Source organism: Orcinus orca, chromosome 18 (assembly GCF_937001465.1).
Source record: "Orcinus orca chromosome 18, mOrcOrc1.1, whole genome shotgun sequence".
In the NCBI taxonomy this organism is placed as follows: domain Eukaryota; kingdom Metazoa; phylum Chordata; class Mammalia; order Artiodactyla; family Delphinidae; genus Orcinus; species Orcinus orca.
This window is the reverse complement of record NC_064576.1, coordinates 335,062-393,733: the sequence shown is the minus strand read 5'-3', so window position 1 is coordinate 393,733 and position 58,672 is coordinate 335,062. Positions and strand designations below refer to the sequence as shown.

General features: G+C 57.4%; 2 protein-coding genes across 4 annotated transcripts; both read right to left on the bottom strand.

The window, feature by feature from the left end:
* Positions 1-2,325: 2,325 nt before the first annotated feature.
* On the bottom strand, positions 2,326-38,506 carry GAS6 (growth arrest specific 6). Of its 3 annotated transcripts, none has more exons than XM_033434965.2 (15): positions 38,292-38,506; positions 37,938-38,104; positions 25,811-25,835; positions 24,376-24,438; positions 20,031-20,153; positions 19,168-19,290; positions 16,838-16,960; positions 16,165-16,286; positions 15,418-15,536; positions 14,954-15,143; positions 12,520-12,684; positions 11,523-11,691; positions 8,067-8,239; positions 6,685-6,913; positions 2,326-2,715 (listed from the first exon to the last, which is right to left on the bottom strand). In XM_033434965.2, the coding sequence occupies exons 1-15, from the start codon at positions 38,362-38,364 to the stop codon at positions 2,702-2,704; spliced, it is 1,878 nt and encodes a 625-aa protein (XP_033290856.1). In that variant the 5' UTR covers positions 38,365-38,506; the 3' UTR covers positions 2,326-2,701. The 3 variants fall into 3 exon arrangements, with proteins under 3 accessions (XP_033290856.1, XP_004273632.2, XP_033290857.1); XM_004273584.4 differs by lacking the exon at positions 2,326-2,715 and adding an exon at positions 5,378-5,813 and having other exon boundaries at positions 38,292-38,505; XM_033434966.2 differs by lacking the exon at positions 2,326-2,715 and adding an exon at positions 5,820-6,113.
* Positions 38,428-39,401, bottom strand: LOC125961915 (translation initiation factor IF-2-like). Its single transcript, XM_049701032.1, has 2 exons — positions 38,964-39,401; positions 38,428-38,831 (listed from the first exon to the last, which is right to left on the bottom strand). The coding sequence occupies exons 1-2, from the start codon at positions 39,049-39,051 to the stop codon at positions 38,428-38,430; spliced, it is 492 nt and encodes a 163-aa protein (XP_049556989.1). The 5' UTR covers positions 39,052-39,401.
* Between the last annotated feature and the right edge of the window lie 19,271 nt (positions 39,402-58,672).

Genomic DNA, 58,672 nt, shown 5'->3' with positions numbered 1-58,672 from the left:
ACATGGCAGACTTTGACTTTGGAGGACGACTCCCGGCCAGCGTCCGTGGGGTTGGCCCAGCGCAGTCTCAGCTGCGGACCTGGAGTCCTGACCCACCGAGATCTGGTCCTGCGCCATCCGAGAACCCTTCACAGCTGTGGGTGCGGGGGACACTCCTTGTAAGTTTCTTCTCGTGGTGTCTGTGACCCCATTTCCTCCTTGTTAATGAAGCGGGGCCCTTTGGACAGACAAACTGACCGCTGGTGTTTCCTGTTCTGTGCAGCGCCCGCCTGGTCTTCTGCCCGTTCTTCTGTTGGGTCGTTACTTTCTCTCACTGATTTGCAGGAAGAACTCGTTCTCCCTTCTGGGTTAACCCACGTTAGCGGGTTCACGTGGTTCCCAGTATCTTCTGTTCTGAGCTGGTCTCGTCACCCTCTTTATGGTACCTCGGTGAACAGATGTTCTTGATGTATCTACTGACGGATATGCTTGTTTATTTTTAATAGACTTTATTTTTTATAGCAGGTTTAGATTCACAGCAAAATGGAGGGGAAGGGCCACAGAGTTCCCACAGGCCCCTGCCCCACGCAGGCGCAGCCTCCCCCACCATCACCATCCCCCACCCGAGGGGCCGGCCGTTACCATCCGTCCCCGTCACCCAGAGTCCATCGTCTATACTCGGGGTCACTCAGTGTTGTACATTGTGTGGATCTGGACAAATGTTTAACGTCCCGTGTCCACCATTACCGTCTCATGTGGAGCACCTTCACTGCCCTAAACCCCCCATGCTCCGCACTCTCACGCCTCCTCCCCTAACCCTCGTTAACCGCTGGTCTTTTTATTGTACTGTCTCCATAGTTTTGCCTTTGCCAGAGTGTCACATAGCTGGAATCATACACTACGTAGCCTTTTCAGATTGGCTTCTTTCACTGAGCAAATATGCATTTAAGTTTCTTCTATGTCTTTCCATGACTGGATAGCTCATTCTTTTTATCACTGACGAATGGCCCGTCGTCTGAGTGTAACACAGTTTGTTTATCCATTCACCTACTGAAGGGCATCTTAGTTGCTTCCAAGTTTTGGTAATTATGAATAAAGTTGCTATGAACATTTGTGTGTACATTTTTATGTGGACATTAGTTTTCAGTGCCTTTGGGGAAGTACCCTGGAGCACGATTGCTGGATCACGTGGCGAGAGTATGTTTAGTTTTGTAAGAAACTGTCTCCCATGGTGGCTACACCATCCTGCGTTCCCACCAGCAGTGCTGAGAGTTCCTGCCGTCCCACGTCCTCACCAGCACTTGGTGTTGTCTGTGTTCAGGATTCTGGCTGTTCTAATAGGTGTGCCGTGGCATCTTACTATTGTTTTAATTTGCGTTTGCCCTGATGACATATGACATATGAGCACGTTTTCATGTGCTTATTTGCTATCTGTGTATCTTTGGCGAGATGTCTGTTAAGGTCTTTGATCCATTTTTTAATTAGGTTGTTTATTTTCTTATAGTTGAGTTTTAAGAGTTCTTTGTATATTTGGGGTAACAGTGCTTCATCAGATATGTCTTCTGCAAATTTCTTCTTCATCTGTGGCTTGTTTTTTCATCCCCTTGATGGTGTCTTTGCGGAGCAGAAAGTTTTCATTTTAATGAAGCCCAACTTATCCATTATTTCTTTCATGGATTTTGCCTTTGGTGTTGTATCTAAAAGGTTATCCCAAATCCAAGGCCATTTAGATTTTCTCCTGTGCCATCTTCTAGTTTTGTAGTTTTGTGTTTTACTTTAGATCTGTGATCCATTTTGAGTTGACTTTGTGAAGGGTGTGAGGTCTGTGTCTAGACTCGTTTATTTGCACGTGGAGTCCAGGTGTTCCAGCCTTATTTGTGAGGAGACTGTCTTTGCTCCATTGTGTTACCTTTGATCCTTTGTTGAAGATCAGGTGACTCTATTTTTGTGGGTCTGTTTCTGGGCTCTCTGTTCTGTTCATTTATCTCTTTGTTTATTCTTTTGGCAACACCAGGCTGTACTGACCGCTGGAGCTTCATAACAAGACTTGAAGTCGGGTAGCTTCCTCCAACTTTGTTTTCTTGAAGTTCTTAATTTTAATGCAGCCCAATTTTTAAATATTTTTCTTTATCATGAGAGCATTTTGTTTTATTTTCTATTTTAAAGCAATATTTCTTTACCCTAGTTCATGAAAATACTCTTCTATCACAGGGGTCAGCAAAGTTTCTCTGTGAAGGAACACATAGTACATGGTTCAGGTTTTGAGGGTCCGTAGCTGTGAAGCTACCGCTCAGCCCTGCCATTGTAGCAGGAGAGAAGTTGTAGAGAATCATAAGTTAACGGGTATGACCGTGTGTCAATAAAGCTTTATTAACAAGAACAGGGGTGCATCACCTTAGGCCCACAGCCTACAGTTTTACATTATCTTCTAAATGCTTTATAGATTACCTTTAGATTTAAATATATACTCTACATAGAGTTAATTTTTTCTGTCATATGAGCTGGGGTCAAATTTCCTATTTCTTTAATGCAGAGATTTCAACAGGGATGATTTGCTCCAGGGGACGTGTGGCAGTGTCTGAAGATGTTTTGACTGTCTCAAGTGTGTGTGTCTATGTGTGTGTATTTGGGGGAGTACTGGCAGCAAGGACGGAGGTTGCAGGCATGCCGCCAAATACCCTAAGGGCACAGAACGGCCCTTCACACAAAAAGCCGTTATCAATCAATCGATAGTATCTGAAAAACAAACAAAAGAATGAAATACAAACAAATATTACAGCTCTTCTATTTAAAACAAAAAAAGCAAAACTCTGAGATCAATGCAGACCACAAGAGTCAGCAGCATAATCCACCTGAGTTCCTCCTTCCTGGCGCACAGTCAGACCCATCCCGGCTCCATCTCCATGGCGCACAGTCAGACCCATCCCAGCTCCATCTCCATGGCGCACAGTCAGACCCATCCCGGCTCCATCTCCATGGCGCACAGTCAGACCCATCCCGGCTCCATCTCCATGGCGCACAGTCAGACTCATCCCGGCTCCATCTCCATGGCACATAGTCAGAAGACGTGCAACTCTCTGTCTGCCCCAGCCTCGTGTGCAGTCTGGCCCGGACTGGGTAGCAGCAAGGACGCCAATCTGGCCAGTACAGCTGGGGAATGTCTTGCAGATTTTGGCTCTCCACTGGCCATAAACTTTTTCTTGGCAGTAGTTAGAATAACCCCTGGCGCCCAGTGGAAGTCTATGGAAACCACAGTAGGAAACAGATGTGGCCCTCGCTCTCCCCGGAGAGAAGATGAACCCAAGGTGGTCAGAAAGCCCCTGAGAGCTGGCCTCGGCTCCGTGTGTCTGTGAGGCCAGAGTTTCCAGTCCCAGAGCTCAGCATGTGTCTTGTCTGCTCTCTGGCCATCCTGGCCTTTGTGAGCGGGTGGGCGCTGGCCTGGGGAGCATTCCGTAAGAACATTCCAGAGCTGCCTCCGGAGTGGACAAAAACCAGAGAGGATGGCGGGAATGCTGTGGTGACTGGGCTGAGAGCAGGCCCCAGGGTGGCTTTGGGCTCCTGAGGCCACATGGGGCCAGAGGGTGGGCAGCAGGGGGTCTCCTGGGGTCGTGGGCGGGACTGCGTGCCCCCCATTTCTCAGAGTGGTGCTCAGCGGCTCAGACCCCTGCTCCCTGAGCTGATGGCAACCGTGCCTGGTCCTCCTGGTCAACATCAGAGTCCCCAGGAACTGGGCTCTCAAGCCCCCAGCGGACAGTGTGAGGCACGTCCTACAGCTCCAGGCCGCAGCCTGACCAGTTCAGCCCACCAGGCCAGCCCCCAACCCGGAGCTGGCACAGGGGCCTGGGCTGGGGTCCACTTAGGCTGTGAGCCAGACCACACGTCCACTCCGGTCACGGATGGAGGAGGGGGCTCCACGGTGCTCTGGGAAGAGGCTGGCTGGAGGCGGACTTTGCACGAGGACCAGGGCTCGCCGAGTCCCCTGACGGACCTCCCTGCCAGCCCTTCTGTGCAAATCACTTGAAGAACTGTCGGGCTAGTTTCCTGAAGTCCTGAGTCAGCAGAACTCTCACCCACAGCCCAGTGAGGTTCAGGGACGCCTGAAGGAGTGCACCGTGCCCACGGCTGGCCTGGCAGAGGAGGGGCCCAGACACATACATGCACACTCATGCACACACACAGTCACACACACACACACACACAGTCACACACACACACAGAGACACACACACAGAGACACACGGTTTGAGGCAGGCCGGGGAGCAGACAAGTGGGTTCAGGCTGGCAGGAGGACATGGGTGGCCCTGGGAGGGGCTGACCCCGGCTGCACGTGCCAGCCCTGCTGGGCCCTGGGGTCCGAGCGCCTCTGCCTCTGGGGTCCTGGCCGTCACCTTGTACCTTTGGGCCTCAGTCTGGTCGTCTTAGGTGAGCTTGGCCCACGGGTCCCGCCTGATGGGCATCTGTGGTTGCCAACCCCTCCCGTGTCATGGAGACCCCGTCCCTTCCAGGGCACGCCAGCTGCCTCTGCCCACGGTCCCCGGGGTCACTCCACTTGCCAGTCCCGCCAGCCAGGATCGAGAGGGAGCTTCTCCTCCTGAGGTGCCGTGGCCACTCTGCGTCCCACGGGCTCCGCACGCGGCTGGGCTGGGGTCTTCGGCCCCCGCCCCTCCTTCCGCCCCTGCTTGTCTCTGGGTCAGGTTGTGACTGTAAACTCACGTTCAGCAGCGGGGTGGGGGGGAGGCGGGCGGGTGCAGAGACCCCGAAGCCGCTTTGAGGGATTAAAGCCGTGAAGCTGAAATGGGGCCGTGGGACCCTGGGCTGCCTGCCTGAGAACACACTTCAGGGTTTAGTATTTAAAAAAATAGAATCTCAGTCTTGGGGTGGAGGGAAGCCCCACCGGATGCCGGAAACTCCCCTGGGACCCTCTGCTGCGACAGCGCCCACAGCCCCGCACGTGTCCGCAGCAGCTGCAAACGCCGGGCTTGCTCTCCCCCGTGACCTGGGCTGGTGTCGTGGTGTCGTTACTGCCCCCCATGCTCCTGGAGCCAGAGCGAAAGGCCCGTGTGCTCGACCCCCGGCAGACCCGGCTCGCTCTACGACGAGCAGGTGCCTTCAGGCACCGCGCACGGCCTCCCGAAACGAGAAGGTGGGAGAACCGAGGCTGCGGGTTTGCACGGGGAGCCGGCGGCGCTGACCTGTGGCGCCTGCCCGTGGCCGCGCAGGCAGGCGACCGGCACTGCCGCCTCCCGGAAAGCGGCTCATCCCCGTCTCGGGGACGCCGGCGGCGGAAGGGATGCCGCCTGGAGTTAAAGCCGATGGGCCTGGCGGACCGCTCTCGGCCTCGGACCCCATGATGGCTGCGCCGCTGAGTGCCAAGGGGCAGAAAGCGCCGACACAGAGCTCGGAAGGTTCCGTAAACGTTTTATTTTTCCATAGTTTTAGGTCAGAGAGAAGCATCTGGTAATAAAAATAACAGAATTCTCTTCCCGGGTCCGCTCGGGTGGTGCTGAGGTGAGTCCGCTATTTACACGTATGTTACACACGGGCAGGGAGGCCGTGAGGGGAGCTGGCGGGCGAGGGATCAGTGTCTCGGGCAGGGGTGCGGGGGCCTCCCGCCGTCCTTCCTGGTCTGGGAAGAAAGCTAAGGCGCATGTGGCTGCGCGGGCGTCCGGCGGCAGCAGAAGCCTAGGCGGCCGGCTCAGCTGGGGGGCAGGAGTGGGCCGTGATGTCGCTGTGCTTGTAGATGGCCTCGTCCAGGTCCAGAACCTTCCGGTTGACCTCCAACGTCATGCAGCCGCGGTAGAAGGCTGTGACCGGGGCCGAGGTCACTGGCACATCTGGGCCGCGGGGGAAGAACAAACACGTCTCAGGGGGCGAGATGCCCGGCGTCTGGGGCCCGGGCTCCCCGCTCTGCGTCTCCAGCCGCCTCGAGGGCACGGTTTCCCATCCCTGCGGAACCCCTCCGTCTGGCTCGGGCACACGCCCTAGGCAGGTGGTGAACCGCTGCCGCCAGGCTTGACGCCGCACCCCGGCCCCCAGGAGCGCACACAGATAGTCAGATCAATTAAATATTATCTTCTCGGCCCGAATGAGTCATGCCCAGGGCTTCCAGGCTTTCTCTCGTCCTCTTCAAAGCTCTGCTTATTAAAACCAAATGCACTCTGAGTCTGCCAGCCAAGACAGAGATGCCGCCGTCTGTGGCAAGTGGACACCCACCCTGAGGGGTGGGAGTGGACGGGGGCTTACGCGAGGCCCTGGCCTCGTCCTCCTGCCACCACTTCGCCCCGATTCCTGGCTCCACCTGACCAGACCTGAGCCCCGGACGCAGGAGGGGCCGGGGTCACTCTGCCTGCTGCCATGGCAACTGGACACCAGGCCTCAGGGGCGAGGCTGGCTGGGGCGCTGGGGCACCCAGCCCCCAGCGTGGCCCAGTGGGCTGAACCCTCCTCACTAGCCTTGGCCGGAGCCACCGTCTGATGCCCACGGTTGGGGGAGGGGCTCCTGGAGGGTGCGGGAGCCGGGGAGGGGAAGCTTCAGGCTGCCACTTGGCCCTGCAAGCGTGTTCTCAGCCTGAACGCCGCACACAATGGCAGGCCGGGGCCGACACCCAGCGAGCACCCGATGCAGCCACGGGCCGGCTGCTTCCCTCCTCCTTTTAGTACAGAGCAGCCCAGTTCTGCTTGGGGCGAGCAAGTTGGGGCACCCTACCTGGCAGCCCCCCGACGAAGGTGAGCACGGAGCCCTGCAGGTGCCTCCCGAGGACGGCCAGCCTCTCCTGCAGCCCTGCTGGGCTCACTTCACTCTGGCCCTTCGTGCCGTCCACCTCCAGGGTGGCCTCGTCCTTGTTCACAGAAACGGTCACAACGTGCTCCTGGCCGTCACAGACCTTGATCTCCATCAGGACCAGGGTGACGCTCTCCACGGCCAGGATGACCAGCTGTGGGGAGAAGCACGCCTGAGCAGGGGCAGGGCAGGTGGGGTGGCGGCCAAGTGCCCACGGGCCCTGTTGTCCTGCCCTGTCCTGCGGGCCTCCTGCGGGCAGGGTCGCCTGCGGCCGGGGTGTGACAGGGACTCAGTCTCTATTCGGGTGAAGGAGGGGGCCACCTGGACCCTGTCCAACGTGATGGAGGACGAACAAATAAAGCCACACACCCTTGGGCGGGAGCTGGGGGGAAACCCGCTCCAGAAACGGGAATGCACATGCATCGGCCTGGGCAGAGGTGACCCCAGTCACCAGCGTGTCCACAGCCGGGACACAGGATAGGGCTGCCCCTCCACGTGGAGCTGCCACGAAGCAGCACAGAGGGGCCCGGGCAGCAAATGCACACGCCAGGCAGAACACGCCTCTGACGACACAGGGCAGAGGCGCTGTGATGACCGATGGCCCTCCCCTCCCTCCCTCTCCCCGCCCGGGGAGGTGGTCTCAGCTGGGTGGGCCTCGGGGCCGTTTGTCCCAAGTACCGGGACGGGGGAAAGCCGGCCTGGGCAGGGCGCGGATCCATCAGCTTGCAGACCCGCTAAGAGGGGAGCTGGGTGGCCCCCGCGGGCAGGCTGACTTGGTGAACACACCCCTCTTAGGACAGAGGTGAGAAAATAAACCTATTTCCGCCACCTCTTAGCTGTTCTCTGAGAAAACAGTAAGTCCAGTCAGCACGGTGTTGGCATGGTGTCGGGAGAGTCGGGAGAGGGGGGCTGCGTGGAGGTGACGGGCAGCGTGTCCAGGGGCGTGTGCCCAGAGCTCCGCCTGCGTCCCCAGGGGGCCGCCTGACAAGGGTCTGGGGCACGTTTGCGCATCTTTTTCAAAAGGAAGATCTGATCTGTGAGCAAAGTCCTTTGGCTTGCATACGAGCAATTAATTCAAACTGCTACACCGCTGAGCAGGTGGGAAAGTCTCCCCACCGCACAACTGGCTTCGGGAACGCAACACTGTCCCTGAGCCACGCGCGGCTGCTCTGACCCTGGAGAGAGACGGGGAGGGTGGGCTGGAACCTCGAGGGCCACGGTGCGGGCCGCAGCCTGGCTGGGCCCTGGGCGCTGGGGCAGCAGTGCGTCCTCAGGGGTCAGGGGTGGGGTGGGGCAGTGAGTGGTACCTGCTTTTTGAGCTTCTTGGTGGAGTGGTAGTCGACCAGGGCCACGGAGAGGACCACGGCCTGGTCATCGCCCACCAGCGCAAGCAGCATCCCCGTGTCGGCGGCGGGGCGGATCCGAGCCACGGCCTCTACTTCCCAGGTGGTCTCGGTCCCGACGTCCGGCGATGTCCGAGCTGCAATGAAGGCGGCACATCACAGGGCGATCCAGACCCGAGAGGCGGGGAGCGAGACGCGGCGAGCTCAGCTCCCCCGTGGCCCCGGGCAGCAGAGGACGCCGGGCGGCGGAGGAGGTGGGAAGCCGGTAACAGCCTCCCAGAACCCGCGGTTCGCGCCAACAGCTGGGAAGCCAGTAACAGCCTCCCAGAACCCGCGGTTCGCGCCAACAGCTGGGAAGTGACGCGGGCCGGGCTCTGGACTCAGGTCTGGGCCGCAGTCCAGAGGCCCCAGGCCGCCTGAGGATGGCCATGCCGCCCGCTCCCCCGAGCGCCCCTTCGCGTGACCACCGGGCCACCTAGTCCCGCCGGGACCTCAGACGCGCCACTTGGGCCGTGCTCAGCCCCCGGGCGCCCCCGACTCCCTCCCCGCAGGTCAGTTGAATGGGGCGGGCGTCTCAGCCTTCGACCCTCTGCACCTCAGCTGCGGCCTTGTGCAGCCCCGCAAGCTGAAGGACTTTGAAAAGTTAAAGACGCGAAGAAAATGGACGCTTCCACGAGCCCCACTCAACAGCACATACGATCTTACATCCTGAGCTGCACTTTTCTACCGTCACAGTCGACGCGTCCGCGGGTGAGGTTTTGTTCGGGTGTGTTAGACGGGCCGCAGTAGGTACCGCGTGTGTATTATAAACCATACGGTGCGTGTCACGTACACGACGCATCGGAATGAGTATACATGGTGCACGCCTCTTGCACAAACTGCTCCAAAGCACTTGTGGTAGCAGGGCTGCATTCTGGTTCTCGGAGGGCGAACGCCACCTCACGTTTCCTCCCCACGTGTGATCACCTGCTGCTGAAGAGGCCAGACAACCTCCGCCCTCTTGGTTTTTAAGTGTTTCTACCTCGTGAGGATGTCAGGCAGGGGCTGCTTCGGCAGAAGGATGCTGAGGCCACGTCTGCGAACATCTGGGCTCGGACCTCGCCGTGGGCCGCTCTCTCCCCCCAGTGGACTGTGTGCCCCTCAAATCGTGTGTGCGTCCGCATCCCAGAGGGGCCTGTTACGGCCAGTTCCCGTAATTGTTCATCGAATCGAACGCACACAGAATTGGAAAAAGGAACCGACCCAGCCTTCACCTCTGCTGCCGAGCTCCCCCTGCACCCCTGCGGCAGGGGGAGTGTGTTCCCTGCTGAGTCCCCGGGCAGAGGAGGCCCGCGGCCTGGTTGCCAGCAGTGTGCTTAAGGCACCGATGCCTCGGCTCCCCTGGGGAGCTTTCTCGGGTGCACAGTGGGGTCAACCACACGCCCCTCACCGAGGGCTCCTCAGGCTTTGAGACCCAGTGAGTCCAGATCCACCGGGACCTGCTGCTGAGGACAGTATCTGTCATTTCCTAATGTGTCCTTTCTGTGTTGTAACGTGAGAACGTTGACGGTATAGTTCAAGACACATTAAAAATGCATAGAGTTCTAACTACCATTTGGCCTTTGTTGTCACAGAACTTGAAGATCAAAACCATGCAGCAAAAGCGGCAAGCAGACCGCAGCAGGCACGGTGACGGGCACAGGGACAGCACTGCAGCCAGTGGAGACCGTGCCTGCGGTGTCTGCGTTACCACAGTGTTAGTGAAAAAGGAATGAAACATTTATGCTCCGTGATGTGATATTAAACATCATAGGATGCTCTAGGTTTGCACGTACAAAAACAAAGACTGAAAGAGTGACGTGTTTTGTATGAGGTGGTGCGATTAGGGGTCAATGGTTCTTTTCTAAAAACCCTTCAGTGACGTGGTGATGCTTTTGACAATAAAAGACAGAAAGGGGACAGTGACACAAGGTCTTGAGAGGATGGCCCGACTTGCTAAGGAGGAGGGAGCAGGCCCCTCGTCCTCCGAGCTGGACGGGCCCTCCTTGAACTTGCAGGCCACCGGGGCAGTGAGGTCTGAAGGAGGCAGCAGGCCACCTGCCCTCCTGGGCTGACAAGCAGGGCCGGGGTGGGGTGGGGGGTCACGTGTGCGCCTTCAACCACGAAAGGCTCAGAGTCTAGGAACAGAGAGGGGTGGGGGTACCCCGGGGACTCTCTCAGGGTGAGAGTGTGGAGGGGGGAGCAGAGCCGGGAGCGGGGGCCTTCGCAGCAATGCCAGGAGCCTGGCAGGAGGAGTGGGCTGCGGAGAAGGGGAGGGGGGCGACCCTGGACCCTCCCTGGACCAGGTGTCCACCTGGGACTGCCGGGCAGCCCGGGCTCTGGATGCCTTCCCGACCCTCGGAAAGAGGCGCACGGTTCTGTGCGAGCTGTCCCTGGGCCGGGACCCAGGGCTCTCCCAACATCCTCAACCTGGAAGTCACTAAGGCCCGTGAGCCCAGGCACGGTGACACCTCGGGGCTGCAGCTGGTGCCCCCTGGGAAACAGAGGCTAACTTCAACCCTGTCAGAGGGGAAGTCGGGGAAATCCTGGGTCCAGACTCAAATGGAACCGCCACCGTCCCCGCCCCCCGCCCCCGACGTCCGCACCGTCTGGGTTGACGTCCCCAGAGCAGAGGTGGCAACGGTACCGCCGGGATTTGGAACATTCACTCATTTCACATAAAGCTGACATCTAAGTGCTCACCTATCAGCACGGGAGGATTATTTGTCTTTACTGTAAAAGTTGTCACTGATGGATAATAAAAGGGAAGAGACAGCTGTGGTTTGTTCCAGGAATGAAGGGCCCTGCTTCACAGAAGCCAGAGGGACTCCGGGCCGACCCTGTGTCCCCTGCGGCAGCACGCTGGCCCCCAGCTGCCCACCCCGCCCGCTACGAGGCCTGCTCCTGTCTCCCCGGGCGTGAAGGAGAAGCTCCTTTGCTGCCTCCGTAGCGGCTGGAAAAGCCCGGCTCCTTGGGGCCTCTCTCCTCCTCGTCCTTCTGAAGCTCGAGCTCAGGGACTCCTTGAGCCGTTGCCCCCTCCCCACGGCCCACGGCGCTGTGACTGCAGTGCTGGGCGTTCCCGAGTGGCTCCGTCTACATCTACCTGGATGAACCTGAGCCTGTCTTGTCTCAGAACCTTCTGGGAAGCTCCCCTTAGAGCCCTGCATCCGCCTGCCCGTCTCGGCCACCAGGCACCGGCACCCTCCTCCGTCCCTTTTTTCCCAGCCCTGCGCCCTGGGAGTGGGCCTGTGCCCCGCCTGTAGCCCGGGGGCCGTGAGGCCGTCCCTTCTGCCGTCTTCCCGGTAGGAAACTGCTTCCTGCTTCTCTGGTTTTTAGTGTATTTCGGCGTATTTTGGCTGCAAGGACAAGCACAGCCATCCCGATGCAGGAGCCAGGACTCACCATAATCCAGGCTGTAGGAGGCAAACCCTCTCCCAGGGAAGAAGGAGCCTCTCTCGGTCAAGGAGAAGCACTGCATGTTCACGTTCGCCTTGACCGTCTCCTGGACGGTGGTGTCCTCACCGTCCAGCCAGTGCCAACTCCTCAGGCAGCCGTCCAGACGGGGGTTCATCTGGAAAGACAGAGACCCCCGGTGGCTTCCTGGTGCCGCCCGCTCCCACAGTGCCCTCCCGGCGCAGGCACGTGGAAATCCACCACTAACGTGGATGAATCCTGCAGGGGGAGGTGTTTCCACTACAGGCTCTGCGCTCACGGAGGGATTCGCTGCCCGACTCCAGGTACACGGCACACGCAGCAGCACACGTGGCACATCCGCGCCCCACCCGTCCTCCTCTGCCTGCACCCGGTCCCCACTCATCTAACAGACACAGGGCGCTGACCACCACCTGGAAGGACGAGGGCGAGGGGCCCCTTCCACAGCAGCTGTGCCTGCGCTCCTGCCAGGCGCCCAAAGCACCTGGGGTGTGTAGGGCGGGGGCTGGGGACCCGCAGCTGTGCACTTGCCGCGTGGCTCTGCACACATCAGGTCGCCCCAGCCTTTGTCTGTAAAACGAGGAGGCATGAGGCACACGGATGGGACTCTGGGGTGTGGGCCAGCCCTCTGGAGGGAAGGTGCTGCCGCCGCCACCCTCTACTCGGAACCTCAGCGTGCAACCCAAATGTACTTGGGAACTGTCCAAAAAAGTAAGTGTTCTTTTTGTTAAAGGATAATTTCTTTGTGATTTATCTCCTCTGCAAAATAGACATTTTTATCATGAATTTAGACGAGAACGCGAATGAGTTGCGTAGAGAGATGGTGCGGTGCGTGACGCAGCTGCACTGCGGCTTGTTAGGGTCTAGAGATGCTTGCCTCCCTCCGGTCCTCTCCCAGGGCCCTCAGGGTTAAACCCTGTGCTCAGCCACCTGGGCTCCGACCTCAGGGGCTAAGGACAGTACTTACAGGCTGGACGAGGTCTTTCTCCTTGAAGGGAACGCCTCCCACGGTCAGGTTCAGATGGTATAGTCCTCTCTCCAGCTGGAACAGGTCACCGGCCACGGCGATCTTCATGACAGCATCCTTGTTCACCTTGATCACCAGGTTCCGTTCGAGCTCCTCAACAGAGATCTGAAGAGCACAAGTGCAGTGAGGGTGGATGTGCACCTTCTGAAGGGGCGCCGAGCCTTGGGTACCAATTCCCATCACCACCCAGGGCCAAGAGACCCCCAGCCTCGGGGGGGCCACGTTCCCATCACCACCCAGGGCCGAGAGACCCCCAGCCTCGGGGGGGCCACGTTCCCATCACCACCCAGGGCCAAGAGACCCCCAGCCTCGGGGGGGCCACGTTCCCATCACCACCCAGGGCCAAGAGACCCCCAGCCTCGGGGGGGCCACGTTCCCATCACCACCCAGGGCCAAGAGACCCCCAGCCTCGGGGGGGCCACGTTCCCATCACCACCCAGGGCCAAGAGACCCCCAGCCTCGGGGGGCCCACGTTCCCATCACCACCCAGGGCCAAGAGACCCCCAGCCTCGGGGGGGCCACGTTCCCATCACCACCCAGGGCCAAGAGACCCCCAACCTCGGGGGGTCCATGCTCATCACCTGTACTGCTTCCCTGGCATCTATGGTGTGGCTCCGACCCTGCCGGTTTTGGTTTCCCTCCCAATGCTACTCCCTCCCCCTGGCCCCCCCTCCTCCTGCAGGTGAGCCCACCTGGAGCCCCTTCCCCATCTCGGGACCCTAAATTAAGCCTCAGTCAGGGAGCTGCCTTCTGGGGGCCTGAGGTCCCTGCCCCCTTGGGTCAGCCCTGACACCTCTGGCCCTTAGCTTCTCCTACCCCTCACTGAGCACTTTGAATACACGAGGACATATGTTACCTCGGGATCTCCAGCAATAGTGCCTGGCACGGACTGAATGCTGACTGAACGTATGAATTCTTTCTAAAACTTGCCACTCTTTCCTGCTTTCCTTGTAGGAAAGTTAAAAAATCTGTCACTCTATACGATGCATCTTCCTAATGACCCAGAAGCCCCTCAATTTCCTTTCTGGCTCAGGTGGAGAAACATTTAGGTACTGGGTCTGAATTTGGTCAGGAGACAGCAGTGTGCACATGTGGGGAGCCTCAGAGGCAGGGAGAGTGGGCAGAGGTCGTTGTGGAACTGGCCCTGCACCTCAAGGACCAGTTTGTGCCTTGGGTGGGCTGGCAGCCACGTGCATCCACTGGTCATGCCTCCTCTAGCCCCTTCCCCTCGGGCAGTGTCCCAGCCCCGCTCGGGACCCTCCTGCCCTCAACCGCGGGGCAGCGGGTTCCCACGTGTGGAGCTCCCTCAACCCCGAGACGGCTTCCCTCTAGATCGACTGTTTTATCTGTAACTTTGCGGAAGGCATCCCTCCTGCTGCTTTGGAGATGCTCGTGCTTTAAGAGTCCAGGAAAGGAGGAGCTAGACGCCACCGACAGGATGGAAATATTAGCAAACGTCTACACTGTTTTTATTCGCAGAGACCAGGGCAAATTTTTCCATTTAATCTTCACTTCTAGAGGAAAAAAGAATGCTTTTCCCATTTCTCTTTCAAGCACTTACTTCTAAAAGCCCAGTTCCAACTAAGGTTGCCTCCAAGTTTGGGGAGGGAGCCTCCGTGTCACAGGCTGCTTTGCGCCAGGCATCATGATGGAGGACACAGCGGCAGCTCCAAAGCCACCGGCTGCAGTTCAGGCTCTGGGCAGTCAGGGCACCTCCCTCAAGAGGCTGGAGGTCAGCGTGAACGGAGCAGGCCAGGGGGCCAGAGCCTGGGACGGCGTCACGAGTCACGTCTGACCCTGCCCCACACCGAGAGCCGGGCCCCGGGACCTTGGCCGGTTCTCAGCCTCGACGCGACTGGCAGTCCGAACCGGCGGGTCCTCGAGGTGGGGAGTCCCGAGTCCCCCTGGCCTCAATCCAGCTGCCAGGGGACCCCCATACCCCCCCCACAGCTGTGATAAGCAGAAGTGTCTCCAGACACAGCCAGGTGTCCTCAGAGGAGTCACCCCACTGAGAATCACGGCCGCTGCGGTGGAAGCCCTGCTCTGCTTCTTTGAGGACATAATGCCCATCTGAGCGCAGGCTTTCTGGCGCGGGGCCGTCCTGCCGCGGCTGCACCCACTAACTGCTGAGTGAGCGACTGCAAGTAGATGCTGGGTCCTCGGCCCAGGAGCCCCGGGCAGGCCCAGGCGGCGCAGAGGGGGCCACGCTCACCGTCTACCAGGAGCCCCGGGCCGGCCCAGGCGGCACGGAGGGGGCCACGCTCACTGTCTGCCAGGAGCCCCGGGCCGGCCCAGGCGGCACGGAGGGGGCCACGCTCACCATCTACCAGGAGCCCCGGGCCGGCCCAGGTGGCGCAGAGGGGGCCACGCTCACCGTCTGCCACGAGCCGTGGTTGATGATGGGTCCGCTGCTGGTGACGCGGCCCACGCCCTGGTAGCGGAGCTGCAGCTCCAGTCGGCCGGCCCGCAGGCCCAGGACGATCCAGGTGCTGTCCCGATGGCCTCCGGCGAAAAACAGGACGCCCTCAGGATCGAAGGTCCTGAAGTCGAACTCAGCCACCAGTCTGAGCGCGGGCAGAAACGAGTGGGTTACACGAGGGTCGTGGTGCGTGACCCCTCCCGGTGGGGCTCGCCTGGCCTCGGGAAGAGCCCAGGTGAGCGGGCCGAATGCCGCCCGCACCCCAACGCCAGCAGCGAGTCCCTGGGGAGGCGTACAGCTGGCACCAGCCCTGAGGCCCACGCGGCTGTGCTGGACTGCGGGCTCCCCGGCCGGGACGCGAGCACGGGGCTGACTTTGCCCCCCGCCGCCCGGCCCAGACGCTCGGGCCGTCCTCTCACCTCGTGGGCTGCAGCCGTTTGAAGCGCAGCCTGATCACGGGCGTCCCGCTGAACATGCGGCCCAGGTACAGCGACTTCACACTCTTGGCCACGTTGAAGGGCACGCAGGGCAGGATGTCCTGTCAGGAGCGGGGAGCTGGCCTCAGGTGGGGGCCCTCGGCCGGGCTCCCACTGGAACCCCTAGGGACCCTGCTGCCCCCAGCCCAGCCCACCATGGGGGCTCCCAGGGGAGGCTGGTCTCCGATGTTTTCAGAGGCCCCCGCTCCCTGCTGGCAGCTTCTCCAGCACCCTCCTTCCCTGTGCATTTCCCTTCTGCTTTCATATTTTAATTATGGAATATTTCAAACGTACGGAGAATAATAAAAACAACTATAAAATGTTGTAAAACAAGCAAAAAACGGAGACCTTGAAGCTGTTTTTAGAATGTTCCCTGCTCTACGATGCGGCTTCTCCACTACCTGGAGGGCCACACGGTGGGAGCCCCGGGGGGTCACAGGGCAGCCAGGGCGGGCCTGCCCTCGCGGTCGGGGGGCGCCTTGCTGCCCGCGCATCGCAGAGCCCGGGCAGGGGCTGCGGTCACGCGTGTGTGAGTGAGTCACACTGGGGAGGAGCTGAGGTGGCCACAACCACACATCGGATGGCACGGCCACGCCTCCCACCCCGCCTCTCCCCACAGGCCCGAGGACGCGCTCCCAGCCAGCCCCACGCGGGGCCACAGCACAGCCGGGAGGCCGGGCCAGGCGCTACCTCGCAGGTGTTCATGTCCCGGGACAGCTTGAGGCCCCCGCGCCCGTCACAGTGGCAGGTGTAGCTCCCAGGGGAGTTGACGCAGGCCTGCTCGCAGCGCCCCTCCGCACACTCGTCCACATCTGCCAGCCACAAGGAAGCGCCTGAGCCCACTGACGCCACCACACACCCTGCTGCCCCATCACACCGCCACGGACGTGAGTCCCCAGCCCGAGACCCGGGAGCTCCAGGCCCGTGGCTCCCGCCCAGCTGGCCGGCTCCTTCCTGGGGACGCGGGACGGAGGCCGTCAGCATGGCCAGGTCAGCATGGGGCACAGGGACAGCCTGGTGGACGGGCAGGGCCAGGACTACCCCATCCCCTCCCTGGTGGAGGGGCAGCCGCCGGCCGCAGGCAGGAAGGCAGTGGGAGGGAGCAGGGCTCTCGGCACCCCCGGACTTGGCTGGGCTAGGCTGCACCAACGGCAGGAGACAAGCCCGTTGCCCAGAAGCACAGGGGCCCCGACTGGTCGGTCTCCCGGTGTCTCTGGGGAAGAGGCCCAGGTACACAAGGGGCACGCGCCATGTCGCAGGTGTGCAGGACCCACACGAGCGCTCAAGCACGCTGTGCTCCTGGGAGAGCAGTGCCCTGCGCACGCGTGTGTGTGCGTGTCCCGTGTGGTGTCGGGGCGGGTACCTCGGCAGGACTTCTCCTGGGAGCTGAACGCGTAGCCCTCGTCGCAGAGGCAGGAGTAGGAGCCCGGCAGGTTCTGGCACTGAGCCTCCCCGCAGGCGCCTGCGTCCGCACATTCATCCAAGTCTGCAGGAAAAACCAGCTGCGTTTCAGGTCCACCAGGCCTGCTGGCAGCCGGCCCGAAATGAGACGCCGCCAGCCAGGCTGGGAACCGCCGCTGAGAGGCATCCAGCTCTGTAGAGTGAGCACAGCCTGGCCCGGCGGTGTCATCACTGCACCCTGGGCGACGCAGCCCTCCTCCCCTCCCCTCCCCCATTCCCTCGCCCCTCCCTCCCCTCCCTCCCCTCCTCCCCCTCCCTCCTCTCCCCCTCCCCTCCCCGCTCCTCTCCAGCCTCCTCCCTTCCTTCCATCCACTGGGCTTTCCAGCCCCAACCCAGGAGCAGGGGTTGGGGGGGGCACTGCTGATCAGGGGCCTGGTTGAGAAGGCTGATTCCAGACGGTGTACAGGGCACCACCTGGCCGGGCTGCACACAATTGGTGCTTAATTCCAATGACTGCAGTCCAGGAAGGTAAAAAAGGAACTCCTGGGGCCCTTTGACTAGAAGTCCCAGCCTGCGCCCTGGAGCCCTGAGCTGACCGCGGAGCCCACCACTGCCTGCCAGGCCTCACTCAGGCTCCCTGGTTCCAACCCCCTCCCCTCGCACCGGGGGCTGCCCGTGGGAAGCCAACGCCACAGTCGCTGTAACTGACAATCAAGGGTCAGTCCTGAGGTTCCAACCCCTCTGCCCCTCTGGCAAACAAGTACAGAAAGCCTGCAGTTAAGAACTGGTTCCTAAAGTGACAGAGGAACTTTCTAGAAAGCGCAACCGTTACTTCAAATAACATCGATTCCTCAGAAGGCACACAGGACCGCATGCCGCAAAGACTCATGACCTCATTACAAGGGCAGTTGAGCAAACACAGGCTTTCAGATGTGGAAACTAAGATTTCTCCCCGCGATCAGTCGTGGGAAGGAGACAACACAAAGGGCACCTGCTCCCCGCAGGGAGCCTGTAAACCTACACGGTTCCACATCGTCAGGACCCACCTGCACAAGGACCAGACTGCAGCCGTGACGCGGGCTGCTCCATCCTGATCAGAACTGAATCTCTAACTTCACAATTCCAAGAACTGGCCTCACGAGAATGGAATTAACACTATTGCTCATAATAATCTATATGTTTGTGGGCATCAAAATAATTGTAGCTGGCTCTGCCCCTACATGTAAGCGGACACCTAAAACCGTCAGCAGAGAGATGCTACAGACCCACGTCAACGTCGTCCACTCTGAGCATACGGCGCCTATGTCAGCACGAAGAAGACAGAAGACGGACCTTCACCCCTAACCCCACGGAAGTGGAACGATGTCTGACGGGGGATTCGTAAGCAGCTCTCTACAGGGAACTGCCCTCAGGAAGCCCCCTTCCTTGTCACTTTAGCAGAGACACATTGCAACTGGCTTTCGACCAGGCACCCCCATGCTCTACTCATCTCCAGCCCAGGCACACCTCTCAGATCTCTTGATCACACAATACCTCGCTTAACCTGTCTCTTCTTTCTGTAGATCAAAGGAGTAGAAATGAACAGATGACCAGATCTCCCCCCAGCTTCCCCTCCAGGAATCTCCCAAACGAACTGTGTGACCAAGATCGCATCTAGAGGGAGGCCGTGAGGAGTCGACACGCCCGCACACAGTGGGGGACGGCAAGGACTCTGACCCCCCATCTCAGGGATTAACTCAGATCCCTTCTCTGTCTCCCTTTAGAAGCTTTCAGGGCCGGGCGGAATCTTCAGAGGTGGTTTCTGGGGGACTCTGAGGACACCATCTCCCCAGATCGCTGGCCTTTTCTGCCGGTTGTGAGCGCTGGTTTTGTAAGCAGTGAGCAGTGGGACCCTGGGCTCCCTGCCCACCCCCCCACCCCCGCCCCAGGCGTCCTGGGCCCCGCCTGGCACAGAAGCCTCTGCTGGCTCTGTGGCCTGGAAGGCCTGGCAGCCGCCTCCCGTCCTGGGGCAGTAGGCACGGCCTCCCCAGCTGGGCCGGCCCTGTCCACAGGTCCTGGTGCCTCAGCCCGTGTGGAGGTGCTGGGGCAGCTCCCCGTGGCCGCGGACATGCCCGGGCATGTGCTGTGTCTGCAGGATGCCCACAGCCTCCAGAGCCTGAGGGACCAGCCACGGCCTGCAGCCTCTCGCAGAGGAGCAAAGCGACTGTGGCTTCAGCCAACCGGCAACTTGGCAATCGCAGAAGAAAATGGGGGAGGAGGAGACAGGACGGCAACCAGGACCCAGGGCCTCACCATGGCAGGTCCGGCCGTCCAGGGAGAGTGCGTAGCCACTGTAGCAGCCACACTGGAAGCTGCCCGGCTTGTTGTAGCAAATCTGGCTGCAGATCCCGCTCTCCTGGCTGCACTCATTGACATCTGGGAACAGGACACAGGGACGGAGAGAGCCAGAGGTGACCCACAACCCGCCTGGAGCACGTCGCAGAGCCTGCATCTCCGACCCCATGGGATCCACCCTCAGATCCTGGGTGGGAGGGCACAGGGGCCCAGGGCTCCCACTGCAGCCAGGGGGCCGCCTGAGGGTTCTAACCACATCCTGGGGGTTTTCTGCAGCTTCTCCGCTGACCCTGCGCACTGCAGACTCAGAGAGTCTCTTGACTCCTTTCTGACAGCTGGGGGGCCGCGCCGGGCGGGGCAGCTACAGGGCACTCTTACTGCCCTGCTCTCAGGAGGGGTCATCGCCCTCCCCGCCCCCCCCCCCCAGGAGGTGGCCTGGCTCGAGCACAGTTCAGGGCTCAGCACGGTGGGGTTTCAAGCTGGGTGGCTCCCCGCCCGGGGGGTAGAGGCAAGACCTCCTGCGCTGTGCAAACATTCGCGCTCTTGGGAGGACCCCGCCCGCCCATCTTCTCCCGGGAGCTGGGAGGGGGCCGGCCAGCGAGGGGCCTGGACCCCCGGCCTGCCGCCCTCCCGCTTCTCCTCTCTCTGCTCTCAGCCAGACGGGCCGGTGCGGCTGTGTCCCCGGCGGGGTGGCAGGTGGCCCGGCGGGGAGAGGCGGAAGAGAGAAGGACTCAGGGCCCCACCAGCCCGGGGCCCTCGGGTGGCCCTGCAGGGAAGGCCTGACGCCTATGCCCAGGCCCGCCCCCAGGCCGTGGCCTTACCTCTGTTGCAGAGCCGTCCCGCCCAGCCGTCTCTGCACTGGCAGTAGAAGGTGCCCATGAGGTCCTGGCAGACCTGGGTCCCCCCCTTATCACAGGGGTCTGGGTAGCACTGATCCGGCAGCTCTGAGTTGGAAGGAAGGAGAAGGCGGCCCTGAGCTGTCCCTGGTCGGCTGGGAGGAAACCGAGGCAGGTCTGGGGCACTAACGTCCCCTCCACTGGCCCTGGCAGGCCGCACAGGACACCCACCTCTGGGAGGGAGGGGGTCACAGACCAGGCTGGCCGGGCCCCGCCGATCCCAGGAAACCCAGGTCAGCTCGGAGGGAGTGGCCGCCCACCCCCTGGGCCCCAGGTCAGGGCCGCGGCCCCGGGGCAGCGGAGCAGAGGAGTGGGCCTGGCTGGGCCCCGGGAGCTTGGACCTCCCAGGGAGCAGGTCCACAGGGCCCTGGCCGGTCCACGGGTCAGCCCGACAGACACAGAACATTCCCCTCCCCTGGCGGCCGTGTCCACCCTGCCAGGCCAGGACCCCTGGCCTGTGGGGTCCAGTTCGCACAGAGGGCGCCCACAGCCTCCCCGCCCGCCCCTCGGGTGGGCCTGCTGCCTCTGCCTCCGCTTGGACACGGTCCAGGCCATCTGGGCCCCGGGCTCCGCTGCTCCCCTTTCTCTCTGACACGCGCCGGCCCCACGGCCTGTCGGCTTCAGCGGTGCCGGTGACCAACGGCCACCCTGCTTCTCTGATCGTCCTGCTTTCAGTGGAGGGGAACGGGGCACATTTCCCGGGGCCCTGGAGACGGCAGGGCAGCCACCCGCCAGGCTCAGCCCTGCGATGCCGCCTGTCTGTGTGCCAGCGGCCACTACCTTCTCATACCCGGGCGTCCACCTGCAGCACCTGAGCCAGGCACTGTCGTGCGTCTATTCACCGAGCGACGGGCCCGTCTGAGCACTGGGAAGCCCACGACAGGTGGCCACGGTGCTTCCGCCCTCCCTCTGCCCCCGCCCCGTGTGGAGCTGAGGTCACCACTCACTCCACAGCCTGGTCACTAGGAACAGGCCAAGCCAGCACGTGACCATTGAGAGCGCCAGGCGGGCACTCACCCCCGCCTCTTCACTTCTTTCTCAGGACGCTGACGTCTCCAGCCGGACGCTGGTCTGGGGACAGTGTTTCCACCGTGGGCTTGCTCCTGGTCCCAGGAGGGCAGTGGGCCCCTGTGTCCCCCCGCTCAGCAGGCCTCACGCCAGCCCCTGTCCTTGGCATGGACCCAAAACCGTGCTTTGTCCCACTGCGTCCCTGTGGGTCTGGGGGCCCGGTCACCGGGGACCCCCTCAGGGAGGGCCCAGCATAACTGTTTGTGTACGCAACCCTGGAACCCACGTCTCTCACTGGGCTCTTCTTGTGACCTTTCCACGGGACCCCTCAAAGTTTGCTTGTTCTGCACAATTACAGCCAACAAAACACTCGCAAGTGTGCCCCGAACACAGCACCTCCGGGTATTTGGAGACCCATGCACAGCTGTCCTCGGCGGACTCAGTGAGTGCCTTCTGCCCCAAGCAAGTAGGAACTGGGTCTGGCGCTCGGAGAGTGAGGAAGGGGGTCCAGCGGTCAGCCCTGTGGCCCCCATGCCGCTGTAACGAGGGCTCCCCCGGGGCACAGGAAGGCCGGGGCGGCGGGGGTCAAGCCCAGTGCCAGGGCTGAGATGACGGACGGGTCTGCTTCCTGACACTGTCTCCGCAGGACGGGGCTCTGAGGGGGCAGGGAGACCGGGGCGGTCGGGGGGACGTGTGCTGGGGCCCGGACAGCACCCGAGCCGAGGGTCCGGCTGTTCCCCCAGCAGCACTTGGCACGTCAGAGGCCCTGCAGGAGGGACGGGGAAGATGGGGTGCGTCTCCACTCGACATATTTGGTGAAAGACTTAAAGTTATTTCAGAAGGACACACCTGGCCTCGTTACCTTTGTCTGGAATTTGCCTAGAATGCCTACCCGCCACCCCCCCACCTTTAAAAATCAACCTCCCCTGGGGTGGGACAGCCCCAGGAGATCCCCACAGGGAACCAGCTGGAGAGCGGCTTTTATCTGTTGCCCTGTTGGGAAGCTTATCTGTAGGGCAGAGGAAGGAGAGTGTTTGCAGGTGCCCCTGAGCTTCTAGGAATTCGGTGGACGCAGGCAGCCTGCAGAGGGGCTCGGGGCTGAGTCAGACCTGAGCCCCAACCCGGGCCCCCGACAGGCGGGAGGCGAGGGCCACGATGGCTGAGAGAGGATGGAGGGAGAAGCGGCTGCTATGTGGACAGGGCTGTGAGGCACCTGCTGAGGCCAGCAGAGGCCTGTCTCAGTGGCTTTTGCTCCCACTTCCAGAAATGTGTGGGTGTGACGAGTTATAAGCTGGGAAATACATGCAAATGCGGGCCGTCGTCCTCACGGAGGAGAAAGGGCACCGAGACCCTTCCTCGTGGAGACAGTTGGCCAGGACTCCGCAGACGGCATCGCCCAAACCCTCTGGGACCCAAAGGCAGAGCCTCAGAAACCGATCCCGGACCCCCGGGGGAGGCACATCTCGAATAAATGACCTCCTCACTGCATCAGAGACGGCGAGGCAGGTTATAAGCTTAAACATGAAATATCAGACAACTTCTTACAGTCTCAGGAAAAGGACAGCCTGAAACCCAGGAAGTAAAACAAACTCATCAGTTTGAACACGTAATTTAAAAAGAAGGAACGGGTATGGCAAGTTGACAGCACCAAAAATCTGCTACAAGTGAAGCGTAATGACAGGAAGCTGAACTGCTGTGATGCTCCCATGTCTGCCTAGGGCCGGTGAGGTCCCACTCAGCCTGGGGGGCCGAGGGGCGGGCTTTGCTCACGTCAGCCGGGGTGTGTGGGCGCGGGCTCTGTTCCTTGAGTGCACACTGGCCTCTGCCCCTCACCTGCTCTTGGGAGGCTGCTGAAGGGTCCGTGGGGAGCCCGGGCCTCACAGCAGGGCCCCTGCCCTCGTTCAGTCTCTCACTTCCTTTGTGCACCTGGGCCGGGTCGGGGTCTGTGACCCGGGGCGAGACAGGCAAGGCCAGCGGCTGGTACGTGGGCGGCTGGGTGACGGGTCACAGCCGCCGAGCCCTGCCCACCAGGCCCTGGTGCCAGTCCCAGTCTTCCACCCGCCCTGGGCGACCCCGCAGTGCAGGCCCGCGTGCAGCGCAGGGCTCCCTGCGCAGGGCTGGCTGTGCGCTCAGAGCCCGTCTCCTCACCGGTGGAGCCGGTGCAATAAAGCAGCTGACAGCCGGGCCCGGCGGGGACGAAGCGGTCACATCACAGAGCTCTCCGGCCACAGCCGGGCCTGGAGTCAGGCTCGGCTGAGACGGGCCTGGGGGTCTACGTGTGGATTAAAGTTCGTGCAAAGCGTCAGTGTTACGTATGATAATTTAAAAGAATAATGAAGACGCATGATGAGCTGAGGAAAAATTTTGCTACCTTTAGTACAAATGGCTAATTTGCAAAATATATCAAGAGCTCCTACAAATTGAGGCAAGTAGGCAAAGACTCTGAACAAACTATCCACAGAAAAAGAAACCCAAGGTTCCTCAACATATGAAGCTCAGCTTTACTCACGAGTAAGAAAAAAAGAAACTGAATTGACTGGGGGTCTTTTTTCACTTTTTCTACTGAAAGATATAAAAAAGTAAGAAGCAATACACTGGGCTGGTGCAGGTACTGGGAGAGGCACTCCCGCCCTCCACCGGGGTCGGGGGTAACGGGGCCGGGTCTGCAGCAGAACTGAAAAAGAACACAGCTTTCCCTCTGCAAGTCCACTCTATTCTGCAGATATATTCAGACAAGGAGGTCACTCTGGCTTTGCTTGTTACAGTATAAAAACGGGAAACGGCCCAGGTGTCCGCCAGTGCACACTGGTTAACAAGCACGCTGCCCACCAAGCGCAAGTGTGGACACAGCCCCACGTGCTGGCCGTGCTCGTGCTGACACAGGAAGCGCCTGCGAACCGTGGAGGGGAAAGGGCGGTGAGGTCATGGGTTCAGGGAGCTGCCACCTGTGTGGAAATAAGAGACTCCGAGTACATTCCTACGGGTCTGAGAATATTCTTAGAACCGGTGGCCGTGGCGAAAGGGCCCCTGACTGACCAGGAGGCAGGGCCGGATGCACCTTCTCTCCACCTGTGAAAGGTTTACACTTCATACCGTGCGAATTTCCTGCCTGTTCGAAAAGCCAACACGTACTCGCTTAGAAAAGGAAGTTCAGGGCAAAGGAGAGGACCTCAGGCAGGTGCCGTGGCTCCAAAGACAATGGAAATATAGCAAAGCCCCAGGACCCCAAACGCAGGGGCTTCGAGGAAGGAGACAGACTTACTTTGCACGCAGGTGATGAAATCTGTGTTCTTTTTGTACGGAGATCCATGTTTACTGATGCATTCTGCAAAACAGAGAGGGCAGGGCGTCACCTTCCGGCACGGGGCCAGCAGACGTGACACTCTGGAGGGAGACTAGTCACGCTGACACGGAACATGGAACACCGTCAGACGAGAAGACGTCTCCGCCCATGGGCAGAGCTCTGTCTCCAAGGAGCCTTGGGCCCCTGCAGCCTCCTGGTGGGGTTCTTTCTGTCGTACAGAAGGCTCTCCAGTGGCACTCAGGAAGCTTCTGACCGTGGTCAGAGAGCTGGCCTCCATTTCAACCTGACCCCCGCTTGGAAACAGTACCCTTGGTTTGGTGGTCAATCTCTTTGGCGAATTAGCCCCCTCCTCCTCTGTGCTGTCTGACCGCGTGCTCCACACGGAGGCCAGGGGTGGGAGGGACCACAGCATCCGGATGATCTGAACTTGGGCTTGGGCATAATGGGTGTTGGTTGAGCCACTTCACTGGCCCTTTGGTGGGTCGCTGCTGCCCATCCGCGCCTCAGGGGACGTGGGCACAGGCAATGGATAGCATTGGAGGTGGCCCGGGGGCCACTGTCGCCTTTGCCTCAGGATACAAAGCCATGCACCCGGGAGCAAGGCCGGCAGGGAGCCCGGATGGGGCTTCTCAAGGCCAATCGCAGGTCCACTACGCTTGTTGCCAGATACACACCCACAGAAGTACCTCTACGAGGCTATAAGGCCAATGGAAAATTTACCAAAATGCGCTTCACACAATTAAAGAGGAAAGCCCTGGAATACTTCTCTCTCATTATAAGTAGAGACATAAAAGAACCCTTGAAACAGTGTCGATTAAGGAACAGTTCGCAGGGGAACTTTCAGGTCTTCCTGAAAACACGGGACCGCCTTCGCCTTTTTCCTCTCGTTCTCCCCCAGTCCAGGCCCCCCCGCCTCCACACACAGACATGACTGGCGCTCAGGGAGTGCCATGACCGCTCGACGGCCAAGGCTGTTAGCCTGCCCGTTCCTGTTGTCCAAGTTAAACAAAAGCACGTTTTAATGTTCTCAGCTTTAATTAATAACATGGTATCAACAACCAGAGTCCGCATAAGCAAAAGCTCTCTGGGGTCTTCAGTGATTTCACAAGGGCAGAGTCCTGAGACCAAACAGCCCGAGAACCACGAAAGCAATCATATTTCCAGTTAACGAGCTAAGCCTGGAATCAGAGTGGGGCAGAGGTCTGCAAACAATGGCATCGGCTGGAGGTGACACTAACGCGGTCACTATGGTATAAAAGACACAAAGTAGGGCTTTGTCCCGTGAGCCCTGGAGAGCTCCCAACTCACTGTGCGATTAAGCAGGTCCTTCCGGGAACAACTCGGTGATGAGGTGTGAGGCCCCAAACAAAAGGAGGAAATGAGTCCAACTTACCTAAGTACCTTGGATAAAAGTACTCCTGCGGAAAAAGAAAAAGAAAAGGCAGCGGTTAACCGGCAGAGTGCCCGGCGTCTGGGCACCACCCCCTGGCGGCTGGTCCACCAAACCTCACCCCTCTCCTCCAACAGGAACGGCCAGGCCCGGGAGGCAGGTGCTTGAGGGAGGACGGCTGCCCAGAAAGCCACTTTCTGCCCTTGAGAGGGCTGGGGGAGGGGACGGAGGGAGGGGGCGTCCCTGGGGCCACGCAGCGTCTGCAGAGTGATGTCTGCACACTGAGACCAGACCTGCGGTAACCAGCAATGCTGTGCGGGTGAAGCATCTTTCAGGAAGACAGGAAACATGCCAAGAAAAAGGCAAGCCTTGGACCCCGGTGGCCGCAGGGGCCCCTCGGGAGATGGGAGGACTCTGTGCCTCTGTAGGACTCCCAGCAGCTACGGTACTTGTAAAACAAACAGCTGGATGAGGGATGGAGGGGGTAGACGGGGAGTGCTTTTATCCATGATTGCAAATTAAGAGATGGGCGCTGGGCAGTGAACGTTGGGTGAGAGAACACCTGCCTGTGCCCATCCCGGCAGCAGCTCCGGGACCCACACGCTCTGATGCCCCGCTCAGGGCTGATCGCTCAGGGCCGATCACGGAGCAGTTTGGCCCTGTATCCCCTCCCTGACAGAACCAATGCTGGGTGTCACCTGCTTGCTCACGACCACCCTCCCAGGAGGGTCTTGCTAATCAGCCCCATTATCACAGATGAGTAAACTGAGGCTCCAGGCCGGCTGTGGAGTCTGACTGAGTCCCGTCCCAGGGAGGGCGGGGGCGCCGGACCCCACGGGGCCCGTGCTTCACGCCCGCCGGTCCCCCACCGCCTCACTTGTCCCCTCCGCTCGTGCTTGGCCGGGGCGTCCGGCGAAGACGCGTTCAGATGTGCTTTTATAAAGTAGCGTTCTGGTAAAGATGCTTCTTGTAAAACTCAACTTGTTTCAAAGAAAAGTAAGGATCAGAGCAAGCTGGGGACTCGTGCAACACTTGCGAAGGTGACATTCACGCGAATGTGACAGAGGCAGGCAGGAGGCGACTGCCCTCCTCTGCGCTCCCAGGCCCCCGACAAGGCTGGCTGCGCTTCTTTCTCCTGCTTTCAGTCCCACACCGGCTGGCGCTGGGGACGGAGAGACAGGCAAGTCTGGGGCCCTGTGACGAGAGCTCTCAGGGTCCCGGGGGTTGTGGCCTCTTTCGGGGTTAGAAGGAGAACAGAGGCCACTGGGCTTTGCAAAGGGAGGGAATTTGGTTCTGAAATAAGATTCAGGATGGAGCACGAAGTGTCCGCTCAGGCTTAGGAAGCCGAGGATTAGACTAGGGTTGAACGTGGTGAAGAACGGCGGGGCTAGCACCCGATCACACACACGGTTACACACCGCGGCCTTCCGGAAAGGCAGGTTCCATTCTTCAAGATCGTGACTAGTTAACAGTAACGTGTAATATGTTTTAATACTGAGCCCTGCTGTTGTGAAAACTCAGGCTCCGCAGCCCTCCGTGCCGCCCTGCTTCCCGCAGGCCTGTGCACGGGAACGTGTGGCCCGAAGCTCCTTCAGGGAGCTGCGCCCAAGGGCAGCTGCGTCCACCGGGGTCTACAGTGAGGCTGCATGGGCTCTGGAGCTACAGGGAAACTTCCCTGTGAGCCCCTCCTCTGTCTCTGCTACTTGTGACCTGCCCCCCCGCACAGGAAAGGAGAGCAAATCTGCTTTACCCCCGAGCTCCTCAGAGGCCGGCCACGTCCCTGCGGGGACCAGGTGAGGCGTGAGAATCCAGCCCTGATGCTGTCCCACTGTTCACCCGATGGCCTCGCTTCCTGGCCCTGCGCATGGATGGGCCCGGGGACTCCCGCTCCCGGCTCTGCTGGCCAGCAGCGTGGACGTTACCCTGCAGACACGCCCGTGTCGGTGGTGCGTGGATCTTTGTCGTGGAATGTCTGGGCTTTTATCTGGATTACACAACGTGGCCGGAGTCGCACCTCACACCACAGTGTGGTTACTTCTCAACAGTAAACTGAGAACTCATTACTTCCTTTAGGACATAACAGCGCTAGGTTGTTTCCAAACATCTCTACTCTGACAAACTAGGCTGGGACTTGGCTGTCAGGACAACTTCGCTTACTGACATGAAACGGGTAAAGGTGTTTTCCCTGGGGAACAGTCGGGAGGGCTGACCAATCCTTTGGCCACAGCCTTGCTAGCAAATCTGTCTTCTGGCAGAAGACCGTCAAGGTCACGGCAGCCTGAACTGCCCTTGCCGAGGCCTCGGCTTCCTAAGAGCGTGAAGCTCACAGCGGCCCCTGAAGATGCCCTCCTGCAGCTGGGTGCCCCGGCTCCATTGGTCCCGCCCGGGGACCCGGAAGGGCTCCTAACCCCTGGGGCTGGCGTTACACGGCTCCCCACGTGTTCTCCTAGCACGGTTCATACAAAACCCTTTTTTCCTTCCTTTCTCCCCAATTCAGCTAAGATTCTCCAAACCAGGTGCAAAAGACTCCACAAGACAGAAGGAAACACAGACACCACTTCTCAGAACACGGACCTCTGGGATCCCCCAGGCCCTGCTCCACCCAGAGAACCCAGGGCGGACCCTGCAAGGGGGGCAGTCCCCAGAGACACCCCGCGAGGGCACTGGGTCCTCTCCTTCCTCAGACACTGAAGCACACGTTGCAGGGAGGTCCTGGAACAAAGTCCTGGGTATGACCACCCAGTGGCAGGGGTGACGCTGGGATCAGCCCCGGCCCTGACCCTGAGGCCCTGCTGCAGCTCTGCACGTCTGTGTGTGTGGTTCCCTCGGCTGCACGTACACCCTCCATCCCCATGGCTGTCCCCTCCCACCCAACCTGCACGCATGTGACAGGGACAGCGGCCCGAGCGGGGGGGGGCCCAGTTCTCCGGGTCCTCTTCACATCAGTGTTAGGATGATACGCGCTGCTCCGGATGCTCAGGGCCCTGGTACGGGCAGCAGCGGCTCTCGGGGGCATGGAGACCCTGGTCCCCTTACCACCGGCCCCTCCCTGCAACCTGCACCTGCCCACGGCACATCCCTCTGCACGTGCTTCCCACCTGCTCTGGGCACCCGCTGCACCCCAGCTGCTGGCGGAGCACGTGCACACAGGCCCTGGGCACCCCCGCACCCCGCCAGGGTCAGCAGGGCCGCAAGGCAGGGGGTGGCAGCCTCCGCTCACCACTCAGCTGCGGGCTGACAGGCTCAGGGGGCTGGGCGACTGCCGAGGCCCAGTGTGCAGCAAGAACCAGGGCAGCAGAGGGGGGCTGGTCCCTCCAAGCACAGGTTGTATGAGTGCAGCTAAAAAGACCCATGTGAGAGGCGTGTTGTGCAAAAACTCCGTGACGTGGCTAAGTACAGTGTCTCCGGCCAGGCATGAACATACTCTTGGAAATGAACCTCGTAAAACAGGTTTGCTTCCAAACACCTCCCCCCACAGCAGAGATCTGCAGTTGCCATCCAGCATCCGCAATCCTCCCTCCAGCCTCAGTAACAGAACTCTGGATCTAGTTAGAGCTGCAATGCACCCAGCTACAGGACTGCACTTCCCAGCCTCCCTTGCAACTAGGGGTGGGCATGTGACGGAATTCTGGCCAATGAGATACACACAGAGAGTGAAACTGAGTAAAGAGAGTGGAGCACTTTGGTTCTCTGGCCTCCTTGCTGGAATGTAGATGTGATGGCTGGTACTCCAGCAACTTGCCCAGTGTATGAGGAGGCCTGGCAGACAAAGGCCATGCACCAGTACAGTGGAGCACAAATAGGTCATGGAGGCCCCTGGGCCCCCACGACTGAGCAGCCCCGGGCAGCCTGCCTCCCACCTTTTACATGAGAGATAAATAAAACTGTCTTGTTTAAACCACTGTTGCTTGCAGTTTCCAAATTTATGAGGCAAAAATCCCAGGCTAGCAGAATTTGAAAAGTGAGTGCAATTTTCACATTTGTAATGACCTGCAAAGTAAAGTTATAAATCTACCGTGAGTCAAGATTTCATGAGTCAGTGAGAATGTTTTGGGAAGTAACCAATGCAAAGGCACTGATAAATCAGGGTTTAGGCCCGTTAACAACGATAGAAGAGAAACTTCGCACGTATCACAGACTGACTGCTTCAAGACAGAATAACCTGATTACCTAGGATTAGCAAAGGCTCGTGGGACTGTGGGTGAAGCTGTCAAACGCTTTTTGCAAAAATGTCTCCATTTATGGTAAGGAGAAAGTAGGCTTTCTAAAAATCATTATTATTTCGAAAAAATGTGCCCTGCCTCTCCCCAAAGTCTTACTTCAATCTTTCTTTGTTCTGAAAATTTAGTGCCTAATTACATTTATAATACAATTTTGTAAAGCATGAAACGGAATAAATTTGTTTCTATAATTTACGGCTTCATTCCTCAAGATCGATCGGTGCCCTCACTGTGTAATCTGATCAGTCTTCAGTGGCTCACTCGAAGCGGCCCTTCTTCCCGTCCAAAATGCGCTCCTGGCGGAGGCTTCTGGGGGCTGCTGGGCTCTCACCTTCACAGCACTGGCTGGTCATCCACAGCTTTGCCCGGAAACCCTTTGTTCTCAAGGCCAAATGCAGCGATGCTGCTCACTTGAGTGGCTGGGGTGCTCACAGGCAGTAGAGGAAACGACTAAGCCATGCTGGGTACTACTAAGCCTCACCGGGTGCTAAGCCTCACCGGGTACTAAGCCTCACCGGGTACTAAGCCTTCCCTGCCAGGCCTGCCACGTTCTCTCTGGGAAATGTGATTCACGAAGGTGAACCAGCAAAACTTTATTCAAACCATGGCTATGCCGCACTGAGGGATTTCTAAGCACCGGACCCCATGCTAAGTCCTTCCTTCACCCTTGTGGTGGCACAACAATGACCCCAAAGACGTCCAGGTCCACCTCCCGGCAGCTGTGAATATGGTGGGCTCCACAGCGAAGGTCAGTGAGGTTGCTCATCGGCTGACCTTAGGAGGAGGTGATTCCCCTGGGCCATCGGGGGCTCAGGGGACCACAGGGTGTGCAAACAAGGAACAGCAAAGGCAGCAACAGATCCAGAAATGGCAACGTAGAAAGAAGGCCCACCTGCCGGCCAGGAGGATGGAGGAGGGGCCCGAGCCAGGGACGCGGCGCCTGCAGAAGCTGGAATAGGCAGGCGTGGGCTCCCTACTGGGGCCTCCAGAAGGGAGCGGCCCCAAGAGACGCATTTCAGACTCTGGCCTCCGGAAGGGTAAGCTTGTGCTGAAGTGTCACAGCAGTGAGGAAACGACATCTTCCCTGGAGTCAGGCAGGGACGCTCCTGTCCCCTCAGACCTGTCCCTGCCGACACGTGGCAGCTGGCCTTGCGGAGCTCAGGCAGCGCGGGACCAGGCGGAGGGACAACGCTGTCTGCCTCCCACCCGCAAAGCCATGCCCACCAGCCCCTAGAGGGATGCCAGCCCCTAGCAGGGCGCCAGCGAGCAGAGTGTGTCCCCCAGGACCTGTGGAGCAAAGGGGCAGAGCAGGAACCAGGGGGCTCTGGGCAGGGACGCGGCCCTCGTGGTCTCCAGCGCCAGGAAGGGGCTTACTGGGCAGCCTGGCTGGGGGCTCAGGCATCATCCCAAAGCCACAGGGAGAGACCGTACGCGGCTGCTTGGCAGTGTGAATGGGGACCGAGGCCCAGCAGATGGGACGGAACGTCGGCCTGTCCTGGGAGGGCCCCGAGGAGGCAGAAGTGGTAGCACCAGAGATGCTCCACGGAGGCCGCAGGACGTGTGCTGCGGGGGGGGGGGGGGGGGAGCGGGGGGCCGCAGGCTTTGTGCAGAGGCTGAGAGGCCGCAGCGGCACCGACAGGAGAGGGGAAGGAGGTGAGAAGCCAGAGAGAGTGAGTAGGAGGGAAGAGGAAAGTGGACATCGCCCGGGGATCAGGGAGGAGCTGGCGACCACCCGTCCCTTCGCAGGGACCCACACAGGCTGGGCTGCAGAGGACTCGTGCTGCGGGTGAGATGGGCAGGCGAGGGTGGCATGGTCAGGTCAGAAACGCAATGTTATGCTTCCCTGTTTACGTGAATTCAGGAAAACCAAAATGATGTATTTTCCCATCATGCAAAACCCCCAAATAAAATGCTGGACAGAGTACAGGGTGACAAGTTATCAGGGCAAACAGTGCAGCTCCAACACAGCCTTTGTGCAAAGGTAGTGTGTCCAGGAGGCCCTGAGAGCAGGCTGTGCAGACGGGACCCAGGCTCGCCCTGGAGGCCGCAGACACCTGGGCTCAGGGGTCAGCCCTGAGTTCCCCCTGGTCCTCCCACTAATGACCTGACTCCCTTGAGTCTGTCGATTCCCGGGCCGCAGCTCAGGGGCGCCTCCACGGGATGGCTCAGGCTCTCGCCCGAAGCAGCATTCTGAGGTCCCGTGACAGATTCTGTGAGTGCGCAGCTCCAGCCCGTTCCTGGCCTCTGGAAAGGGATGGAAGGGCACCTCGGCCCCTTCGGGTCCCTGCTGAACCACGGCCCCGCACACGTGAGCGTTCAATTCCGAGCAGCACAGGATGGGCTGGTGTGAACGAGGAGAGACTCAGAGGAGGCATGTGGTGGGTGCAGACCTGGGTCAGGGGTCAGGGGTCAGGGTTTGCCACACCCCACGGGAGAAGGCGCCCTGCCCCCGACAACTGCCAACAGCCACCTCCTAACACGTTTTCCATTTCAACCCGAAGCATCGCACTAAAGAAACGTGTGTCCAAACCACAGAGGCCCCTGGGGGCTGTACCTGTGGCCGTGCTGGGCAGGCGGCCCCAGCCTGGCCTCCGGCCCCGTGGCTGCAGCAGTGACCTTCCCGGACGCCCTGGGAGCTGGTCCAGCCCAGCTGTGGGATTTCCACAGGGCACAGCATTCCCAGAAGAGGTCCTCAGAGAACTGGGTTTAGGTGGTAGGGTTTGGGGACAGATGTGGAAAGAACGTATTTTATTATCATGGTCACTAACTGGAAGGAGACAAATTTCACCTAGAATTTTGGAAGAAAAACAAAAAGTCCAAGAAAATAACAAGTGTGATGGAAACACATCACTACCTCCTTTGAAGGACGTGTTTTTAATTGGTGCAAAGTGCCTTTCTCAGAGGCAGATAAAGAACTCCGTCCACTTCCAACACCTCCTTAAAACTGACTTTAAAACTTAATAAACTGCACTCTCTCAGGGTCAAAATTTACAGGTGTACATGCACCAGGATCGCAGCGAAATCACTGGACTAAAACAACCACCGAAGGGGCAGAGTATTCCCAACATCAAATATCAACCCTCAAACCACAGCCAAGTCTGCATCACAGAAGCAGCAGCACGAAGACGCCAGACACCTGCCAGTGCAGCCAGGGCAAAGTAACCGCCTGGCCGGGTTCGCGACGTCCTGGCCCAGCACCTCAGAACCTCGAGAAACAGGCCAGAAGCATCAGCTTCTCAAAGGGCGTGTTCTTCCTAAGTCCCATAGGCAGACCTGCGGTGACTTTCAAAACGTCTTGAATTGGTTTTCCAGACGTTAAGCCTGCAGGCTGGGACGAGGTGTCTTTTAGGGGGCTGCCCTGTCATTACACTGCAGGGCCAGCTCCGGGCTGGGCAGACCCCCGGGACTAAAACAAGCACATCTGTAGGCACAGGGGCAGCCAAGGGGGTCCAGACGGAGCCTGTCTCTCCCTCAAGGCCACCCGGGGGGCGGCAGGCCCCGCGCTGGGGGCCTGAATGCGGGCCCGTCTAACCAGCCGTCCGCGGGCCTCTGAGCTGTGCCGAGCCAGCTCTGGAGAAAACATTATGACTCGGAGACCCTGCCCTGCCCTGCCAGCTTCCTTGGGCCTCCAGGGGAGGAAGCCCTGGAGGGACGGGGCCCAGTGGGGAGGCCTGGGCAGCCCCGGGGCAAGGGGCCGCCCAGGCGCACAGGAGCTGGGGCTGGATCTGCACAGGGAGGGCGCCTGGTCACACTCCTCGACGGACCCCAGTGTGGCACGGAGGAGCGGGGCGTGTGCAAGTGCGTGTCTGAGCGTCCAAGTGAGTGTTAGGGGCTGCTGTCCAGGCATGGGGGGCAGGGGGCCCGAGGCTGTCCTGGAGGTCACTGGGGGTGACGAGGGCCCCCTCCCCGCTCCTGCTGGGACCCCTGAGACCCCTTAGGCCACCCCAACAGGGGAGACTTGAGGGAGGGGCTTCCACCTCCCTCGGGGTTGCCCCTCCCCAAGCTGTCCCCAGAGACTCTGGGGTCTCAGGAAGACAGGTGTCCCTGGAGGGCAGACGCAGTTCAAGACAAGGCGGCAGCCCTGCAGGGCTCTGAAACTGACTGCACCCCGAAAACCCTCCTGGGTAGGGAAGTATCACCACCACTGGGCCCCCATGTCTGAGAGAGCGGGGGTGGGGTGGGGGGAGAGAGACAGAGACAGACAGAGAGACAAGTAGACACCACCAGACAGAGACAGAGAGAGACACGGGGTGTGGGGTGAACATGCGAGGTCAGAGGTCAGGCTTGGGCTGCACTGGAGGCAGAGGGGCCCTGTGGGTGGGATGCCGGCCGAGCTGCAAACACTGTGAATATTGTTGTTTGCATCTCAAACTAACCAAGGTGATGGCGTCAAGGCCCAGGACCTGGAATTCCTCCCGACCCACAGGCCTCGGGCGGCACTGGTGCTGGGAGGTGGTGACCCATGCGGGGCCGCAGGTCGGGCTGGGTAAGTCTTTCGTCCAGAATCCTTTCTGGAGGCCACGGGCAATGGTATCGGTGTCTGGAACCCACTGGTCTTAAAGGACTTAAGCGGGAAGGTGACTGCTGGGCTGGCCCGGTGAGCTTCTGGGAGAGCTCCGGAGACCCAGCAGGGGTGCCTGGGGGCCTGGCACCCAGAGTCCTCTGGACAAGAGGCCAGAACGAGGGAAATGCCAGGAAGAGAGGGTAACAATGCGAAAGGAAAACGAGATAAGGATGGAATCTAATCGCAGGCTCTGGGGGGAGGGCAGGGCGGGGACACTCCCCCCGCGGCCCCAAAGAATGTGGAGGAGACCCTGGTCAGCAGGAGGGAGGCAGGCGACACCTGCATCAGGAAGGCCCCCAGGCTCCCGTAACCCCAGGAATCGGGAAGGTGCCCACAGCTACCTGCTCAAAGGAGAGCTCTATTCGTCAGACGCCTCCATCCCCAAAGAGGAAGACGGCCCAGGCCCAGGGTGGAACAACCCGCCCGGCAGGAAGAGCCTAGAACACACCCAGCACAGAGGGCACAGCCTCCGGATTCCAGGGGCGGCTTGCCGTCCAGAGGGCCGGCTCCAGGTGCCCCAGCCCCCAGCTCAGGGGGCAGGGCGTCCTCCCCCTTCCCCCTTCCCCCCTCCCCCGCCCCCAGAGCCCCAGGAACTGAACAGGAAAGACAGTGCGGCCTCCTCTGCTCCAACAGGTGTGTGTGGCTGCAACGGCCAGACACACAGAGGACAGGCCAGCCCCAGAGGTGACCCTGGCAGGTAAGGACTGGCTTCTCCTCCAAGCACCCCCCTGAGCAGGCGAGCGGATCACAGCCCAGCGGATGCTGTGATCACATCACACATCGGGACGCTGGCGGGAGGTCCCGTGACGGTCACAGAACCAGGTCCTGGTGACCTTTGAACTAAGGTCAGGGCGCTCATCCTGGGTCACCCCCGCGAACACTCACAGGGAACAACATTTGAAGGCGAGGAATTGATGTTTCTCAAGAGAGCCCCAAACTGTGTGGGGCAGACGGACCCACTGGTAATGTCACAGGACGGCCTCATTCAAAAGCGCTGTTTCTGCAAAGGTGTATTAGCAGTGAGCTGTGTTTGGAGGGTTTCCCAGGGATCCCAGGTCCCTGGAATCTGGGACCTCCCCAAAGTGAGGGAAAGGATGGTGTGGACACCTGGAGGGGCAGCTGGTCGACCAGAGCGGGGCCGGACATGCAGGAGCCCCTCACCACCAGCCTCAACCCACACCCCTAGCTGGGCTCCTCCCAGCCCTCCACAGCACCTCCTGAGGAAAAGGACAACAAGCCAAGGGCCAGACCAGACAGAGCAAGCAGCCTGCACAGCGGTCTACACAGGAGGCAAGGTGCGGGCTGAGATGCGGGGGGTTGCATTGACTGCAAGGGAAGCTGGTAAATAAAGGGAAAGATGTGATTACGATTTGGGGGTGGGGGTCAGAAAGGAGGACAGAAGTCTGGAAAGTTACAGATGGCTTTGATATGAAAGGAGTTCACAAATTCCCGATGGGGTAGACGGGGTGGATGTGAGAGAGGACGCCCCCAGCGTCACAGCAACTCCACCTCGGCAGGGACGGAAGTCAGGACGCTGAGGGAAGTACAAAGTCCCTGCACAGAAATGGCGGCGTCTCATTAAAGTCATGGGCTGTGAGCACCGCTTCCTTGTCTCGTCTTCATTTCATCCATTGTAGACAAAGTTATAATTAAAACGTAAGTCACAGGGGGGATGGCTCTGGGAAGGGTGGCGCAGCGATTAGTGTGCAGTGTGCCCAGGCCCAAGGCCTTTCCATCCTGGAAAGCAGGGACGGGGGCAGGGCAGGGGCAGGCCGGCGTGGGTGGTGGCCTTGTCGCCCTCAAGTCTCGTCACCCGCAAGCCCGTCCCACACTCTGTACAAGTCAGCGCTCCAGGCTGGGCCTGGGGCTGGCGGGACTGCAGCCGGCACACAATCCCGCAGCAGGGCAGGGACACAGCCCACCGCGGAACCTTCAGAACTCCTCCGCAGGTGCCATGCCAGCTCCTCTGGGCCACCGGGACTCACCATCAAAGAAACGGGCAAACAGGCCAGAAGAGACCGGTGGCAAAACAAACCGCGTTGCTGCGGACACTGAGGACAGAGTCGCAGCAGAAGCGCCTGTCACGGCCCAGCCACCGCCGCCGCGCACTGGGCCAGAGGGAAGGTAGGCACAGCTGGGCCATCCCTGTAAAGCTTGTTTCGGAAAGGGGACTGAAGGGATGGTCAAACCAACCGGTCAGAAACGGGAGTCAAAGTAAAAGCCCACGGGCCTCACAGCCATTTGTTTATTACACGAGACATTTATTTCATCCCAGAAGAATCCTTTAAAAGAAAACTTCCCGTAGAACCAAAACCAGCTGTGAAATCACCCTGACCTCTCGGTGTGAAGCGACGCAGTGTAAGCCCACCCCATCTCCATCAGTCCTACTTCCCAAAGACAGGCGCGCGCCAGGTCCCCCAGGGCACCGCCACCCCCTCTCCCCTCCCCGAAGATGGTACAGCTCCTGCGCTGACGCGGAGGCCACACCGGGGCTGCTCCCTGCGGTCGGGTGCCAGCCACCCCGCATTCTCCGAGGACAGTATTAATAGAAATCTGTCCTGAGCCAGCCCGTCGGGCTCCTGAAGGCACCAGCTGCTTCGGCGAGTGCACCTTTCCGCAGGGGCTGCGCACCGGCGGCGGGACCTGGACCCGTCCCTGCTGTCCACTCGGACCGCCCCCGACCCTCCACGGTACGTGCTCCAGCTCTACTCCCGTCCTCCTGCCGCGGGAGCCGCTGCTGCCAGCAATTCCAGCCCTCACGCCTTTGAAGCTAAAGCTCCATCCCTCCTGCTGCGGATCAGGGCGCTGTGAGCAGCTCCCCCTCCTCCAGTCTAGCTAAGGGGGCGGGGAGGTAGGAAACTGATCTTTTTTTTAAACCATTTATTTCTTTTACATTTTAAAACGGACCCTGCGGCATCCCGGTTGAGCTGTCATATCACTGCACGGTTCTTTCAAAGCGGCTGCTTTCACAGGCTTGCCGAGGGAAGAGGACTGCAGGGCGTCCGCAGGACCTCCCGCCGACATCCGCCAACCCCCTCCAGCTAAGGCGGCACCTGGCGTCACCAGCAGAACTGGGCCTCGGAAGGAGGAGTCTTGAGGGTGGGCCCGGGTCCCGGCGCCTAAGACCCTGCCCTTCCGCCGCGCCGACCGCCCCCCTAATAAGGGTCTGGATGTGCCCTGCAGCCGAAGGACTTGCCGCAGACGCCGAGGCTCCCAGCCGTGCGCGCACGGACGGTGTCCCCGGAAATGCGGCGCCGCAGGGACGGCGCTCGAGGGGACCCGGCTGCCCTGCTCCACCTCGCGGTCCCAGGCGCCGGGCGCACACCTCCCCCGCCCGCGCGCTCACCGTCTCGGGGTCGTTCTCGAACACTTCCCGGGCCTCCTCCTGGCTGCACAGCTCCTCGATGCACTCCCTCTCCAGGTGGCCCTGCTTGGCCTCCTCGAAGACCTGGTAGGCGCGGCGCTGCCTGGGCCTCAGGAACTGCGCCGCCTCGCGCGCCCGCAGGATCACAGCTTCCCGGGCGCGGGCGGGAGAGAGCGGGGACACGCCGTCAGCGCGGCGGGGCCAGGGCGCACGGGGTCGGCGCGCACGGGGCCGGGTCTGGGCGCGGGCACCGGGGCTCCCCTCGCCCCCGGGGTGGCGGGGTGTTGGGACGGGTCCCCCGGCCCAGCCCGCGCCGCGGCCCCGCGCGGTACTCACTGTGCGCGGACTCGGAGGCCAGCAGCAGCAGCAGCAGCGCAGTGCCCAGGGTGGCGGCGGGCCCGGGCGGCATGGCGGGCGGGGACGGGGACGACGGCCGGGACTGAGACCGGGGCCGGCAGCCGGGCGCGCGCGGTCAGAGCGCCCGCGGGGCCGTGGCGAGGCGCGGGCGCCGCGGGGCGATGGCTCCGGTCATCCCGTGCGGGCGGCTCTGAAGGTCACATCCCGGCGGCTGCACCGCGGCGCTCGCGCGGGGCTGGGCGGGGGCGGCGGCGGGGGCGGGGCGCGCGGGCAGGACCGGCCTCCGGGCCGCGCGGTGCGGGCGGGGCGCGCGGGCCGCCGCCGCCGCCGGGCCGAGCCGGTTTTCTCCGGGAAGATCAAAGCCCGGAGGGGAAGCGGGTCTTCGGGACGAGGGAGGGGACCCGCCCCACCGCCGCCGCCGCCGCCGCCGCCGCCGCCCTTGTGCAGGAGCCTCTCCCCAGTCAGTGGTTAAGTGTCTGTAATCGGGATGTAGACGCGACGAAGTCACACGGGTCCAACCTGACAGGTACAGTTTGACCATTTACCGGATGCAAACCTCTTTCCGCCGCCCCCCCGACCCCACCCCGAATCTACTACATCATTTTTGGAGTCTTCATTCTGGGGCACATTTTCTCAAGACTTAAAACCCACCAAAGAAAAGATGAACTGAAGTCAAACCGAGTCCCAGTGGGGTCCAGGGAGCCAGATTGAATGATGTCCATTTGTAATCTGTTTTCATAGTGATGACATTGGAAACCTTGAGGGTTCCCAGTAGATATTTCAGCTGAAAGCAGCATTCTGTTAGTTCTCGGAGACCAAGACTTTCTGTCTCTCGTCCCAGAATATTTCGCAAAGTCACAGGCAAAAAAACCCACACACACAAACAAGCAAAACCAAAACATAGCGGACCACTCGGGGGACCGAAGCGGACAGCGAGCCCGGCACCGCGGGGAGGGGGCCTGCGCCGCCCCCTGGGGAATCCTGCCGCGGAAACCGCGCCCCAAGGGGAAGGTGAAAGGGCAGCCGCCCCCAGCTGGGCGGCCGGTGGGCTCAGCGCGGGGTCCGCACCGGTTCTTCCGCCTTCCCTTGTGGGAGGATGAACCGGCGCTGCTGGTAGATGCTTTGACGTCACAGGTTTGAAGGTGGGGTAGTGAGCATTAATATGTTAAATTCAAGGAGAAGGATGTTCTCCAGAAGGCTCTGCAAAGAGAATTAACAATTTAATAGCTGGGTCGTCTGCACCTGTGCCTGAACTAGTTCCGGGGCCTCCCTTGTCAGCCGGCGATTCCAACGCCTAGTACTCAAAGGCTGCCGCAAACACGGAGGTGCTCACACAGAATACTGACCACATTAATCTTCCTGCTTGTCCTTCTTAAGGAGAAGCCCTGGCTTCAGAAATCTGGGTGGGGTGGAAAATTCTTCAGTACGGATTTCCGCCAGAGCTTTAATTAATTAGTGACACTTCTGTTGTTGGAGATCATTGAGCTTCTTGGATCTGTGAATTTACAGTTTTCATCAAATTTGGGAAAAAAAAATTGGCCATTTTTTTTTCAAATATTGCTTTATGTCTCTCCGACCTTTCCTCCCTTTTGGGAACTCCAGTGGCCCCTGCGTACAGCCACTTGAAGTTTTCCCAGAGCTCACTGAACGCTCCGGTTTACATTTTTACATCTTTTCCCGCCTCCGTATTATTTTGATAGTTTCTATTGTTATGCTTTCTTTTGCTGATCTCTAGAGGTTTGCCTGAAACCTTTTTGGGCAGAAGCAGAGCGAAATGGTTTCAGCTCAGGGCTGAAGTTCCACGGCAGAGTCCTTGTCAGTTTCTCCAATGCCCCTGAGTGTAAGGTCCCACTCTGGCGGAAGAGACTGCAACTGTTCCCTGCCCGTGAGAACCACGGGGTTGGGCCCTCTAACCATTTCCCAGCCTTGGGAGTCTCTGCCCAAGATTGTGATCGTTCAGCCGAAGAGCGGAGGGGCCTCCGCAGATCCCACAAGTCCCTTCTCGGGCGGCACTCTCCTCTCATGCTCTCCAGGGAGTCAGCAGACTGCGGTGCCCTCCACCCAAGGTAGCCGCAGCGGGAGAGATCCCGGTGGGAGCCGGGCAGTGCTAGGGCCCACCTTCACCTGTGTCCTGTCCCTCAGGGTCGCTCTCCTCTGTTGCCTGATGTCACTGTCTGGAATACTGTCATTTCATAGATCTGTCTGTTTTTTCAGTTGTTTCAGACTCGGCCTGGTAAATCAGACAGGAAGTTGAATCTGGGCCGTGTGACTCTGTCTTGTCCAGAAGCAGAGGCCTCCAGTCATATTTTAATGAAGTTTTTAAAAGTTCAAACCATGTTTTGTACCCACTGGTAGGTACTTAGTATTTTGTTAACCTGCAGTTTTTACTGATGCAGGATAGAGGGTAGCAGAGTTTTATCAGATGGGAGTTCTTATTTCCACTGTAATTCTCTGAGGACACACTGGATCATGGTGTAAAATGTATTCATTACCGTGGGTTATGGTCTGAAAGTTTGAGAAACACTGCTTACCAGCGTGAATCAGGTGGTCAGACCCCACTGAGGTGAAAGTTCTTTTGTGGAAAAGCCCTTCAGGGCCTTCCTGCGGGGGAACCAACTTGTCCCGGTTTTCTAGGGATGTTCTCAGTTTAGCCCTGGGTCCCAGGACCCCCCTCAGCCCAGGGCAGATCAGGGCGGTCGCTCCCCCTCCTCTGCCCGGTTGGGGGCCCCTTGGCGGCCTGTGACTTACAAGCGTTTTTGTGCCAAGTGTCCACGTGTAAGTGGTTTTGTGGAATGCTCTAGGGGCCCTGCTGGAGAAGCAACACCCATCTCCAGGCAGGGCTGGCTACCCAGCCTGGTTAAGCCCTCCTTGTCTGAAACGTGGAGCCTCAGCCTAGCCTGAGGCCTGGGTACCAGTCCTGGGCCCGGTGAGGTTGCAGAGCTGATGGAGGGAAGGGCCGAGATGTGGTTCACCGCCCCCAGGTAGCGTGGCCTTTGGCAGCCACCTTTCTCCATGCCCAGGTTCCTAATCTATGACGTAGTGCCACACAGGTCCCGCCTCCTGGTGTGTGGGACAGTAAGACGAGGTGGTGACTGGGGACTCCATGGAGGCACGAAGGGAGCACGGCTCTGGCTTCCGACACGGTCTTTGTCGGGTGTGTCTATTGCTGGAGGGGCTTCCCCTGACCAGGTATTGGTTCAATCCGGAAACTTCCCCACACTCAGGCCTAGCACAGGAGGGACCTCGTGGGACTGAGAATCACGCAGAGGCTGGGGCTCCTGGACAACGGCCCCGTGCCTGGGACAGGGTCAGCTCCCTGATCTGCAGGGCTAGGGGCCGAGACAGGGGTGACGGTGTAGTGGGCTAGAGCACGGACGCTTTGCACCTGCATTTGGGACGCAGCGTAAGCCCTGGGCCGTCTCCCGGGGTAACTTCTGGGACACTTGCGGATTTCAGAGGTGTGTCCATCTGGGCCAGTGCGGCTGCACGTGGAGCCCATTGGTCCAGGCCTGCGCTGACCGCAGGGCTCCGGCGATGCCGGGACTCGCTGGCTTTCCCGCAGGTAACATGTCCTCTGGCAGTGGCGGGGATGGCACAGCTGCTCCGGGCTTGTGCTGTCCCCGCCTCCAGAGGACTCCACGCATGTTTCTGCAGGGCCCCTGCTGGAATTCCAGGGATGAGTCCGGTCGGCCTGGCGTGGGCGGCGCGCACACCCGGGAGCGGGGGCCCCTCTCCCCCGCACTGTCCTGCGCAGTCTGCTTGGCAGCCCTGCCAGCAGGGCAGCGCCCCCTCCAAAAAGGGAAAGTTGCTGGGCAGACAAAATGCAACAGATGCTCGTTATCTAGAAGAACTTTCGTGCTGGAGGTGTAGATGAATGTACCACGACAGGAAAGTTTACATTTTTAGAATTTCTAGATCAGTAGCTTTTTTTCAGAACATTTTTTCCCTTCTGGCTGATAAAATGTTTGTTTGAAAACTATGTAAGTTGGCTTAGACTATATTCTAAAGATCTGAAACCCTGACTCGATTTGCAGGGTTTGGTCTCCTTTTGCTGCAGCGACCTTCAGATGGGGTCACAGTTCATGGGGGCCCTCCTCCTCTGGTGCCAGACACGACCTCTGGTGCCAGGAGATGTGGGACTCGGGGGTCAGGGCAGATCCCTGCTCATCGCCCCACAAAGCTCCAGGCGGACTTTTAACTTTATCATTGTGACAAAGATAGGGCTTTTGCAAAGCCTGATAGAAAATGTCTTTTTTGTATCTACTGGCCTCCTGGGTAAATTTTGTTTTAGGTCTGAACACACTCGAAGCAGATTTTAAGTTGAGGCAAAATAACGATGAACGGATTTTTCTGGGTCCTCGTCAGCCTGGCTTCCGGGAGGGTCAGTGGTGTCTTCCCTCTGGTTAGAGGCAGCCCGGCGGGGAGGGCCTGGGCCTCGGCAGGAGGGGGCCGCGGGACACTGGGCGGTGGGCCCGGGAGCCGTGGCAGCGGTGGCAGGCGTGCAGCGGCCGAGAGCAGGGCTGGGCGCTGGCAGCCCAAAGGATCCAGCAGAGCCGGTGGATAATAGCCTCGTCTATCACCACTGAGTCGACAGCACTGAAGGTACCCCGGGACCCTGTCCCGCTACGTGTGGGAATTTCTCCTCACCTTCAGTCTCCCACTCTGTTTTTGTGGTTCCCAATACCTCAGTGTGATACTGACCATCTGTTCAGTTGCCATTTGCCGAAACATCGAAGTTTTCGGGACTTTTCAGTGTGCTGGGAAATGGGACTTGAGGGTGGTGGCAGCCTAGAATGGGGGAGATGCATGGTTGCCAGACCTCTGCTTCCTGCCCCAGGTCCCGGACCCACCCCTGGATCCACGGCTGCCCGAGAGCCCGCCTGTGCGGGATGCAGTCTCCGCGCGGTCCGTGGGCTGTCACGGGTGTCTGGGGACACGCTGTTTACAGTGGCTACCTGTGGGGGGGGGATGGTCCCTTTTTACTGTATTGTTGCATCTCCGCACCTGTTCTGTCTTTTACAACGAGCATGTGTTACTGATATAACAAGTCCACAAACATTGAACGTCGGCGAGCCCCTCTGAGGGGGCAGGCCCTGTTGCAAAGAGGGGGGCTTTTATAGCAGCTCGGAAGGGAAGCTCTGAGCAGGTAACAGAGGACAGGCTGGTGGTGAGCTTGGGCCCCTCCGCTGGCACCAGGCTTTGCACGTGGACGAAGCACCTTCCCCGGAGCGTCTCCTGGCATCGGGGAGGCCGAGCGTGTGCGGTACGGCGTGAGTGGATGTCTGGGGCCAGACAGGCCTAGTCTCAAAGGTGATTAGGGCTGCTTGTTTGCTGGGCTGAATTATTGGATGACTTCTATCTGTAACAGCCATCAGGATCTTTGAAAAGTCATATAACTTAGTTTATTCGTATAGAAAACTATGTCGATGACCGTCTCGTCTGGCAGACTGTCTCTGAAGGCTGAGACGGCTCCTTTAATTCCACACAAGGAGTTAGGAGAAGATTCAGGTTTCTCTGGGGAAAGCAGTGTGTGAGCACACAGCCAGGCGCATCAGGGGGCCCGTGGGGGCTGGAGGTGGGTGGTCACCTCCGAGGCTCTCCAGGGAGAGCAGGGCTTCCGCTGTGCCCTGGCCTGGGCCGCTGAGACAGGGGCGGGCGCCCGGTGGGCTACCAGCTGTGTCATTTGTGGCTCAGCTGACGAAGGACGAAAGTCATGACGCTGAGGCAGCTGTGAAATCCCTGAGGCTCATCCTCCTTGGTGACGGGGACACACGTGTCAGGGACCAGGAAGATGGGCCTGGGCCTCCTGCATGCGTCACCGCAGCTGCTCGTCTTGTGGGGCTCCAGGCTGGTCCTTCTGCGGACCAGGATTTGGTGTGTCCCTGCAGGGCAGCGGTGAGAGTGGCACGCCAGCATCTGGGTCTGATCTGCCTTCCGAGGCTGGTCTCACACAGCAGGATGGGGAAGGCGGGCTGAGGACGGCAGAGTAGGGCACAGCCTCAGGTTTGAACCCACCCACCCGCCGACACAAACTGAACCTGAGATTGTGAACTCCGGTGAAATGTAGAAGTGCTGGTCTGAGCCCCGACCTTTAAACGAACTGAAGGGCTTTGCTTTAGTTAATGCAGAAAACCTGGTTTGGCATGAGCTTGACGAGGTCTAGAAGTATTCCTTTGGGGGGATCCAAAGCGTTTACAGCAGCTGCAGGAGTGTGGAGCTGACCCGCTATTGTAACACACGCACAGTCGGTTTCTAACCTTCAGGAACAGGCCAGGCGAGAGGTGGCGGTCACAGTGCCCTCGGGAGACCTGTTAGGCCGTCTCAGCACCGCCGAGACTGCAACACATGACCTTGGGGTACATTTCCTGAGGCCCGCAGAGCCGGGTGGACTGTCTTCCCCAGGCTCCTGCCCAGAGCTGCCTTAAGTGATGGTCTGTCCTTCTGTCTGTGGGTGTGACAAAGTGTAGTTTTTAAAATTTCAAAACCTGAGTGTCGTGCAGGTATAGAACGAACAAGTGTCAAATATCTATTAGCTGATTAACAAGGGAACCAGAAAGTTAAGTTGGTTCAAAGAGCATCTTAAGGATCTGGATGTCCACAGCCATTGAGGGATGTGTGCGCAGGGCTGCTGGGGTGGGTGCAAAACTGGTGAGTGTCCTTCAAGGTCACTAGTATATGTAATTGCATACTGTCTACAGAACATGTCATTAAAATGTACATACAGATTCTGAAGTTACCCTTTCTTGTGGGAGGAAATCGTGTGCCCCTTCGCCCGGAAAGATCTGCGTTCACATGTGACCCTGGAGCCCGACCCCGTAATCCACAGGAGGCTGGGCTCAGGTGGAGAGGCCGGCCTGGTGGGCTGGGAAAGGGGACAGAGGTCAGGATGTTCTGGGGTGAGGATGAGCTAATGATGTCCAGGGGTGTAACTTATGCTCAGCGCACGTGTGGCTCGCCAAGTGTGACGCAGGCCGCCCTGGGAGCAGCTGCGATTTGGGGGCAGGGTGGCAGTGGCTGGGTGCAGGCGAGGGGCTGCTGCCCTCCAGGCCCCGGCCGAGCCCAGCTCCCCTCCCGCCGCCCAGAAAGCTCAGCACGAGCGGCTGACACCCCTGCTTCCTGCCCATTTGTCGAGGACCACGGCAACGCGGAGGGATTTTACGGGTAAACGGCACAGATGGGCTGCAGAACTCTGCCTGTAAATCGAGTGCGTCTTTGTAAAATGGGGGAGCTCCAAGCTCTGTACGTTGCTCTAATGTTTTATGAAACTCAGGCCGAAGACATAGTCTAGTTGTTACTGTCACTGCCATTCACACGTAAGAACCCAGTCAATGCATTTCTGTGTCAGAAAAAAATTTGTTTTGCAGAGGAAAATCTTTGAGGACTTAACTGAGCCCCAGGCATCGTGTACGTGCTGGAAACCCGAGATCCGTGGGTGTCCGAGGACTGCGGTGTCACTGACGGAGGTGGTGGGACACAGCTACGTCTTAAGAGTCGATTGCATTTTGAGCACTTTCATTACATTATTTTGCTTTTATTCCCATTTTACAGACGAGGGGCGTGAGGCTCAGAGAGGGTAAGCATCTTGCCTGGTGTCAGAGGCAGAAGCACTTGAACTGAGTTTGAATCCAGTTCTGCGGAGTTCAGTGTGTCTACGGTCTTTCAGGGGTTCCAGCCCTTCCTGCCATCCATGGAAGGTGGGGATGCTGCTGTCATCTTTCACATTAAGAGACATCTCCACGTCGCCGCTGGGAAACGCGTCCCATCTGACTGATCCAGGTCATCCCATCAGTGTTAACTTCATGCATTCTCTGTGTGTCACACCTTTAGGGAAAGAGATGCATTGAGGTGAAATTCACAAGGACTTAGGCGTTTCAGTGTGGCGTGTAGTGGATTCACAGTGTTGCACCCCCCCCCCCCGTGGAGTTCTAGGACATCCCATCACTACAGGGAAACCCTCCCCCAGCCCCTGGCAGCCACAACCTTCTCTCCGTCCCCATGGATGGGCCCCTCTGGAGGTTCCACGTAGCGCGCGCGTGCGACCTGTGTCTTGTGTGACGGGCCTCTTAACACTCAGCTGGCGTTTCCAAGGTTCATCCCGCTTCAGCGCACGCTGGAGCTTCGATGGTGTTTTTGGCTGGAGAATGTTCCATTGTGTGGATGGACCACATTTTGTTTGTCTCTTCATCAGTTGAGAGACTTTTGGGTTGTTTCCACTTTTTGGCTGCTGTGAACACTGGTGTGTGTTCACTGTATTTTCTTGTATTTCCATACGTGTCCCCATACGTGTGGCTTTGTCTTTTTTCAGTTAATGGTTATTTTTTTTTTTCAGAAGTGCATTTTGAAAATATTATCAATGCCTTTATTTCCATTCCATTAAATCCAATAAAGTTAAATTATAATAACTATTCTTTTTGGTATAAATAAAATATTTAAACTTAAAATAACATTGTGAGTTTTAATGTGCCTACTTTTCAATTTTTCAACATCTTTCTCAAATACTTTTAATGTTCCAGAAAAACGATTAAAAATACCCATAAGCACGTGTACCCAGAGGCGTGCATTCTTCCTTTTGTCTCAGGCCCCTGTGTGCCTCGGCTGGCGCTGGGCACTGCCTGGTGCTAGGGGAACCGGGGGGGTTTGGAGGAAGTAAAAAGTCATCGTCACCATCGTAACTGATAATAATCGGTGTCTGCTAAGGACGCCGGGGTTTTCTCAATTCTGATTGAAGCACCTGCAGGAAGCTTCACTGCTCGAATGCGGTGCCCGCTGGGCCAGCGGCTTTAAGCTGACGCCGCGACGATGCCCGGTTTCTGCGTCCTTCGTCTCCTCCCTCCTCGGGGCACGTGCTCCACCCATGCCTTCCAGCCACGTGGCCAAGTTTTCAGCACGACCCCAGGCCTCACACACCTTCGAACCCCGGGAAGTGGCGGGGCAGTGGGAGCTGAGGGCCCAGGTCCCTGTCCCCTGCCGGCCTCTGTGCATGTTGGCCTCCCCACTGCAGCTCAGCCTGAATGCCAGACCACACGGTGACATCGAGGTCCATGCCCTCTGGCGGTGGGGACCTCAGCAGCTCCCAGGCTGCCCACGTGGGCACGTGGCCTCCGTCCCCGTCAACAGCCCTGGCCCATGTCCAGCCACGTCTCAGGTGATCACGGCCCCTCCGGTCTCCTAGGCCCTGTGCCTCTCACCAGCCTCACCCCTGGGCCGACCTCACAGCTCAGGGGCTCTGTTTGGGGAGCTGCTGCTGGTGTTTATCTGAGGTCATGCCCACCGTCGGGGGCTGCAGAAGTCAGGGTACCTCTACCTCACCTAAGTCTCTACTTGACGCTTCCGGTGTCTGTTTCTGAGATTTGGACCAAAGGCAACAGAGCGAGTGGATAAAGGGACCGTTTGACCTTTACTGACACTTCGGGGACTTGGGAGAGGAAACGCTGCAATGGTGTTTAGAGCCAGGAAAATGGCTGCAAAGTCCCTCAGCCTGTCTGGCACGTGGCTGCTTCTCCTGAGGGTGATGGAGCCCCCGGACCGTCACAGGCCGCCGGCGCAGCCTCCGACGTTTCGAGGTCGCCCTGGGCTCCCCTAACCTTTCCAAAACGAGACCAGGCTCCTGGGCCTGGAATGCGGCAAAGGAAACGCTTTTGTCCAGCCCAGCTTATCTGATTTCCCAGCTTGTAGCTCTGTCTTATCAAAACAGGCTGCTTCCTGTGTTACACAAGGCGGGGAGGCAGTGAGCGTGGCGGCTGCCAGCTTTAGCAAAAGCCCGGTGTCGGTGGAGGTGACCCTCTCTGTCCCTGGCGTGGCCTGGGGTTTGGGTTGTGAAGACTCCACACGAGGGACACAGGTGAGCCAGGCGAATGGAGGCCTTCCACCTGCCGGCCTTTCCCCTCCGAGTTGTTTGGGGTACGCCGTGCCCCTTTGCCTGCCCCTAAACTCCCCAGCGGGAAGGCCATCCTGGAGAGGAAAGCGAAGGAAGGTGACGGCAAGGCTGGGACAGTCGTAGAGAAGATCCCCGACACGTGTGTCCCTGAGGCCCGAGGGGTCGACAGCAGATCATTGCAAGTGAGATGCCCCGTGGGTCCCCTTGTTCTCCACTTGGTGGAGGGTGTGCACCCAGCCCAGCCTCTTGGCTCAGGGGTCAGAGAGGGCCCTGCGGGGGAAGGTAAGGCACGGGGCAGTTCACGCTCATCGTGGAAGTTTCTCACGCTCGTCAGGGACCGTGCAAACCAGCCCCCGGCCCGTCACCACCGCAAGGATGCAGCCCGCAGCTGGTCTTGTTTTGTCTACACCCCACCCATTTCCTCATGGGGCTATTTTAAGCCAGTCCCAGACGTCATATTACTTTATCCATAAATTTTTCAGAAAGTATTTCTAAAAGTTAGATAAGAACTAAAAAAATCCTCATGAAACCACAATTCCATGTTTACAACGAAAATAATTGACAGTGATTCCTTAAAGTCATCAGATATCGGTGTTCAGATTTCCCTGGTGGCTTCTCCCTGTTTTTTGTCATGATCTGGTCTCCAGGCCAGGCTCTGGACTGGGCACACAAGACATAGGTGGCACAATCCTGCCACGTGGGGCTGGAGTACAGGCGCCCAAGGGCAGCCCCAAACCGCCAGGAACTTGTTCACCCTCCAAGTGAGTGCCGGAGGGGTCTGTGCACCCAGGAGTTGAGGTGGGGAGTGGAGAGGGTGCAGAGGCCAGGGGGAGAGGCGGGCTGAGACCCACACGGGGGTGGTGACGGCTCTGCCGGAATTCCGACTAGATTGAGCCACAGGCATGTGAAGCGTTCTGATGGGAGCTGGCCGCCCAGAAGCCCTCCTTCCCCAGGGTCTGCGTGAGCACCAACACACCCCTCCCCACAGCGCCGGCCCCCTCGGCCCAACCTGCTCGAGCGAGCGTCTTGGGTAAGTGTGCGCCCGGCTGTGACCTCCACTCCGGGCGCCGAGTCCCCCGCCCGCCACCCCCAGCCCCAGCCCGGCACACAGCCTCGTCCAGGATGGACTAGCCTTTCCAGGGTGGGGTACTTCCTGCGGCTCTGGAGGTCAGAGTCTACCGTAGGTAAAGGTGTCCCAGGCGCATCCGTCCGGGCTCCTTCCCCGCCTGCAGCCCCCCCTCCTCCCGGGGTCTCTCTGACTCGGACCCTCCCGCTCCCCTCCTTCCCTTGTCAGGACGGGCGATCGGGACCGTCACCCGTCTCAACATCCTCCACTTCTTCTCATCCGCAGAGTCCCCGCTGCCACTAGGGGGCACATTCCCGGATCCTGGCGGTCAGTGTGAGGGTCCCTGGAGACGCGATCCCTCAACCACACGAACCCTGTACAGCTTTGCACCACGTGAGCAGAGACATGTCCCCAAGGTGCCCGTGGGTTCAGGGCCCTCCCAGGCCTCCCTCCCGTCAGACGGCTTGGCTGGGATTCTGTGCCAGATGGGCGTCCAGATAGATCGCTGCGTCACCAACCGTAGATAAGATCCAGGGCAATGAACCCTGCAAGTCCCTGTGAGAAGCGGCTTTTCAGACACAGACATGTGGGCGCTGGGGCTGCCTCGGCGTCTGTGGTCTGTCTCTCCAGAAACGGCGCTTTGCTTCAGTTCCTCAGGTCTGGGCCGGGGGAAGCCGCCCAGGGTGGGGGAACATTGGGGCTCAGGGTCACAGCGTGGCTGCCATCACCGCTCCCTGAGGGTGGGGAACACGTGAGAGAGAGTCTCGCTGTCAGCTGTGCACCGCGCAGCCCCTCCCCTTCCCCCCACTTCTCACATCCATTCGTTGATTTTTTTTTAACATCTTTAGTGGAGTATAATTGCTTTACAATGGTGTCTTAGTTTCTGCTTCATAACAAAGTGAATCAGTTATACATATACATATATTCCCATATCTCTTCCTTCTCGCATCTCCCTCCCTCCCACCCTCCCTATCCCAACCCTCTAGGTGGTCACAAAGCACCGAGCTGATCTCCCTGTGCTAGGCGGCCGCTTCCCACTAGCTATCTACCTTACGTTTGGTAGTGTATATATGTCCATGCCATCTCTCACTTAGTCACAGCTTACCCTTACCCCTCCCCGTATCCTCAAGTCCATTCTCTAGAAGGTCTGTGTCTTTATTTCCGTCTTACCCCTAGGTTCTTCATGACCTTTTTTTTCTTTTTTCTTAGATTCCATATATATGTGTTAGCATATGGTATTTGGTTTTCTCTTTCTGATTTACTTCACTCTGTATGACAGACTCTAGGTCCATCCACCTCACTACAAATATCTCAATTCCGTTTCTCTTTATGGCTGAGTAATATTCATTGTATATATGTGCCACATCTTCTTTATCCATTCATCCAATGATGGACACTTAGGTTGCTTCCATGTCCTGGCTATTGTAAATAGAGCTGCAATGAACATTTTGGTTCATTACTCTTTTTGAATTATGTTTTTTTCAGGGTATATGCCCAGTAGTGGGATTGCTGGGTCATATGGTAGTTCTATTTGTAGTTTTTTAAGGAACCTCCATACTGTTCTCCATAGTGGCTGTAGCAATTTACATTCCCACCAACAGTGCAAGAGGGTTCCCTTTTCTCCGCACCCTCTCCAGCATTTATTGTTTCTAAATTTTTTGATGATGGCCATTCTGACCGGTGTGAGATTATATCTCATTGTAGTTTTGATTTGCATTTCTCTAATGATTAATGATGTTGAGCATTCTTTCATGTGTTTGTTGGCAATCTGTATATCTTCTTTGGAGAAATGTCTAATTAGGTCTTCCGCCCATTTTTGGATTGGGTTGTTTGTTTTTTTGTTATTGAGCTGCTTGTAAATCTTGGAGATTAATCCTTTGTCAGTTGCTTCATTTGCAAATATTTTCTCCCTTTCTGAGGGTTGTCTTTTGGTCTTGTTTATGGTTTCCTTTGCTGTGCAAAAGCTTTGATGTTTCATTAGTTCCCATTTGTTTATTTTTGTTTTTATTTCCATTTCTCTAGGAGGTGGGTCAAAAAGGATCTTGCTGTGATTTATGTCATAGAGTGTTCTGCGTATGTTTTCCTCTAAGAGTTTGATAGTGTCTGGCCCTACACTTAGGTCTTTAATCTATTTTGAGTTTATTTTTGTGTATGGTGTTAGGGAGTGTTCTAATTTCATGCTTTTACATGTACCTGTCCAGTTTTCCCAGCACCACTTATTGAAGAGGCTGTCTTTTCTCCACTGTATATTCTTGCCTCCTTTATCAAAGATAAGGTGACCATATGTGCGTGGGTTTATCTCTGGGCTTTCTATCCTGTTCTATTGATCTATATTTCTGTTTTTGTGCCAGTACCATACTTTCTTGATTACTGTAGCTTTGTAGTATAGTCTGAAGTCAGGGAGCCTGATTCCTCCAGCTCCATTTTTCATCCTCAAGATTGCTTTGGCTATTCGGGGTCTTTTGTGTTTCCATACAAATTGTGAAATTTTTTGTTCTAGTTCTGTGAAAAATGCCAGTGGTAGTTTTATAGGGATTGCATTGAATCTGTAGATTGCTTTGGGTAGTAGAGTCATTTTCACAATGTTGATTCTTCCAATCCAAGAACATGGTATATCTCTCCATCTATTTGTATCATCTTTAATTTCTTTCATCAGTGTCTTATAGTTTTCTGCATACAGGTCTTTTGTCTCCTTAGGTAGGTTTATTCCTAGATATTTTATTCGTTTTGTTGCAATGGTAAATGGCAGTGTTTTCTTGATTTCACTTTCAGATTTTTCATCCTTAGTGTATAGGAATGCCAGAGATTTCTGTGCATTAATCTTGTATCCTGCTACTTTACCAAATTCATTGATTAGCTCTAGTAGTTTTCTGGTAGCATCTTTAGGATCCTCTATGTAGAGTATCATGTCATCTGCAAACAGTGACAGCTTTACTTCTTCTTTTCCAATTTGGATTCCTTTTATTTCTTTTTCTTCTCTGATTGCTGTGGCTAAAACTTCCAAAACTATGTTGAATAATAGTCGTGAGAGTGGGCAACCTTGTCTTGTTCCTTATCTTAGTGGAAGTAGTTTCAGTTTTTCACCATTGAGGACGATGTTGGCTGTGGGGTTGTCATATATGGCCTTTATTATGTTGAGGAAAGTTCCCTCTATGCCTACTTTCTGCAGGGTTTTTATCATAAATGGGTGTTGAATTTTGTCGAAAGCTTTCTCTGCATCTATTGAGATGATCATATGGTTTTTCTCCTTCAATTTGTTTATATGGTGTAACACGTTGATTGATTTGCATATATTGTAGAATCCTTGCATACCTGGAATAAACCCCACTTGATCATGGTGTATGATCCTTTTAATGTGCTGTTGGATTCTGTCTGCTAGTATTTTGTTGAGGATTTTTGCATCTATGTTCATCAGTGATATTGGCCTGTAGTTTTCTTTCTTTGTGACATCTTTGTCTGGTTTTGGTATCAGGGTGATGGTGGCCTCGTAGAATGAGTTTGGGAGTGTTCCTCCCTCTGCTATATTTTGGAAGAGTCTGAGAAGGATAGGTGTTAGCTCTTCTCTAAATGTTTGATAGAATTCGCCTGTGAAGCCATCTGGTCCTGGGCTTTTGTTTGTTGGAAGATTTTTAATCACAGTTTCAACTTCAGTGCTTGTGACTGATCTGTTCATATTTTCTATTTCTTCCTGGTTCAGTCTCAGCAGGTTGTACATTTCTAAGAATTTGTCCATTTCTTCCAGGTTGTCCATTTTATTGGCATAGAGTTGCTTGTAGGAATCTCTCATGATCCTTTGTATTTCTGCAGTATCAGTTGTTACTTCTCATTTTCCATTTCTAATTCTATTGATTTGAGTCTTCTCCCTTTTCTTCTTGATGAGTCTGGCTAATGGTTTATCAATTTGGTTTATCTTCTCAAAGAACCAGCTTTTAGTTTTATTGATCTTTGCTATCGTTTCCTTCATTTCTTTTTCATTTATTTCTGATCTGATCTTTATGATTTCTTTCCTTCTGCTAACTTTAGGGTTTTTTTGTTCTTCTTTCTCTAATTGCTTTAGGTGCAAGGTTAGGTTGTTTATTTGAGATGTTTCCTGTTTCTTAAGGTAGGATTGTATTGCTATAAACTTCCCTCTTAGAACTACTTTTGCTGCATCCCATAGGTTTTGGGTCATCGTGTCTCCATTGTCATTTGTTTCTAGGTATTTTTTGATTTCCTCTTTGATTTCTTCAGTGATCACTTCGTTATTAAGTAGTGTATTGTTTAGCCTCCATGTGTTTGTATTTTTTACATATCTTTTCCTGTAATTGATATCTAGTCTCATTGCATTGTGGTCGGAAAAGATACTTGATACAATTTCAATTTTCTTAAATTTACCAAGGCTTGATTTGTGACACAAGATATGATCTATCCTGGAGAATGTTCCATGAGCACTTGAGAAAAATGTGTATTCTGTTGTTTTTGGATGGAATGTCCTATAAATATCAATTAAGTCCATCTTGTTTAATGTATCATTTACAGCTTGTGTTTCCCTATTTATTTTAATTTTGGATGATCTGTCCATTGGTAAAAGTGGGATGTTAAACTCCCCTACCATGAATGTGTTACTGTCAATTTCCCCTTTTATGGCTGTCAGTATTTGCCTTATGTATTGAGGTGCTCCTATGTTGGGTGCATAAACAATTACAATTTTTATGTCTTCTTCTTGGATCCATCCCTTGATCATTATGTAGTGTCCTTCTTTGTCTCTTCTAATAGTCTTTATTTTAAAGTCTATTTTATCTGATATGAGAATTGCTACTCCAGCTTTCTTTTGATTTCCATTTGCATGGAATATCTTTTTCCATCCCCTCACTTTCAGTCTGTATGTGTCTCTAGGTCTGAAGTGGGTGTCTTGTAGACAGCATATATAGGGGTCTTGTTTTTGTATCCATTCAGCCAATCTGTGCCTTTTGGTGGGAGCATTTAATCCATTTACATTTAAGGTAATTATCAATATGTATGTTCCTATTCCCATTTTCTTAATTGTTTTGGGTTTGTTATTGTAGGTCTTTTCCTTCTCTTGTGTTTCTTGCCTAGAGAAGTTCCTTTAGCATTTATTGTAAAGCTGGTTTGGTGATGCTGAACTCTCTCAGCTTTTGCTTGTCTGTAAAGGTCTTAATTTCTCCATCAAATCTGAATGAGATCCTTGCTGGGTAGAGTAATCTTGGTTGTAGGTTTTTCTCCTTCATCACTTTAAATATGTTCTGCCACTCCCTTCTGGCTTGCAGAGTTTCTGCTGAAAGATCAGCTGTTAACCTTATGGGGATTCCCTTGTGTGTTATTTTTCCCTTGCTGCTTTTAATATGTTTTCTTTGTATTTAATTTTTGATAGTTTGATTAATATGTGTCTTGGCGTGTTTCTCCTTCGATTTATCCTGTGTGGGACTCTCTGTGCTTCCTGGACTTGATTAACTATTTCCTTTCCTATATTAGGGAAGTTTTCAACTATAATCTCTTCAAATATTTTCTCAGTCCCTTTCTTTTTCTCTTCTTCTTCTTCTGGGACCCCTATAATTCGAATGTTGGTGTGTTTAATGTTGTCTCAGCGGTCTCTGAGACTGTCCTCAGTTCTTTTCATTCTTTTTTCTTTATTCTGCTCTGCAGTAGTTATTTCCACTATTTTATCTTTCAGGCCACTTATCCGTTCTTCTGCCTCAGTTATTCTGTTATTGATCCATTCTAGAGTATTTTTAATTTCATTTATTGTGTTGTTCATCGTTGCTTGTTTCCTCTTTCGTTCTTCTAGGTCCTTGGTAAATGTTTCTTGCATTTTCTCTATTCTATTTCCAAGATTTTGGATCATATTTACTATCATTATTCTGAGTTATTTTTCAGGTAGACTGTCTATTTCCTCTTCATTTGTTAGGTCTGGTGGGTTTTTACCTTGCTCCTTCATCTACTGTGTGTTTTTCTGTCTTCTCATTTTGCTTATCTTACTGTGTTTGGGGTCTCCTTTTTGCAGGCTGTGGGTTCGTAGTTCCCGTTGTTTTTGGTGTCTGTCCCCAGTGGCTAAGGTTGGTTCAGTGGGTTGTGTAGGCTTCCTGGTGGAGGGGACTAGTGCCTGTGTTCTGGTGGATGAGGCTGGATTTTTTCTTTCTGGTGGGCAGGTCCACGTCTGGTGGTGTGTTTTGGGGTGTCTGTGGACTTATTATGATTTTAGGCAGCCTCTGTGCTAATGGATGGGGTTGTGTTCCTGTCCTGCTAGTTGTTTGGTGTAGAGTGTCCAGCACTGTAACTTGCTGGTCGTTGAGTGAAGCTGGGTCTTGGTGTTGAGATGGAGATCTCTGGCAGATTTTCACTGTTTGATATTACGTGGAGCTGGGAGGTCTCTCGTGGTCCAGTGTCCTGAAGTTGGCTCTCCCACCTCAGAGGCACAGCACTGACTCCTGGCTGCAGCACCAAGAGCCTTTCATCCACATGGCTCAGAATAAAAGGGAGAAAAAGTAGAAAGAAAGAAAGAAAGAAAGAGGATAAAATAAAATAAAATAAAGATAAAATAAAATAATTAAAATAAAAAATAATTATTAAGAAAAACTTTTTTTAAAAAGAAAAACAAACAAAAATACGGACGGACAGAACCCTAGGACAAATGGTGGAAGCAAAGCTATACAGACAAAATCTCACACAGAAGCATACACATACACACTCCCCAAAAGAGGAAAAGGGGAAAAAATCATAAATCTTGCTCTCAAAGTCCACCTCCTTAATTTGGGATGATTCATTGTCTATTCACGTAGTACACAGATGCAGAGAACATCAAGTTGATTGTGGAGCTTTAATCCGCTGCTTCTGAGGCTGCTGGGAGAGATTTCCCTTTCTCTTCTTTGTTCTCACAGCTCCCGGGCCTCAGCTTTGGATTTGGCCCCGCCTCTGCGTGTAGGTCACTGGCGGGCGTCTGTTTTTTTGGTCAGACAGGACGGGGTTAAAGGAGCCGCTGATTCGGGGAGGGAGGGGCCTGGAGTGCAGGGCGGGCCTGCGGCGGCAGAGGCCAGCGAGACGTTGCGCCGCCCTGACGTTGCGCCGGCCTGAGGCGCCCCGTGCGTTCTCCCGGGGTAGGTGACCCTGCATCCCGGGACCCTGGCAGTGGCGGGCTGCACAGGCTCCCCGGAAGGAGGGTGTGGATAGTGACCTGTGCTCGCACACAGGCTTCCTGGTGGCGGCAGCAGCAGCAGCCTTAGCGTCTCATGCCCGTGTCTGGGGTCCGCGCTTTTAGCCGCGGCTCGCGCCCGTCTCTGGAGCTCCTTTAAGCAGCGCTCTCAATCCCCTCTCCTCGCGCACCAGGAAACAAAGAGGTAAGAAAAAGTCTCTTGCCTCTTCGGCAGCTCCAGACTTTTCCCCGGACTCCCTCCCGGCCAGCCGTGGCGCACTAACCCCCTGCAGGCTGTGTTCGCGCCGCCAACCCCAGTCCTCTCCCTGCGCTCCGACCGAAGCCCGAGCCTCAGCTCCCAGCCCCGCCTGCCCCGGTGGGTGAGCAGACCAGCCTCTCGGACTGGTGAGTGCTGGTCGGCACCGATCCTCTGTGCGGGAATCTCCCCGCTTTGCCCTCCGCACCCCTGTTGCTGCGCTCTCCTCCGCGGCTCCAAAGCTCCCCCCCTCCGACCCCCGCAGTCTCCGCCCGCGTAGGGGCTTCTAGTGTGTGGGAACCTCTCCTCCTTCACGGCTTCCTCCCACTGGTGCTGGTCCCGTCCCTATTCTTTTGTCTCTGTTTATTCTTTTTTCTTTTGCCCTACCCAGGTACGTGGGGGGTTCTTGCCTTTTGGGAGGTCTGCGGTCTTCTGCCAGCCTTCAGTAGGTGTTCTGTAGGAGCTGTTCCACGTGTAGATGTATTTCTGATGTATTTGTGGGGAGGAAGGTGATCTCCGCGTCTTACTCCTCCGCCATCTTCTCCGACTCCCATTCATTGATTTGATGATTATTTACCAAGTGCACTTTATCCCCCAAGAACCGTGGAGATGAGGGGCACACAATAAATTAAAAATGTACACATAGCGCCTTTCTTAAAGAGCTTACCTTGTTTAATGGGGCAAATCTTAACCAATAAATTGTACAAATAAACGTGAAGGCACAGCTGGAATGCAGGCCCTGACTGTGGTGTGAGATCTGCACTCAGGGAGGTGTCCTTCCTCCCACTGGGGGTGCGGTGGGGTGGCGGGGGTGGCGGAGAAGATCCTGGGGAAGGAGGGACTCCAACCTTCATAGGCGGGGGAGGGCAAGTGGGGGGAGGGCCTGTGCGCCGCCGCCGTGCGTGGGAACCGAGCCCCGGGGAGGCGCGTGGGCCCCGGGACATGCTTCCTGCCCAGCGTTAGAGGGAGGCCCCTGGGTGCTGCGTGTGTGAGCGGGGAGTGGAGGGCCCCCCAGCAGGGTGGGGAGCGGGCCTCGGCTGCATGGGTGGGGGATGGACTTGGGGGCGGCACTGGCCACGGGCGGGGCCACACAGCTTCAAGGCCACCTGGGGGGTAAACCCTCGCGGTCGGTGGGGTGGAGTCCTCGAGAAGCAGGAGGGACTCTGGCCTGAGCGAGGGGAGGCAGGTTTGGGGGAGGACCAGGGAGGTTCGGGTGTGCTCATTCTGATGGGCGTCCGGTGTTCATCGTGTTTGGGGAGGGTCCTTTAAGCCCTGGGGAGCCGTTGAGGGAGCCCTCTGGTCCGGCGGTGTAGAGGTGGGGGTCACCACGCACCTACCGCTGCTGAGCACTAGGGCACAAACAGAACCCACTCTTGAGCTCTGGACTCGGTGGGAGCTCAACATCATGGCCTGGATGTTTGTGACCCTCCCCCCCCAAGTCATATGTTGAAGCCCTTCCCCTCCCCGAGTGAAGCGTCAGGAGGGGGCCTTTGGGAGGGGACTAGGATTATCTGAGGGCATGAGGGTGGGGCCCCCCAGGGTGGGATCAGTGCCCTCAGAGAGAGCTTGCTTCCCCCCCTGCTCTCTGCCATGTATGGGCACCAGGAGAGGGTCCCCACCAGAGCCCAACCCTGCTGGCTCCCTGACCTCAGGCTTCCAGCCCCCAGGACGGTGAGAAACAAATGTCTTGTCTGTAAGCCACCAGTCTTGGTGTTCGGCTGCAGCAGCCCAGACAGACTAATACAGGCCACAGGCATCTCCAAAGTGACTCACCCCAAACGAGGCCCCCAAGGTCCTGAGTCTGAGCCGCTCACACTGGTGAGCGGCAGACCCCCAGCCACGCCCGAGGACGCCCCTCTCATGTGGCTGAAGTAAAGGCAGCAGTGGACGACGGTCTCCTGGGCCTGAGGGATTCAGCAGAGGACAAGGGGAGTGTCGGCAGGACAAGCTTGCTGCTGGCCACTAACCAAAGGGCCAGGTTGGCACTCGGGGAGCTCTGCTCAACGAATCCTTTAACTTGTGGGGGAAAAGAAGA

Bases quoted from the DNA above. Each gene is read 5' to 3' on its own strand.
- LOC125961915 (XM_049701032.1), bottom strand. From the start codon at position 39,051: ATGAAAACAGATTACAAATGGACATCATTCAATCTGGCTCCCTGGACC. The intron at 38,832-38,963 runs GTGGGTTTTAAG...TGTACCTGTCAG, and splicing joins TTCAGTTCATCTTTTCTTTG to GTTGGACCCGTGTGACTTCG.
- GAS6 (XM_004273584.4), bottom strand. From the start codon at position 38,364: ATGCCGCCCGGGCCCGCCGCCACCCTGGGCACTGCGCTGCTGCTGCTG. The intron at 12,685-14,953 runs GTGAGCGTGGCC...TGTGCTCTTCAG, and splicing joins ACCACGGCTCGTGGCAGACG to ATCTCTGTTGAGGAGCTCGA. The intron at 11,692-12,519 runs GTAAGTACTGTC...CTGTCTTTCCAG, and splicing joins AGAAAGACCTCGTCCAGCCT to ATGAACCCCCGTCTGGACGG.